The 56,265-nt window shown below is 43.6% G+C and overlaps 1 protein-coding gene across 1 annotated transcript; it reads left to right on the plus strand.

Moving 5' to 3' along the window:
* The first annotated feature begins 23,207 nt into the window (after nucleotides 1-23,207).
* On the plus strand, nucleotides 23,208-48,780 carry NDP (norrin cystine knot growth factor NDP). The gene is made up of 3 exons (XM_006736323.3): nucleotides 23,208-23,525; nucleotides 37,411-37,790; nucleotides 47,478-48,780. Exons 2-3 carry the CDS (start codon nucleotides 37,617-37,619, stop codon nucleotides 47,703-47,705), a joined length of 402 nt encoding a protein of 133 aa, XP_006736386.1. The 5' UTR covers nucleotides 23,208-23,525; nucleotides 37,411-37,616; the 3' UTR covers nucleotides 47,706-48,780.
* Nucleotides 48,781-56,265: the final 7,485 nt, after the last annotated feature.

Below are 56,265 nucleotides of genomic sequence, written 5' to 3' on the forward strand. Positions count from 1 at the left end.
ACTGCCAGTCACTTGTATCCTCCTCCTCCGAACTCAGGATACTCAAGTCCCATTGTTGTTCTTCTGGTCACACCTATGCTTGGGAAAACCTGGGACTGCTCTTTGGACCATGCTGGAGTGCATGGGGCCTCCCCAAGTGTCCCCTAGGTCCTTCTGCCTGGCCATTCCCAACCCTCAAGAGTCACCGTCGCTTGTCTGTCCTCATTCCACAGAGGAAGGCATGGGGAGCTTGCGCATAGGTCTCCATACTCATCTCCCGCTCCTTGCAAAAGCCCCTCCCCTGCTTAGACTCTCTTTGCCTTTGCCCAGCTTGGGCCATTGTTCTCTCTTCTCCAAGCCAATCCTACACTCCATGCCTTTTGTTTAGTAGTCAATGACTCCTGAGTCTTTTAAAACTGAAAAAGACTATACTCTTGGAACTCAATCCTTTGCTCTCAAACTACTGGCTTTACCACAGGTTTCAGAAGCCTATTCTTAAATTCAAAACCCAAAATTGAGTACCCTTCTCCCCATTTACTCTAACAATTCTTTATTCCCTGAGATGATGCCTGTGACAGGAACGGCCATCGGGTCACATCTCAAATTGTTAACTTTCCTCTCTCTGTCTCGAGGAGGATGTGTTTCTTTCTCTCTAAGAAGAGTGTAAAAAATTAACTGAAATATAAGGTTACATCACAAGCGATGTCCCAGAGCTGTATTTGGTTATTGACCAACATGATATAAATAGTGTGCAGTTAGTGGTAGGTCAAATCAATATGGGATGGTCTCGGGAGTTTTCAAATAGGACAGGGGCATTGATTTGTTTGTAACATATAAATTGGTGGAAAGAAACATCTAGTGGATTCCACAGTGAACCACAAAGATGGGGATACACAAGGTGTGGCCATGGGGGGCACGTTCATAGATGTAGAAGGATTACTGAAGCTGGGGGTGGAGAGGATTTCAAGGAGGAAATGGCCAACTGCATGTATGAAAGGCTATAAGGAAGTAAAAGAAAATACCTATCGAGAAAAGGCTATTGTGTTAGTTGGAAAGCTCCCACGTGTTGCTGTTGGGAAAGCATCCAGTAACATTCCCTGATATTTCAAAGTTATTGATTTCTTCACGGAGCACAACATATAATACAATGGAGACTGTAGGAGTGGACAAAGAAAAGTAAGACGTGTTGGATTCATGTTGGAAAATGTTCACTGACCCAGAACACTGCCAGAGGACACTTTCACCTCCCATGGATACTGGTCCTTGGGGCTCTGTACCCGTAACGACACACAGAGGGGGGGAGCTATTTGGCTTTTCCGAAGCATGCAAATAAAAAGAAAGGAGTAATAATATTAGCATCCTATTACAAACTAGCAAGGTAGTATGTTCAAAATCAGCCTTACTTTAATCTACGAGTATAACTGGGCGTGCCGTCAGCTGCGCTCAACCATTATTTATTTGTTAGTATTCTAGATGGTCTCTCAAAGCCATATGTCTACATTAGAAATGCACAAAAAGTTAATGGAGAATCAAGCTGCAGTATTAAATTTTAAATTGCAGAGCATATTTATAATATTCTTGGATCTCTTTTTTTTTTCATTTTAAAGAATTCCTTTCTGTTCAACTTATTTGGGAAAAAAAAGAGATGGTTTTCATTTGATTATTTTTTCTTTTTTTAAATGAACTTTGGCTTAACTAGAGTGAGTGTCTTGAAGCCATTTTAGTCTTGTCCTTGTACTGTATATAAAACGAATACAGGAATCTGTTCAGGTTGATGAGTCAAAAAAGTCTCCAGCTTTAAAGGGACCAATCTATTTGAATGTACTTACTGAATGATCGGTTTGATATGTGTTGGAACCTTACATAACATCAGTTTTGAAGTAACTACACGGTGAACATTTGATGTTAACCGAATAAGCATTTTGGGGGCTTGGTGATAAGAGTAAAATCTTGCTCCAAGTCAGAGGACACCAGTAGAGCCTAGTTCAGTGTCTGCCTGCTGAAGAGTCCGATACCAGTTCTGTGGGGTATTTGGGAGTTAGACCTCAGAGTGCAATGAGGAGGTGAGTCCGTGACAGAGAGAGGGGGAGTGTGTAATCGAATGAGTGAACTCAGGTGGTTGATGAGTGACTGTGAGGGCATGAAGGGAATGAAATTTATTTAGAAAAACCCCCAGGTGTAGACCTCCTTCCACATGTGACCATGGGGTCACAGACTTCCTGCTTACTAAGTCCTCACTTGGTGGCCTCCAACTTTTCGAGCATTTCACCAGGATCAGGCAGTGACCTAGAAGTTCTGGAGGCACCAGGAAGTTTTGGGAAAGGGAAAAGGGTTTAAGAAATACAGAGAGTATCACGAAGTGCATCTTTACCAAAATTAAGAGTACACTTGTCGTGATGAGCACTGAGTCATGCATAGAATTGTTGAATCACCATCTTGTACATCTGAAACTAATAGAACACTGTATGTTAATTATACTGGAATTTTAAAAATAAATAAATAATAAAATAAAATAAAAAGACCAAAAGAAAAAAAAAAGAATGAATTCTGAAAGTTTTTCTGTTCTCCTTACCAGACTTTCTGGATTCATGTATCTGTAATCAAAGATACTTTATATATGTATATTTTAAAAGTTTTATTTATTTATTTGAGTTAGAGAGAGAAAGAGAGAGAACTCGAGCTGTGGGGTGGAGGGTAGTGGCAGAGGGAGAGGGAGAGAAGCATACTCCCCGCTGAGCAGGGAACCAGACGCGGGGCTCGATCCCAGGACCCTGGGATCATGACCTGAGCTGAACGAAGACGCTTAACCAACCGACTGAGCCACCCAAGTGACCTCGAAGATACTTTTTATACTGAAGGACTCGATCTAAAAACCAAGTTAGTAATGTTAGTAATGAATGATAGAACCCACATGAGGTACTGAAGACTCATTACATTTCACCACACCTGCTCCAACACAAGGGACAGAAGAATCCGAGTGGGGGCGCGTGGGTGGCTCAGTCGGTTAAGCGGCTGCCTTCGGCTCGGGTCATGATCCTGGGGTCCTGGGATCAAGCCCCACATCCTGCTCCGGCTCAGCGGAGAGCCTGCTTCTCCCTCTCCCTCTGCCTACCACTCCGCCTGCTTATGCTCTCTCTCTGTCAAATAAATAAATAAATAAATAAATAAAATCTTAAAAAAAAAAAAAAGAAGAATCCGAGTGGATTCCAATGTCTGTCACCAGTGCCTCCTCATAGGACCCGTTCAGCCTAGCTTGACTAACTCACCAGCTTACTTCTCTGCCCTGGACCTGCGTGTGTGCTGCCCCTCTTCTTGGGATGATTTCCCTCATTCATGGGCCACTTCCTTCTCATCCTTCATGTCACAGGTTAAACTGTGCTTCCCTGTGACAATCTTTCCTGAGTACTCAATCTGGACAGTTCACAACTCATAATCATATATTTGTTTGTTCGTTCCTTATCCCCTCGATGGTGGGTGGCTTCCTTTCCTAGGGCTGCCATGACCAAGTACCACAGACTGGATGACATAAGCAACAAAAATTTATCGTCTCACAGTTCTGAAGGCCAGAAGTCCAAGGTCAAGGTGTTGTCAGGGTTGATTCCTTCTGAGGGCTCTGAGGGAGAATTTGTTCCAGGTCTCTCTCCTTGCCTTGCAGTTGACCTTCTTCTTCCTGTGTCTTCACACTGTCTTCCCTGTATGGGTGTCTGTCTCCAAATTTCCCCTTTTTATGTGGACATCAGTCATACTGGGTCAGGGCCCACACTAATGACTTTGTTTTAACTTGATTATCTCTGTAAAGACCCTATCTCCAAATATGGCCACATTCTGAGGTGCTGGGGATTAAGACTTCAACATATGAATGCGGAAGGGGCACCATTCAGCCCATAACAACAGGAATTGTGCCATTTTCTCAGCACCTAGGACAGAATCAGGCACATCATAGACCCTCAACTAATGTTAGTTGAGTGAATAAATGACCTACTCTTCTCAGTTGTTTAAGGAATGAGTTCTTTTTTTAAAAGATTTTATTTATTTATTTTTTCGAGAGACGGGGGAGAGAGAGAGAGCACGAGTAGGGAGCAGGGGCAGAGGGAGGGAGAGGGAGACAAGCAGACTCCCCACTGAGCAGGGATCCCAATGCAGGGCTCAATCCCAGGACCCCAAGATCGTGACCTGAGCTGAAGGCAGACGCTTAACCGACCAAGCCACCCAGGTGCCCCAGGAACGAGTTCTTTTGTGGGTCTCTCCTCTGCTGTGCTCTTTGGTTCTTACATGCTGGGAAATTCTCTTACTGCTTCAGAGCCCTTAGAGGGTGGGTGTACTAACTACTTTATACAAATTCTGTGTCTTTCCTGGAAAGACTTAAGCTAACTTCTCGGAATACGCAAAATAGAGATGACAAGGTTCTTAAGTGGAACAATTACATGTCACATAGATTCATAGCCTTGTTTACAGAGGTGAACATAGGTTGTCTCCAAGCTTTCTGGTTTACATGGTTCATAGGGTCCATCAGATAAAAACAGGTCAACTGCGTAGGACAAGAGCAACTGTTACTGGTTGTTCATGTCAAGAATGGACAAGCATTTCTCCTGGGTGTGCCCCTGAAGGAGGCACTGCATATCGTGACAAACACATACTGATAACTAGTATTTTCCGTAAGACACACCAAGAGGTCTGCAGATGGATTGTTTCTCTTTTTTGAGTTTTTTAAAGTTAATTTTAATGTATTTATAATTTCTGATTATAGAAGACCACACGTCCATTGAAGAAAATGTGGAACAAGTAAGCAGAAAAAAAAGGTTAAAAATCATCTAAAATCCCAGCATCTAGGAAAAAAGCATTGTTAACATTCTGGTGTGCGTTTTTCCTGTCTTATATTATGCATGAATATAATTTTTAACAAGAGGTTCAAACTGCATATTATTTTTCAATCTGTTCTTAATTAAACTATATATCATGCACATTTTCCCAAGTCATTAAACAATCTTTAAAAATATGTTGAATAGCTTCTATGTATTTCATTAGATAAAGGCATTTGTTTATTGAGCCAATCCTTTATTGTAGAAGAGTGAGTTGGTTTCCAAGATTGGATACTATAACAAATGATGCTGTGGATATACTTATAGATAAATCATTGCAAAAATTTATAATTATTTCCTTAAGGACAAATTCCTAGAAGAGGAATGTGAAAATTTTTTTTAATATTTACATATATATATATAAATGACCACTTTTCTATATAGGATGTTCTACAATTTACACTCCAGCCAGCTCTATTTGAGAGTACCAGTTACTGGCACACTTATTGAAACTTTGTGTACCATAATTTTATTTAATTCTTGTCAGTTTGATACACTCATTGTTATTTTGATTTGCACTTTGTTCTTGGAGAAGCTAAACTTTTCCTAAAAATAAAGCAGTGCACTCTGCAATTTGGGAAATTACCCTTTCATGGCCTTTGCCAATTTTAACTCTACTTTTTCTTTGATTTGTGAAAGCTCTTTCTTGTGTATATATATATATATATATATATATATAATATTCTTGTGAATATTAGCATTGTATGTAGCAATGATGTTTTCCTAATTCTGTTCGTGCTCTTCCAACAGAGGAGCACAATAGGCTTGAGTTTTTAATATTTAGTGTTGTTTCTTTTATGTATTAATGTTTTTATATAGTCATATAGACCAGTATTTGTTTTTTCTGATGTTACTTTCAGTGTTATGATTAGAAAAGCCTATGGCACCCGAAAATTACATAAATGTGTATCTATATTGTCTTCTGGGATGTTCATGTTTTTTTCTTAAAAATTAACATTTTTAGCCCAGCTGAAATTTATTGTGGAATATAATGCAGTTTAAATGAATTTTTCCACAAATATTTAGTCAAGTTATATAATAAATATGGTTTTTAAATGAGACAGCTATCATAATATGCTAAATTCTTAAACATTCCTGTGTCTGTTCTGGACCCTCTATTTTTGTTACCTTGAATTGTTTGTCTGGTCCTGCATCCGTACCAGATTGTTCAAATTATTGTGGCTTTATAATATATTTCAACATTTGGTTTCAAGTCCCTTCTTATTTTTCTTTTTAAAATTTTCTTGGTTATTCTTGCATGTTTATTCTTCTGGATAAACTTGAAAAGCATTTTGTCAAGTTGCAAGAATGTTAAGTTGGTGTTGGATTAGATTAGAAATGTATCACATTTATAAAGCAAACTGGGAAGAATTAACACTTTAATAATAATGGATTTTCCTATCCAGAAATATGGTGTCTTTCTGCATTGTAAACTCTTCTTTTAAGTGTTTTTTTGTTTGTTTTCTTTACACAGTATTGCACATTTCTTGTTAAGATCATTTGTAGATACATCATATTTTCCTTCGTTTTGTGAGTGAAATAATTTTTATTTTTTAATATGTGAAAAGTGATTGATACTTGTATATTTATGTTGCTATCCATCACTTCCTAATAGTTATAACATTCTCATGGATGATTTTCTTGAGGTTTCAAGAAAAAATTTGAGGGGCGCCTGGGTGGCTCAGTCGTTAAGCATCTGCCTTCAGCTCAGGTCATGATCCCAGGGTCCTGGGATCGAGCCCCGCATCAGGCTCTCTGCTCCGCGGGAAGCCTGCTTCTCCCTCTCCCACTCCCCCTGCTTGTGTTCCCTCTCTTGCTGTGTCTCTCTGTCAAATAAATTTAAAAAAAAAAAGGAAGAAAAAATTGAAAATGACATTAGTTTTGTTCTCTTTCCAATATTTATACCTCCTATTTCTTTTCTTGTTTTATTATGTTGTTTGGAACTTACATGATGTTGGGTATCCTTATGTTATTCCTCTCTTCAGTTGAAAAGCCTATCAGAATGATGTAAATTGTAGGCTTGCAAAATATTTATTTACCGTGTTGGCAAAGTTTCCTTCTGGTCCCAGTTCACTACACATATTTATAGTTAATGGATATTTAATTTTATCATCGATTAATTAATTTGGGATAGCTATTGAAATTTTGATTTTTCTCCCTTGATATGACAAATTGTGTGAGATTTTTAAATATTAAATAACCCTTGCATTCCTAGTATAAATTCTTTTTCATTGTGATGTGCTATTCTTTTCATGCTGGATTCAGGTAGTGAATGCAATGTTTAAGATTTTTATTTCTACACATTTGCTGGACTATTTAATAAGCTTTCTCTTGGAGTGTTTAATCTTTATCAGGTTTTAATATCGTGGTTTTGCTAGCTTCATAAAATGAGTTGGACGCTTTCCATCACTTTCTCTACTTTGGAATTATTTAAATAGCATTGGAATATTAGAAAAATGAAAATAACTCAATAATTCATTTTTGACAAGGTTTGTGATTTCTTCCACGGTCTATTTCTGGTCTACTCTGTTCTATTCTATTTCTATTTCTGGTCTATTCCAATGTCTTACTTCTTCTTGAACCAGTTCATAAAACTCTTTCTCAGACAAGTGCTTCTGGAATGTTACTGTAGAGACGGATCTCCTCGGCGTGTAGATTCTGATTCGTTAGATCTACACCATGTATCCCACTCTCTAGTGAGCAACCCTAATTCACAGAAAGATAGCAGAATAGCTAAGGAGATGGATAGCACGTAGGTCTTGTTCTTCAGAAGCAGACCCTAACTTGAGGACTCAAATTTGTGCACTCAAAATGTGATTTGTTTAAAAAGTGTTCCCAGGAGAAGCTGCCAAGGGAGTGGGGGGACAAGATGGAAGAGGGGGAGAAGCTGAGCACGGGTGTGAGTGCAAGTGATGTCCCAGCCTCCACCTGATCCCACAGGGAGCTCTGGAGGAGAAATTACAACTCGGAGTCTCTCCTGACTTGGGGCAAAGGAACTGGGCTTTGTTCTCCTGCACTCGTCAGTCATTGGCTAAAGTGGGATCAAGGGCTGTGGGTGGGGGTGATGTAAACCCCTTGGTACTTCCTGCTCCCATGCCTGTGGGCAAAGTGGCTCCAGCGCCTTGAGGTCAGTCTTCCCCAAAAGAGTTGCAGAAGTTGGGGGAGGGGCACACACTGGTAAAAGGGATCCGAGGGCATCTGGGCAGAGCAGTGACAGTGCTAGCTACGGGAGGGACTCTGTAGCCCTCAGATAATCTTCCATAGACATTTTTTTTTAAATTTCAGACAAACATTAAATGAAAAATAGGGCAACAGAGGGTTTGAGATTGCATTCTTATGAGTTCTGACAGTCAGCCTTTCTATGTTGGAATACTTTTGCAGACAATCAATCACCTGGGAATAGGGTTGACATCCTTTTACAAAAAGCTAGGAACCACTTAATAAGGGTATATTAATAAGGGTATCTCTTAATAAGGGTATCTCTGAATAGAGAGCCATATTACCTCTGCTTTAAGGTGAGACATGGGAAAACCATGGGCAAGGCCAAGATTCTCCCTGAAAATTGCTTTTCATTTACTACAGTCCGTAGACACATAGGAAATAAAAGCCTGAAGCTCTACTTCACATAATATAACAAAAATATCTTTGGCCTGGAATTTTTCAAGGCTTTGAACACTAAAAATATCTCAGTAAATGACCCAGATTATTTCCAAAAGTATGAGATAACTAAAAAAATAATGTATATGGAAATTTAACCTATATACTAGTTTGTGATTTGAGGGAGGTCTACCAAAGCATCTTCAATTTTAGAAAAACTTATCTGCTGCATCTCTTCTTTCATGCAATTATTAACTAGAGTTTCAGTAACTTGTTCAAACCAAATCTGTATGTAAGAAAATGTTTGTTATTCTCATTTCTATAGTAGGAGGGCATATAGTAGGAAGACAAAAGTGGCATTGGATCCTTAACAAACACATTACCCATTATCACTGGGGCAGATTGTATTTTTCAAAGATGGCATATATATATATATATGCACCATCCTTCATGCCCTTCTTAAAATATGACGTTGACACTTCTCCTTTGAAAGGTGGCACCTGCGTTCCCTCCCTTAAAACTGGGTGAACCTTTAGTAACTGCCTTGATCAATAGAGAATATGGCAGAAGTGACGCTGCATGACTTCTGAGGCTAGGTCACAATAGGCAATACAGCTCTTTTTCTTGCTACATTCACCCTTAAAACCCGGCCGCCATGTTGTGAGGATGTCCAGGCAACGCAGAGAGGCCACATGTGGGTATCCCAGCCGAGAGTCCTAACTAGGCCTCCAGCCAACGGCCAGCATCAGCCTCAGACATGTGAGTGGATGAGTCTTCAGAAAACTCCGGCCCTCAGCCTTTGAGCTGCCCCAGCTGAGGCTCTAGACATTGTGCAGGGTGTGGAGACAAGCTGTTTCCATGACATTCTGTCTGAATTCCTGAGCCACTAAATCTATGAGAGCCAATAAATGATTATTGTTGTTTTGGAACACTAAGTTTGGGGTTAATTTGTTAACTTAGACATGCACCAGTAATCCACATTTCCTCCCTGATTTAAGACATCATTGTCATGTACTAAACTTTCAAGTAGACATGGGTCTATTTATGAATGTTTTTGTATTTCCTTGATCTGTTTGGTAGTATCTATTGAGGAGAGTTTCTTTTTGTATCATTATATCCATAAATATTGTGGGAAAACACAAACCCCCAAATCTCTGTAGTTTAGTACAACAAAGACTTATTTCACATTCACCTGAATTCCACCATGAGTCAGTTGTCTTTCACTTCCAGGTGTGATGCTGAAATCTTAATATATGGCCTTCAGGTCAACAAAGTATGAGAAGGAAAGCAATGAAGAGTTTGTGCCCAGAATCTTAAATGGCTTGACCCATTGGCCAGAACCAGTCTCACTGGCCCATCAACAACTAGGAAGCTGAGAAATGTAAAAAGAGTACACGGATTTGGGGTGAGAAGTAGATGTTTTTGCCACACCCTTCCTTATTTATGGCTTATTTTCCCAGAAATGTCTTAACTATTCTCACACATAGATTGTACCTGACAAATTTTAGAATCCAAAACATGACATTGTAATCATTTTTATAAAGAAACAAAAACAAAAACAACAAACAGATCTTTTTGTTTGAGAGGAGAAGAAATAAGCTAAAACAAAGAGAGAACAGAATAGTTCCCTATTTTGTACTGTTGGATGTTTTGATTTGTTGCTCCATTCCTACCAACCAAGACTCTTTCGGTTCCTGATTAAGTATTATGAATCATGACTTAATGTCTACTTCATTTAGCTTAGGCCACAACAAATTCTTGGCTGTAAATCGAAAAGTGGAGAGAAGGACAATGGCATTTCCAAATTTCCTTGATGATTTCTCCTTAGAGTATTAAAGAATATAAGCATGATCTGTAGTAGAATAACCATATATGAAACATCATTGGGCGTGCTTGGGTGGCTCAGTCGGTTAAGCATCTGCCTTCGGCTCAGGTCATGATCCCGGAGTCCCATGATTGAGCCCTGCATCGGGCTCCCGCTCAGCGGGGAGTCTGCTTCTCCCTCTGACCCTCCCTTCTCTCATGCTCTCTCACATTCTCTCTCTCAAATAACTAAATAAAATTAAAAAAAAAAAAAAATCATTGCCCGGTAACTAAAACATTGGCCTGAAAGACCTAGTCTAGAAAGAGAAAATAGACATATCGCGTGAAGGGAATATCTAATAATTTAATAGTTCTATAGTTTTACTGGAGGAGAGTAAAACATAGCCCTATTAAAAATAAGATAGGGACGCCTGGGTGGCTCAGTCAGTTAAGCATCTGCCTTCGGCTCAGGTCACGATTCCAGGGTCCTGGGTTTGAGCTCCGCGCTGGGCTCCTTGCTCAGTGGGGAGCCTGCTTCTCCCTCTCCCTGCCGCTTCCCCTGCTTGTGCTCTCGCTCTCTCTTTCGACAAATGAACAAAATCTAAAAGAAAAATAAATAAATAAAAAAGAATAAAAATAAGATAAAATGTTGCATTCAAAAGGAAAACAAATCTTCCTCAAAGAAAACTTTTGATGTAATTATATGATTCTAATTGAAATCTCTGGAAGAGTAGGCTGAATATGAATTTTGTCAATTTTCTGTTGAGCTGGCAGGTAATTTTCCATGGAGGAGCAGAGAGAAAGCTGTGGTTTCATATCTGTATGTATCTGTGCTTGTAAATACTCCCCCATTGCCTTGGAACATGATACTTCTGGTCTATCTCAGGCCTGCCTTATGCGGTAAATCACATTTTTTTGTAAATCTCATCTTTTGAGATTACATTGTGCTAGGATGTTCCTTCTTTTCTGGGTGAAGGCAATCAAGAGTCTAGCGGGCATTAGAAGTGGGCAGTAGGCCTGCCCCAGACTTCTAAAGGGAGAGGGAGACAGAGCCCATGCGGGGTTCAATTAGTGGCCCTTTTCTCTCCTATATTTGTTCCTGAGATGATCCAGTTCCATGGCATTAAAAGGCATTTACATGCTGATGACTCCAAAATTTGTATCCCCCACCCAGATCTCTCCCTTAAACTCCAGGTGCTGTCCACCTCTCTACTTGGGTGTCTACCGTTCATTTCCAGATCAGAACCTCCTTAATTTTACCTCCACCCTCACTACACACTTCTTTAACCTTCCTTATTTCAGTCAGTGACAACACGATTAAATCGGTTGTTTAGGACAGAAAACTCTACATACTCCTTGATACCTCTTTTCCCCCTCAACTCATAAGATCAACCATTAGCAAGGGTTTTTTTGGTTCTGGTTTTGTTTTTGTTTAGGAAATCCACACTCAGATTGTTCCCAGAATCCAAGCACATTTCACCACGCCACCACTACCAACTTAATCCAAGTTGTTTTTTTTTTACTAAGAGGTAAGTATTAATTTGTCCATGAATTATCCCCCCGTAGAGAGGAAATTGGCCTCTTGTAAATATCTGTAGAAACTGGCCAAGGATAGGGCTTAAGGCCATCAATCCTGGTCGACCATGAGACTTGGACCTCAGCCCTCCAAACATGCCCAACTTGGAGCTGGTGCTTCTTTAATCATGAGCACTGGTGTGACAAATCCTGCTGCTAGCTTTCTTTGTCCTACAGCTGCAACACATAGTTTGGATCCTTCACTCAGTTCCCTAACACTAGGGAGCTGTTAAGCTAGGGATGGAGCAAGGTTCTACTGGATCATATTGCTCTTATACCCTGGTCCCTCATCATGTCCGAGGAGAGCCTGGCTCTTCCCTAGCCATTCAGCTTAAAAGCCCCACATCCTAAAAGTCATGTCCCTCTCCCACATGTGGCATCTGGGGTGAAGCTACCCCAGCATGGGAAGGACAATGATGAACTCATGTATCTGCCTTGATCCTATCTCCACGAGTTTTCTTCCAATGACTGATGTTCTTACAGGTCTATTCTGGGTGCCAGCAGAACATTTTCCCTTATTGCACAGTGGGTGTTCTATTATGTCCATACCCCCAATTCTTGCTTCTGCCTCCCTCAGCCACTGTACTCATTCTCCAATCTCCCCTGTTTCAATTAAATGGGAACACCAACCAATCACCAGCTGTTCATAGCAAAAACCTAAGCATCCTTGCCAATTCCTCTTCTTCACCTGAACCATAAATTCAGTCCTTCAGCAAGTTCTGCAAGAGCTCAACCTTCAACATACAGTCAGCATTTAACCATGTCTCCTTGCATTAACCTCCTAACCAGACTGTCTATTTCTACAAAAGACCCAGGGTCATCTTTTATAAACCCGAAGTGGGCCATGTCACCTTCTAGTTCAAAACTCCCCAGTGGCTTTGCATCACATTTAGAATACCCTCAAATGCTTTATCATGGCTACAAGGCTCTACATGATTTAGCCCTGGCCTCATTCTCTTCTACTCTTGCTCTGTTCCTTCTGCCTGGAATGATCCTCTCCCAAAATGACTCTCTCTGAACCTCACCCATATCTCTGTTCAAATACCACTTCCTCCTGAGTGCATTTCCTGGTTGCCCAATCTAAAATAGTAGTCCCCTTCACCCTGGATCACCTTATTATTGTTTTGGTTTGATTTTCATCGTTGCACTTACCGTCACCTGAAAGTATATTGTATATTTGTTTCTGAGCCTGTTGTCGGTTTCCCTAATGGGATTCCAGCTCCATGGGAGCTGGAACCTTGTCTGTCTTGTTTGCTACTCTGTCTCTAAGGCCTAAAACAGGGCATGGCACTGCTCAAAAATGAACTGTTGAATAAATGAATGAGTGGGACTGAAAAAGAGGTCTGAAAATCATTTCCCAGAGATCTGGGAAAATCAGAAGACATTTCTAAAAATAGAATTATTCATTGATTCAGTAAGAAAGGCAGGGTCTTCTGCACTTAAGAGGTGTTTGATAGGGGTGCCTGGGTGGCTCAGATGGTTAAGCGTCTGCCTTCAGCTCAGGTCATGGTCCCAGGGTCCTGGGATCGAGCCCCGCATCAGGCTCCCTGCTCGGCGGGGGGCCTGCTTCTCCCCCTTCCTCTGCTTCTCCCCCTGCTCATATTCTCTCTCTCTTTCTGTGTCTCGAATGAATAAATAAAAAACTCTTTAAAAAAAAAGCGGTGTTTGATAAAGACAGATTGAATAAATAAATGGATAAAATGAAGCTGCCTTTATTCGTCACATGGGACAGCTATGGAATACCTCTATGCCTGTTATTTTTTCTTGATTCAAATCACAAAGTGTGTTTTTTAAAATTAACTTTTAATTGAAAAAGTCATAAATTTGGGGAAACTGTTCAATATGTGAAAAAATTCTTTTGGGAAAAGTAAAGAAGTGTCAAGTATGATGAGTGGTATCAGTTTTGTGTGTGTGTGTTGGGGGGGAAGATCAAGAAAAACAGTCTTTCTTTGAACATCCAGTCGATGATTATTCATCCTTCTAAAAGTATACATTAATTAGAAGCTGTCAGCACAAACTCTTACAATAATTCTTTCTGTGTGAAATTGACCTTAAGTAAGATTAAAACTGACCTAACATGAATTTGTTGAGCTATTAGTGAATGTAGTTTCTACTTGATCAGCGAGACTTGCAAAGTTAATTAAAACTATATTTCTAAATGAATGTCACATTTGATACTAAAGGAAGCGACTCTTTCTGAATACTGTGAAATCTGAGAATTTGAGAAACTAAGATTTGACAGCAGAGTCTATTATTTTATAGCAAGAACAAAAGAAGTTCAAATATGACCGAAGCAGTTCAGTTTCATTCTGTAGAGAAAGTTATTACTTCCTAGGCTGCCGCTGGTTTTATAGGCATCGTAATAGGGGAGTCAAAGACCTTGGGCCTGTTTATAGCTGGGGCTGAGTTCATTACTTCCTTAGGTGTTCTCTGGCAGGGCAGCGACACACAGCGATAATCTTTGAAATGGTGTCAATTCAATGTCTCAAGTAATCTTCACGCCGAGCCTCTTAAATTGGTTTTCTTTACCCATAAAACAGATGAAGTAACTGAGGTTGTAAGAAGTTAACGACTTTCCCCAAATTGCCAAGCTAATGAGATTTTCCAGGCTGGGGCATCTGTAGTGCAATTGAGTTAAGGATGCCGATAATGGTGCAGCCTGAGAGGATAATAGGTTGCACTTGGTACCCCAGTGAGGGGGGCCGATGGGATATTTAAATGGTGATTTCTTGGGAATAGGTGGAAATTCTTGTTCTGAAGTTCAGAAACTAGGCTAAGAACGGAAAGTGACCTCGAGGTAACATGGGAACCAGAAACTAAAATCATTCAGGTGGGTGTTAGTGACGGAGCGTTTCGGCCTTGAAGGCAAGGGGTGCTGGGGTCGGAGTGGATCCTATAGCACGATGAAGACTGAGGGAAGAAAAATTTTAAGAGAGAGTTGCTCATTTATTGAGGGCTCCTGTGCAGTGAGGAATAAGACCTTGGAAATAAAATGGATATCGGGGTCCTTCCCTCTAGCATGGAGCCCCTCACGCCCAGCAGTGAGGCATAGTACTAAGTGATGATTTTATTTTTTTTTTAAAGATTTAATTTATTTATTTGACAAAGAGAGACACAGCTAGAGAGGGAACACAAGAGGGGGAGTGGGAGAGGGAGAAGCAGGCTTCCTGTGGAGCAGGGAGCCCGATGCGGGGCTCGATCCCAGGACCCTCGGCTCATGACCCGAGCCAAAGGCAGACGCTTAACGACTGAGCCACCCAGGCGCCCCACTAAGCGATGATTTTAGCTCTCTTTCTCACCTAAATAAGGAAGAGCTAATTTTAGAACCATAATGAAGCAAGATGACACATTTTGTTAGAGGATTTGTTTCCTCTCCAAATATGTCCTTTTTTGGTTGTTGTTTTTTTTTTAATGTTCTTAGGACTGCTTTGAATCTTTGCATTGCTAGTTTTGTGTAGAAAATAATTTTTCATTATCTTCATGGAGTAACAGATAGAAGAATGTATTTAAAAACGACTAGATAAAAATCTTAGTTTTCTTATTGCATTAACAATGTTGCTCTTAAAGTGCTTTTTATAAAGTTCATAAGGTGCTTAAATTTAGGGCTCAGAGTCTTTTTTCTTTCGTCATCTTTTTACAAACTGAACATTGTCCTGATTTATGCCTTTGATGAGATGTACAGTATGTTGTAAGGAAAAGATATCCTCTCAACGCTTTGAAGATGCTCATAAAATGGTGAAAAAGATGCCAAAACAGATTATTCACTAAAATTAGTCCATATCCAGTGGTTCATGAGCTTGAATTTACATTGTGAAATTGTTTATTGAATTGATTGACTGGATACTTTTGTAATGGCTAAGGACTGGTCCTTAAATCTAATTGTGCTTTAGAATTGCCTGGGAAGGTTTTTTCCCCCCTGAGGCTGTCTGTTTAATTGGATACTATTTTGGGCAGGGGGGGGAGAAGGGGATGTGCCATACTGTTATAATTTTTTTAAATAGACTTTATTTTTTAGAGTAGATTTGGGTTCACAGAAGACTTGAGTGGAAACTACGCAGAGTTCCCATATTTCCCCTCCCCACCCCCCATACGGGCACAGCCTCCCTCCATATCACCATTTCACACCAGAGTGGTACATTTGTTACAACTGATGAATCTACATTGACATCATTATCACCCAAAGTCTGTAGTTTACAATAAGGCTCACTCCTGGTGCTGGGCATTCTATGGGTTTGGACAGATGTATAATGACATCTACCCATCATTATAGAATCACACAGACTATTTTCACTGTCCTAAAAATTCTCTGTGTTTGGCCTACTCATTCCTTACCCACACCAACCCCTGGCAAACACTGATCGTTTTACTGTCTCCATGGCAGTGCCTTTTCCAGAATGCCATATAGTTGGAATCACAGTATGTAACCTTTCAGATTGGCTTCTTTCACTTAGTAATATGCATTTTTTTATTTTTATTTTATTTTATTTTTTTTTAAAGATTTTTTTTTTTAATTTTTTTTTTTATTTGACAGAGAAAGACACAGCGAGAGAGGGAACACAAACAGGGAGTGGGAGAGGGAGAAGCAGACTCCCTGCCAAGCAGGGAGCCCGATGCGGGACTCGATCCAGGGACTCCAGGATCATGACCTGAGCCGAAGGCAGTCGCTTAACCAACTGAGCCACCCAGGCGCCCAGTAATATGCATTTTTTTAAAGTGTAAGCTTTATTGAGGTATTATTGACATATAAAATTGTAAAGTAATATGCACTGATATGCTCGATTGTTTGATATCAAGCATATAAATTTACATATAAAATTAAATTTTATATGTGTTTGTATATAAATAATTTATATACATATAAAATTTGCATATAAATTACATATAAAATTGTAAAGTAATATGCAATATAGCTTGAGAGCTCATTTCCTTTGAGCACCGAATAGGATTCCACTGTCTGGATATACGACGGTTTGTTTATCTGTTCACCTACTGAAAACATCTTGGTTGTTTCCAAGTCTTGGCAATTATGAGTAAAGCTGCTATAAATATCCATGTGCAGGTTTTGTGTGGACGTAGTTTTCAACTCTTTTGGGTAAATACCAAGGAGTGCAATTGCTGGATCATATGGTTAGAGTGTGTTTAGTTTTGCAAGAAACTGCCAAATTGTCTTCCAAAGTAGCTGTACTATTTTGCATTTCCACCCACAATGAATGAGAGTTCCTGTTGCTCCATGTCCTCACCAGTATTTGGTGTTGTCAGTGTTTTGGATTTTGGCCCTTCTAATAGGCATGTAGTAGTAGCTCACTGTCATTTTAATTTTTGCATTTCCCCAATGCCATAGGATGTGGAGCATCTTTTCATACGCTTATTTACCATCTGTGTATCTTCTTGGGTGATTGGATACTATTTTGGAGGGGGGAGAAGGTCTTCTGCCCATTTTTTAATCAGGTTGTTCATTTTCTTATTTTTGAGTTTAAGGCTTCTTTGTATATTTCGGATACCGGTCCTTTGTCTGATGAGTCTTTTGCAAATGTTTTCTCCCAGTCTGTGGCTTTTCTTTTCATTCTCTTAATATTGTCTTTCGCAGAACAGAAGTTTTCATTTTAATGAAGTCCAGCTGCTGAGTTGATTATTTAAATGGATTGTGTCTTTAATGTTGTAAGGGAAACTTAAATTTATTTTAATTAATTTATTTTTATTCCTTGTCTTCTTTTTCTTTTTTTTCTCCAACTTTATTGAGATATAATTGACATGTAACATTGTATAAATGTAAGGTGTACAATGTGTTGATTTGATGCACATATATTGCAAAAGGGTCACCACCATAGCCTTAGCTGACATCTCCATGAGGTCACATAATTATTCATCTTCTAACTGAAATTTTGTACCTTTTGACCAACATCTCCCCATTTCCCCCACACCCAACTCTTGGTGACCACCTCTACTTTCTGTTTCTAAGGGTTCAGCTTTTTTAGATTCCATGTGTAAGGGAGATCATATGGTATTTGTCTTTCTCTGTCTGACTTATTCCACTTAACATAATGCCTTCATGGTCCATCCAAGTTGTTGCAAATGGCAGGATTTCCTTCTTTTTCAGGGCCAAATAATATTCCAGTGTGTGTGTGTGTATGTGTGTGTGTGTGTGAGAGAGAGAGAGAGAGAGAGATATCTTTATCCATTCATCTGTTGATAGACACTTAGGTTGTTTCCATATCTTGGCTATTGTGAATAATGCTACAATGAACAGGGAGTACATATACTTTTTCAATATCCTGTTTTCATTTCTTTTAGATATGTACCCAGGGGTGGAATTGTTGGATCATACAGTAGGTCTAGTTGTAATTTTTTGAGAAACCAAGGAGAGCTTTTTACTTATTTTTTTTTTTAAGATTTTCTTTGTCTATTTGACAGAGAGAGAGAGAGCATGAGTGGGGAGGAGGGGCAGAGGCAGAGGGAGAAGCAGGCTCCCCACTGAGCAGGGAGCCTGATGCGGGACTCGATTCCAGGACTCCGGGATCATGACCTGAGCCAAAGGCAGACGCTTAACCGACTGAGCCACCGAGGTGCAGTAAAGACCCTATTCCTAAATAAGGCTGCATTCTGAGGGACTAGACATACCGTTTTCGAAGGGGACACAATTCAACCGATAACAAAGCCCAAACTCTCCACACTGGCCAATAAAACTTTATGTGATATATACAGCTCCCGCTCTCATCTCTGATACATTTCCTACCACTTGTCCTTCTCCCTCTTTCCAGCCACATTGGCATTTCTGCTTACCAAGTCCACTCTTAGCATTAAATTCAAACATCACGTCTCCCCACCCCCAAGAGACCAACTCTGGTCACCCTATTCACTCAGCCCTCTTCCTGGGCTCCTTCAGTTACTCTTCATCTCCTCACTGTTTTGTTTTCCTCCTAGCACATGTCACACTCTGAAGTCACCTGGTGTACATCCGGTCTCTCTCCTGTGGCAGATGCTACCAGTTGTCTACCCAACCACTGTTCATCCTCTTTTATCACGAAGAATCTGACTATGTCCTGTGGGCCATGCTCCCAGCTCGGAGCATGGATCATGATGACGCCAGGCCAGTCACAGCAACCAAGTTTCCCTTTGCAGAGATCACTGTTTGGGGGGGGGGTTGGGGGGGTGGGCGGGCAATGTGGCCATGCTCTGGCCAACAGGATGCAAGGGGAAGCCCCTGGGATTTCTGGAAAGGTTTTCCTCCTGCCTGAAGAAGCAGGCGAAGAGCAAGCTCGTTTCTCCTTTCCTCTTGATTCCTGAATTTAGAGGTGATTTCTAGAGCTCTGCTGGCTATCTCGTGTTCATCTGCCAGAGCACAGAAGCCAACCGTGCTGAGCCTGATGGGAGTGGAGGGAGCTTGAGGTTTTGATGATACCGTGGCCACTAAAGTACAGTACACACTGTACCCACCCTAGACCTACCTGCTTCTCGATGAAGGACCATAACTGTCCTTATGTTTTGAGCCACTCAGACTCAAGGTTTTTTTGGTTATTTGCCTTGAAAGGGTCTTTACTGACATACTCCTCCACCATTACCATAGAAACTTTGTCTGTTGTATCCCGTGCTGGAACCCCTGGGATGAGAACACCTGGAAGGTAGAAGGCACTCAAAGAACACTCATTGGATGGACATATGGATGCATGAAAGTGCCTATTTGCTACTTACTTTTGCTCTTCTGCCTCTGTCCTCTCCTTCTTCATACATAGCTCTTTTTTGTCCCAGGCTACCTTTCCATTCTGATCTCTCCTTTTGGACCTTGTCTGGCCCAGGTCCGAGCCTGGCTTCTCCTCTGCTCATCTTGTCTCCCGGGCTCATCACAGCATAGGATTATGCCCAGCCAAGGGTCTGATCATGTGCTACTCTACAAACTCACGTTTGTCCTCTGGTTCCCACTTGGTGCCTTCAAACCCAGACCCAGTGGACTTCTGGACATCCCAGCGCCAATCTCACCATACCTTTTGTTTTTTTGGCAACCCGGGGCACATTCTACCTGGCAGCGTTTTCATAAGTGAACATTCCTCTTTTCCCAGTAGTATCCCAAATGCCCGAAGAACTGAATCCATTTCCTGTTTTGATTTGTTCCCTTCACAACTAGCAGGTAGTAACTATCAAAGCTCTGCTCGGTGAATTTCTGTTGAATGGGGGCAGCATGGCATGGTGGCTAAACCAAGGCCCTTTGAGGACAGGAAAGCCAGGGCTCATATCTGCCATTTGCTTTTGCTGTGCCAACCACAGGGAAGTCACCTAACCGCCCAGGGCTTCAATTTCGTCATTTGTAAGAGAGAATAATAGTATTTACCTGATAGGACTGTTGTGTATCTCTCTAAAAGAGATAATACATACAGAATATTTGGCTCAGAGCCCAGCAGAGAGTAAACACCCATTAAATAGTTACTATTATTGATAGGTATTTTTGAATGAATGCTATCATATTCATGAGGATGGTAAAGATTAGTATTCTCGTAGATAGTTATAAACCATGCCTAGCAGATTATGCCAGTATGTGGGATTTTACAGACACACACACACACCCTTATCTTTATCCATGTAGATATGATATCAAATGTCACGGGTTTTCAGTGGGTGCTTTGATAAGTATTGATATATACATAAGAACTATGGGTCTTGTTAGATGCCCACATAGGAATTTTCTAGCTTTGAAATTTTCCAACAGAGACTATAGCAGACTGTCAATGCATCTGAAACCATTTGTTTATTTGGGGCAAGTACCTAGGAAGAAGTAAAGGCTGCATTTCCATTTGTATGCTAAGGATGTTGGTCCGCCTAAATTTGGAAAATGTAATGTTCAGGTCTGGACTCCTGGTTGCCAGCCTCAAAAACTGTCTGTCTCTCGTTAATGAAAGCAGAAAGGGATTTATTGGCAGGATCTGGGTGGGTATGGTGATGGGGGGCAGGTCACAGAATCACCAGGAAAGCTGGAGATCGAGGCTCATAAAATGGTGAATACAGACATAGCCCCCAAAGAGCAGACTGCTGAGGATGCCTTCAGGGACCTTGTGTCCCCGAGACAACCATCATCAATCAGATGGCTGGGCTCTGTTGCTCCCGACATTGGCTGTTGTGTCCTCTGGGCTCTGCATTCCAGTGTGACTGGAGAGAATAAGCTTTGAACGCCTGCATGCCTTGGTCACTGCTCCTGGATGGCACATCGGGTGAGCCAGGCTTGGCCGCACCTGGCTCTCAAACTGCCCAAAAAAGAGAGAGGACATACCTGCTCCCCTCAGGTTCTACAGGGAGGAAACAGGACCCATCTTGGGATTCCCCCATCCCTTCATGGGGGTTTGGATGCTGGGCGACTCCCCTAATGAGCCCCGAGAGCCACCAAGAAAAAGAGAGACCACCCGAAAGCAGTACCCGAAATGAAAGGCTCAGAAGTGGTCCCTTGAAAGATTTCCCGTCCAGCTGATAGACGTCTCCTCCTCTACACAGTGACCTTTCTGCAAAGCACGATGATGTGATGAAAAGGGTTGCTGTTGCCAGATACCTAGGGGTAGGCTCAAAAACGGGTCTTCTGGAGCCCGCTGGGCGGAGGCAAAGGCTTTCTCTTGAAAGGGGCAACAGATGGTATTCTTCGCCGCCCCTGACAGTATAACGGCTGGAGGAGGCAGTGGGGCTCCATCTGGGAGAGAGCCTGTCTTCCGTGGCCAAACAGCCAGTGTGTTTGCAATCTTTACACTTTCTGCGGTGCTCTCGCGGAAGGGCAGATGGTAGAAGGCTGGAAAATTGCAACCAGGAAGAACTGTACCTCTTCACGTTCCCTCGGAACAGACAGAATGGCGCTGAGAACCCAAAGGCAAAAGATCGTGGGGTGGGGTGGAGAGCCACACATTATTTATTAAGGGAGATGGAAAGGTGGATGGGCATCAGGCTCTGATATTTGAAAATGTTGGTGGCCAAAGAGTTTATCCTGCCTCCCAATCTGACCCACAGAACTGAGCCAGCAAATGTGTTCATGACTGTTTCCATGGCTCTTAGTCAGCTCCAAGTCATTTCCCCTTTCAGATTATTTCCATTTTAAGGCCCAATTTCCATTTGCTGTTTGATCTTCTGCTTTTAAGACATTCAGCCAATATCACCATCGGCTCGTGCCAGGTTTTCTTGCGAGGCTTTGAACTTGTCCTTTATCCTTTATCCTTGTAGGTGGATGCTGTTTGTAACTGGCTGGTCCCAAGTAGGCAGGGTTTCGCTGGCAGGGCAAAAGAAAAGGCTTCTTCTGAAAAGGTGCAGGTCAAACTGAAAATTGGAAGACCCCCTCTTGTAAACATCAGTGGCTGTTCGGAGTAAAAGTTCTGTGGCAAAGTAATGATGTGATGATCAATTTATTAATGAATAATAAATGATTTGCTACAGCTGAACATGACAGTTCCGGCATCAACAATTACATGGAGTTCCCGAGAGAAATTTCTTCTTCGGTTTTAGGATACATTTACTCTTCTGTGAAATGCCTTTTTTTTTTAATATTCTCAGTTTAATTCTTCACCAGTGTTAATAAAAAAAAATTATTCTGGGGCTGGGTCCATCTGACATAAACTAATTTATAAATGGTTCAGTGGTTCTTTGTGTCGTCCAACAAAATTGCCCAATGGTTTTCTGCCTCGATTTTCAGCTGTTGAAGGAACTATTTCCCTTTGTATTTTCACAGCTCATAAGGGCATTATGCGGCTAGCGTGAGTACTTAGCCCCTACCCCCACCCCACCCCCGCACAGTGACCTTTGCCACTTCTCTGCAAAACGAGCTGTTTGGAGGTGGGTTGGCCTTACCTGTTAGTTTCACACTCCAAGGAGTCAAAGACTACACTTTCCCATTGTTTCTAAATCCTATCGAGTTTTATTCTAAACGATGCAGATGAAGGCGCTTATTAAAGTGCCATTGTGGATTTCATCGCGTCCATACGCTGCTAAAAATCACGTAATGGATGAAAAACTCAGAAAAAAAGCTCTCGCCACCCACACAGGTCATGATAAAACAGGGCAGCGTTTTGCACTTGCCTCAGCCGCATCGCCTGCGAAGTCGTTCTGATCCCCATCGTTCTCCCCTCTTCCTTAGAATTTCAACTTCATCTCAGGCAGCTGCTGAATCGTGAAACAGAATGCCACTGTCTCTGTATTTCCCAAACTATGTGTCTTCACTGCGGGACTGCGCACCTCGAGGGCATGCTTGCCACAGATTTAAACCCAGAATATTCATGTAGCCTCTTATTATTTCCCAAAAAAGAAAGAAAGAAAGAAAGAAAGAAAGAAAGAAAGAGAGAGAACTTCCTCGCCCTTGCCCTTGTTCCTCTATGTTGTTCCCATCGCAAGATGCTCCGTGGAAGGGAGCCTAGTGGTGGGCAGTGGCTGAGTCCCCGATAAGGAGCGCCTCACATTTCCGTGGCATTCCCATTTGCTAGAGCGCTGCTGCGGCCGCACGCCTGATTGATATATGACTGCAATGGCACTTTTCCATTTGACATTCTCTCTCTCTCTCTCTCTCTCTCTCCCTCTCCCTCTCCCTCTCTCTCTCTCCCTGTGTCGCTTAAACAACAGTCCTAACTTTTGTGTGTTGCAAATATAAAAGGCAAGCCATGTGACAGAGGGACAGAAGAACAAAAGCATTTGGAAGTAACAGGACCTCTTTCTAGCTCTCAGAAAAGTCTGAGAAGAAAGGAGCCCTGCGTTTCCCCCAAGGTAAGCAGGAAAACAAGCGCTGACGGCTTGCCTAGGAAATTACTTCTTTCCAAACCGAGCATTTCATCCTCCTCTCAGACAAAGAGACAACCTTTAAATACCACTTAAATTTGCATTAATTGAATTTGCATTAATCGGTAGCATGCTAGCATTGTGGGTTTTTTTTTTTTTTTTTTGAACCGAACGCGTCTTTGAAGTCTGTGACAGAGCGAGGGAGCCTCACCGAGAGGCTGGAAAATCCCTTTGGGTTTGACCGAAAGGGATTTTATTTTCAAACTCTCTGCGTAGTGCGATGTAACTTTGTAATGGCTCTTCTATTTGACCCGGTGAAAGGAGACTGGGAAGCAGCATTGGACGACATGGATTCCTGAAGCCCCAGTATCTTCCCCACTGCCCTCATCCCGGTTACAATGGGGGCACTATGAACGCGGGCAAGCCTGCGAGTTTAAAAGCGCACTGTTTACTTTTATTACTACTTCTGTATGCTGCTGATCTCCTGCCAGGGCTCCGCCGGAGTGCTTAGAATGACTTCAAACAATAGGCAACATTTATTTCTAGCTTTCTGTGTCACGCTTTGCAGGAATCCTGTTCCTTTGCACTCTCCTCCCAACGTGCAAGGACTTTGCTTCCATAGATGCAGTCAGGAGCACTGGGGAGAGAGGAGGATGGGTTTACTATAGGATTTTGATTGGGCAAAAAGTCCGAGGAAATGCATGCTGTTTGCCTTGGCCTTATTGCAAAGGGTTATTTTTAGTAGTCAGCTTGTCCCGATGCTACACTGTCCAAGCGGTGACGGAGAAAGGATGCTCCGACCGGCGCAGGGACGGGGACCTGTAGGAATGACTCCTACAAACACCTGAGGAACATTCCGGGGGTGGGGTGGGGGGTTCTTTCAAGCTCCTGAATGCAAGTTCTCTCTTTAAATGAACAATTGGGCTGTAGGAGGCCTGGGCATAACTCTTTCTTGGGGGACAGGAAGTTTGTGTACAGAATGTTAATGACTCAGAACGCCCTGTAACTGAGGCTCATTGTAATTCATGAGCCCAGATAAACCTGCCTGGACGAGTGGACTCCCTTCTCCACTGAGATTCAGGTGCAGGAAAGGAAGCTCTTTGGCAAGACAGGAGTCCCACTTTCTGTCCTTTGTGACTGGCATTGGTAACGGAAATGGATGCTGCGAAATGTCTCTTCATTTCTAATATTAGTGTATTTTAATGACAAGGAGTTGGCATCAGCCAATTGCTCCAACACAGAACATTAAATCCCTGGTGCGTTTGAAAACGTAGAGACGCTTAAAATGCAGTGTGGGCTGGGGGGTGTCAACTGAATACGGGGAGGGGGGGCCTGCAGAATGCTTCTCAAGGGTGCCTTTAGACCAAATGCAAATATCTGCCCATTTTCTTCTCACTTGTCTGGCTTCCGAAAGTGAACTTGAGGGTCTTATTGACCAGATTTAATTGTGGAGTGGGAACGTGGTTTATGGGGGAACTTTGCTGATCTCCTCTAATAACTAGCCTAGCGGGCACTGTCGAGTGAAAATCCAGCTTTTGAATGAGTTAATTTACAACCCTGGGATATTCACGATTTGAGAAAACCTGAAAAGATACTATGGATTCTATTGCTATGCAATTTTGCAGTGATTTTTTTTTTTTTTCCTTTAAAAACTTCTGCTGTGAACAAAGCAGTTGGCTGAGTCAAAACAATATTCTGGTACCGTTACTCAGATCATTATATGAGAGTGTCTGAACACAGAACGCCAAGTTTTGCATCATTTGCTTTAAGATACATTTGGTTCAGGTAAAGGGAGGACTGGCGGAGGCCTTCTTGACCAACTGGGTACCAAGCAGCTGACACCCACAGATGGAAATATGCCTGTGGAGTTTTCAATCTTAATTCGAGTTCCAATGACACTGTCAAGGGGAAAATAAATCATTTTTCAATACATTTAACAATTTCCAACTCATGTATTTTCCTGGCCCTTGAAAAATGTGAGTTTCTCAGAATCCTAGCCACAGATGGTGGCCGGCAATTTCTACTGTACTTTAAGGACTCACAATTCAAGCGCTATTATTCCTATTGGTTAATTACTCATTCCATCATCCTTTTAAGAAATGATGCTAGTCCTGCTGGATGCCAAGGTGACCGAGGCATTGTCGCACGGCCTAATTCTTGGTCTGTATGCTGTCTGCAGTCAGGTTTGGGTACTGAAATGGACTTTGCCAATGGCTAAACGGGTCAATGACTTCCCCGTTACAAAGGACCATTTCAAATATCTGCTGACCCCCCAATTTACTTGCAATGATTGTCGCTTATCAATGGGTGTTCTTTCCATTATGATGAAGGGGCTCCCCTGAGGCCTTTATCACCGGATCTTGGGTACGCGTCACTCACAGCTAACGTGGCCCGGATCTTTCCCGCCTGGGTAGAGGAAGCCTGGAAAAAGGGCAGTTTATCCTTTCTCTGCTCCCTTGAGCACACTTTGGAAAGGACCACGTGCTGTCTCTATCAGGGATGGCTGTGAGTCACCTACTCAGCAGCTGACATCAGGGCCGCTCGATGAATCACTGAATCAGAAACATGCACGGAGCAAGATGCTATCACCGGCCCCCACCACTTACTTGAACTGCCCCCAGGATCCAAACCAATGACCTCTGGGGCTGGCCTAAATTCAAGGGGCCCCTGGGAAGAAGTTGCCGGAAGTCGTTCCCCAAACCCAGGTCCCCATCAGAGCCACACAGTGTTGCTTTCAAATAACGCAGTCTTGTGTTTTCCGGCTTGGGTAGGTTATTGGGGGCGCGGGGCGGGGGGCGGGGGGAACAACCCTTGAAGACCGCATCACCAGAGTCCTTGATTTGGTCTTTATCCCCCATGGTTGGATTAAAATGCCTCTGACTCCCTGGGGTGCCTGACTCACCCTAGCCAGCCTCAGCTTCTTGGCCGTGAGCCTTGAAGGCCGACCTCACCTCTTCCCATGAACGTCAGCTCCTGCTATTTTGTCCAGCACGCTCCCCCCACCCCCCACCCAGTCAGGCCAGCAGGGGCAGAAGGGATGGGGAAGCAGGTGGATGGACAGAAAGTCCTAGAGCCTAGAGCAGAGGCGGGTAGCTGGGCCAAGTGAGGGTGGGTGAGCTCCAGGGCCCAGATTGCTGTGGCGGGCCCTGGCTGTGATCAGCTGTCATTTCCTCTTCGCGTATGACACTGGGGAACATATTAACATTTCTCTGGGGTGGTATGTTTGGAATCCCTCTGATGCCCCACCTCACCAACTTACCCGGACAATAAAAGCAAGGTTGTAAGCCTTTGAACAGCTGGGAGGCTATATATCTCCCCGCTTTCTTTCGCATAATCTAATTCAGAAAAGAATCTAGCGAGACTGGCAGTGCCCTGTCTGGGTACGGGCTCCCTCCAAGTCCTCCCTCCGCCACCTCCTTCCCGCCTGCCCTGCAATCTTCCTGGGTGGCATGTGGCTTTTATTTTCTTTGGCTCTCCACCACTCCCACCCCGCCCCCTCTTCCCTGCGCCTGAGTTCCTTCCATTGTGAGCTTGCTCTTTGCTCTGCCTGTTTTCCAGACAGCCTGGGTCCCGCTCTCCATCCGGGGAGAGTGGCCCGTGAGGTCTCCCCATCTTCATAGTATTCGCAGGATGTCATTCTTGGCAGCGGCTCTGCCGGGCCGAGAGGATTGGGGGGCTTTCTGGAGCCCTGAGCCTGAACCCACTCGCAGGGAGGAGCAACCACATGGCTCGGCGGCCCTTCAGGGCAGGGTTGGGGTGACCCGGGTTGGCAGGGACGAGAGCATACCATCACAGTGACCCGCACGTCTCCGGCGCAGGGCTGGGGGGTAGCGGAGCTCTGGGAATGCCTGGGTGCCCTTGGGCCTACATTAAGAGAAATGTGGTGATTCTCTGTTTCAGGGGAAGAGACAAGTGGCTGGCAACAAAGCTCCCCGGATCCTCAGGCCCTGCTCCGCCCCCTTTCTCCGTCCTGCCCACATCCTTCCCTTCCCAGGGAAAAAGAAGGACAGACAGGGTTTTGAATTCGGCTAGCCCGGGCCTGAATGTCTTTTGGAAACCCATTTGGGGAGAGGGACCTGAGAGAAACGGATCCTAGCCGGAGCCGAACTACAAATGCATGGGGCCAGGGAGCTGGGGGGGACTTTTTCTTCCCTTTTTTTCTTTCTCTCAACAGCAGAGCAGCCGATTGGCTTACAAGTTGCAAATGGAAGGCACTGGACTTCTCAATTAGACCTTCCCATTTAAGAGCCTTGTGTCACCCCCTCTGTGCAGCATCCTTAAAAGATGCTGCTCATGTCCTTGGGACCAAAAGGTATCAGAGAGCGACCCTACAATGCCGCTTCCTATTCTCTTTCTTTTCCTGGGGGTTTTCATCGTCTTTTCCGAATTAGCTAAAGTTCATTAAAAGACCCAGAAGGAGAAATTTAACACAGTTGGATTAAAATGAGTCTTTTCCTGTTCGCTTGACGGGGGTGGGGGGGTGGGGGGGGAGAGCGGAGAAAGGAAAGAAAGAAAAGAAAGAACCAACTCCCCTCCTCTGCCACTTCTTGGGTTTTAATATGAATTATTCCATACAAGTCCCTGGGCTAGAGGATCTATTTAAAGACGCCTGGCAGCATGAAGGGAGAGGGTAAAAATACAACCACTCTTTTGTCCATCAAAGGTTTTCTTTGGGAGGACATTAAGAGCATTCTGATTTTCCTGTCTGCCCCTGGCACCCAGTGGCACCGTTCCAGCCGGTAGTACCCACTCCTCACCCGTCGGATCAGCAGCCACCAACTTGTGTGCCTGATTCCCGCAGAATGCCAAGGGCGGAGAATCCTTGCGCAACGGCCGGTGTGTGCGCAGCGGGGGCGGGAGACGCTGGTAGAGAAGGGGGCGCTGGCCCGGCTGTGCAGGTTTGCGTGCTGCACGTTCACACACGCACACATTCGAGGTTTCAAGGGAGACTGTGCGGATGGCGTTCTCCCCGCCGCCAGGGCCCTCACCTCCGCAAAGCTTTCCTCCCGCGGGTCTGGCGACAGTGTGCTTGCGGCCGTGGGCGCTCACTGTCCCCTCCATCAGAGGGTCTCAGAGTCTGACGGGTGAGCCCACACGGCTGCGAGTCACACCCCCTGGACCCATTCTCAATAGTCAGAATGTAACACCCTGCATGGGTTTCATGGTCTGGAACAACTACTTTCTTGTTCCAGGGAGTGCTGACTCAGACAATTCAAAGAATGGGTAACTTTAGTCGACAATATAGCCCCAGTGCTTATAATCAGGAATTCATCCAATCGGGGGTCCTTTTCACCCCCGTGTCAAAATCTGCACTTGAACGTTGACTAGTAGCTTTAAACTTGGTTCTGTAAGATTTGCCGTCGATGTAGGTTTCTTTTCTTTCTTTCTTTCTTTCTTTCTTTCTTTCTTTTTTTTTCCTACCAAAAGCTAAGAATTTTTCAGACAGTTTTCTCTCTTCCAAGGCCTGGCTCAATCCCAACTTCTCCTTTTAAGCTGTGGTCCAACCAATTGCAATATCCTTTAAAAATGAAAGGGCAACAGGTTAATACATTCAAGAAAGTTGATGAGCTGTCAGAAAATGCTCAGGGGATGACCTTTCTGCAGTGTCGCAAACCAACAATAGCCCTAAACAGGGAGTCCCCTTCCATCCTGCCATCAATAGGGAATATGAATAGGGAGAGAGAGCAGGTCACGGGAGAAGTGACAAAAGAGAAGGAGGAAGGACTATTCTTGATGCTCCAAATCTGCTGCCACAGATTTTTCAAATAGCCCACTTTCAGAAAGGGAAGCTTCCCTTCATTTCACCTGCTCCCTCCCAGGGAGAAGGGTTTGAACTCTGAAGTTGCCTTCTTTACTTGGCCTTAGAAAAGGAGGTCAACTCCTTCAGGGAAGAAAACATCCCCCATCCCCAGCTTGAAGTAAAATGTAGGCATATACATGCCTAAAATGGACGTGAAGAATCAAAGTCCAATTTCTTTTTTAAACACGAAGCGATATTTTAGGACTTGATACGTTTCTGTGATTTTCCCTCCAAACGATGGGAAATTACTCCTTTTCAAGATTTACATTTTTCTTTCGAGGTTTGAAGCCCAAAGGCAGCAGAACGGAATGGTTAAAGGAGAACCAACAAGCCAACGATGTAGTTGCAGTGTGCAGAGTTTAAGTGAAGCGAAAATGCAAACAGGAGACCAACAGCCCAATGCGGTCAGAATTGTGAGCAATATAGAAAAGCGTATTTGATTGTAACCTCGCCCCTTTGACATAAGTCTGCATCCACAAGTGTTCCGGATTGCAATGGGATTGAATTCAGTATTCAACTCCTGCCGTTGGGCAGAAAAGACGAATTGAATGGAGGCTGAGTTGGTCCCATTGTTTATGCCCCATTTCTAACTAAGGGCCCTACAGCTGTTAGGTGAGATCACTACCCACCATTCCAAAACGCTGTTGCGGCTGAGGATATTCAAATGCAGCTTTGGAAACACTTTGCTAGACACTTTGAAGAAAAGCCAACATACTCATTTAGCTCCAGCGTAAGAGGAAGCCTGTACCCTGAGGTGACATTGGTCACCTCTCTTCTCCTAAGGCCATACCAGAGCCAGCAGCTCAGTGGCAGAGCGAATTTCAAATTGCTTCAACGCCAGGGTCCCCAGAACACCTGGGAACCTTTTCTTTTCCACAGGGAGAGAATACATTCATGCTTTGGGGGGACTGGTTCCCTGGGCGGGGTGGGTATCTCAAAACTCTCTTGCTTCCTTTCCAAAGGTAAGTGGTAGAAGTGTGTCTCACTCCTGATGTGAGACCCCCTTCCTGGGAAGGAGCGGGTGAAATGAAGGGAACCTTCCCTTTCTGAAAGTGGGCTATTTGAAATCAGTAGAAGGGCAGTGGCAGATTTTGAACATAAACACATCCTTCTTCCTTCTTCCTTCTCTGTTACTTCTTTTATGGCTCCCGCTCTCCCTGTTTGCATTCCCTGGTGATGGAGGAAGGAAAGGGACTCCCTGTTTAGGGCTGTCGTTGGTTCGAGGCACCGCAGAAAGACCACCCCGAAGCATTTTCTGACAGCTCATCACCATATCAGTCACAGCTCAGAGTGGAGTGGTAGACTTACAGAAATAATCCAAACCCCCAGAGCAAAAGACTTCAACCGTATCGTGCTTTTCGGCACACGGGTAATCAGACTTCATCACTTTCAATTTATGCAAGGTTTTGTACTCTAAAAGTCAGTTGGTTATGTCAACCATTAAGAACTCAGAGTGAGTCTTTCCATAAAAACTACAGAAGCCCGGCACTGAATCCAAGAGCCATAACCAACAGACAACTCTTTTAGACCCAAGTCCCCACCCAGGGCTTCAGGAATGTACCTCCCTTAGCACAAAGGTTCTGTAGATGTTTTACCAAGCACAGTGCCTTGCTCTTGACCGCTAGGACCTTATCCATTCTGCATCTGCACAGGAGACAACTCTTCTAACCAATCTTCCTCTTCTATCCTGAACCAGAGTGTTGCAGATGGCCCTGCTAGGGGATGAGGGTCCGTGGCTCAAGCTCGGTTTAGGAATAAGGTCACTCATAGGGAAGATGCAGGAGGGCTGAATTCAGCTTATATCACCATCATCAAAAGAAAGAAGTCTACTTCTACCCTGACTGCTCACTATTAGCCTTTGTCCTCTCCCCATTTGGTAAAGACTGGAAAGAAACACTACACATTTTAAGACAGCTCTAAGAGACATAGGGACTGGGTAAATATCCTTGCCAGCCACTCTTTATTATCAACAGCATATTCTTAATTTATAACTATATTTGGTACATTCAGGCACTGAGTCAATTGGTTATTAAAGGCTCTTTTTATTTCAGGCCACCAATATGGCCTCATCGAAAGGGCAAATTGTTATGGCTTGACCTTCGGTTTTGCTTCAGGCACCACATTATGACTTGTTTGGACTTTTCTGCAGTCATTAACTTCCTGAGTAAGAAAGGAACCCTTTCTGTAGTGTTGCTTTGGGGAAAACAAAGCCCCAAAGCAGGTGTTGCCCTCCGAGAAGGTAAGATAGAGTTAGAGAGTGTTAGAAATGGGGAGAACCACACAAGCATCCGGACCGATCCGTTCCAATTTTGTAGACGGGAAAACAGAGTCCCAGAGAAGGCAAGGGACTTGCTCAAGATGGCACAGCCAATGATGGGAAGGGTAGGGCTCAGAGCTTGGGGCTCCTCAGATGGGCCATCCTTCCAGTAGAGCAGACAACAATAAAATGCTCTTCAGGTTTCAGAATGCAGTGGAATAATTATCTAATATTTCTGACCAATGAATGCAAAACACTGGGCCACATGACACTTAGCAGTGGCTGGACATGGGTTTGGGGAAGAAGAGGTCAAAGCTGTAGGTAAGGGGGAGTTTGAATAACAATGAGAGCTTCCTCTGGATGTCCCGAAAATCAGGATTTGAAGTTTCAGTCAAGTCTCAAGGTCAAGTCCTCCCACACCAGTCCCTCCCGAGACAGTAAAACTATTTAATCCAAGGACACACACACACACACACACACACACACACACAGAAGGAGCCATTGACAGTGGGCTCATTCTCAGAAATTACTTCTGTTTCCAGTTCTTATTTTTTGCACCTTTGTTTACTCCAGGGTTGTGATTTATTGCTTCTCTCCCAGGCTATATTTCTCCTGCCCTCTTGCTTCCCCCCATCCCTTCTCTTCCTCCATCACTGCCACTGTTGAGTTTGGCCATGCTTGGCTAGTAAAGCAGTTTGTGGGGAGCACAGAGTCCTGGCCCAGACTGGAGGACTGCTGTTGAATTGCAAAGATGTCGCCCTCTCTCTGCTAAGGTGGCGCTGCAGGGGCAGCCATGGCCACCTCTGATTTGGAGAGTGGACACTGTGAGCTGACAGGGGCAGGGGCCGTTAGCCTTGTGACCTTGTGGTTGTCCCGCCTTGGTCCCGCTGCCTCCGGGTCAGCCCAGGCTTGGCTACTGCACTGTTACTGTTGTGCGGCCGGAGAGGAATAATATCAAAAACCATTCGTTGAGCGCATGGGATGCTTCATAAAATCCAACATGCTGTTTACAGTTTATAAATTAAGTGCCTTGGGAAGAGGCATCTGACTTATTCTCCAAGGCATCTAGTTGACTAGATCCAACTGGAATTCTTTGAGTTCCTGAGAAGGGGTTACTTAGCACTTCACACTCTCTGATTAGACCTAGAATTCTTTCTTTCCTAAGCCTCGTATGAAGCGTTATCTAGTGGCAAGCTTTCTTCCACACTTAAATCTTTGGACTTTTATTTTTGGCAATTCCTTGGAGAGGGGCTCTCTGCTCTGCCATCTTTACCTGACTCATGCTTGATATGATTGTCTGAAATGAGAGTAAATATCAAATCACTCTTGTCCATGACGCTGACGCCATTCCAAAGTCATGATATTTTATCTGCTTAACTCGATCTCCTTAGAAATGATGCAGTGCATGTTGGATATGAATTAGATGCTAAGGGAGTTTATCCTTGGGTCCCAAAAATCACCCAGGAAACAACAGGCCAAGACTCTTTGCTTGTAGATGCAGTGAGCTGGAAGAAGGCACTAGAACAGGACCTATTTTTTTTCCCCCTGACCATTAACTGTTATCTGCTAGAGCAGAAGGAGACACGTAGTAAGTGCTTCATGAATATGTGTTAAATAAATATGTGTAGAAAGAAGCTACAGGAGGCTTTACTGGCATATATTAGTACTGAAAACAGCCCAGGGTGGGAATACGGATACTGCAGTACCACCCTCCCTTGCCTGGCAAGCGGGGCAAGAATAAGGCCATTCTTGGCACATGCCCCTTGTCTTAGCCTGTTGCCGGAATAACTTGCATGAAACCAGCACTTTACCCTCTGCCAGGCAGAAGGTCAGCCCAAGAGTGAGCTGCTCTGTGGACACAACACCATCTCTCACCCAGGAGGCTGGGCCCGCTGTAAGCTCTGCTATATCATTTCCCTGAGGATGACAGGTGGGGAAATCTGGGCACCAGTTGTTCTTTTCCACTGGTATCGTTTGGAGGGTAGCTCCAAAGTTGGGCACGCCGGCCTACGTGCCTCTCCTGCCGGCAGAGGCTCCACATTGGAGCTATGAGAATGTGGGCTCTGTACATCCGCCAAGTCCATGTCTCAGAGACTGAACCCGGAGCACGGAGCAGCCCCGGAGCCCCCGAGTTCAGCAAGCGAGTGGCTTTCTCAGTCAATCCATCACTGGCTGGGCCGAGGTTCTAAGTCTTGATGGGCAGCGCTTGATTTCATGCTCCGTGGCTTAAAAAAAAAAAAAAAAAGAAAGCAAATGGGAATTATTTTAATTTTGAGGAACATGACCACCGTTGATACCCATAGGTGGCCATAAATCAGGGATCTCAAGCGATGTGAATTTCCTTCATTTTGATATTCCTCTTTGTGAGGGCTTCCTCTTTGTGAGGTTTTCCTCTTTGTGAGGGCTTCCCTCGGCACCGTGCCCTTCTCATCCAGGCACACCCCACCAACACCATGTTCAGACAACCTGACTTCACGCCACTCGTTTTTTGAGCATTATGCTTATTTCTTCATTCGATTTGAACACTTAGGGCAAAAATCCCAATGTTAAGTTGCAAGAATCTTACCTTTATGTTTTGAGAGTTCTGTGATCTACATTGTTGCTTGAATTCTTATTTCAGGGTATAATATAAAAACTGAACAAAAAGTACCATACTTTGTGAGTGTGTCCACCTGAAAAATGTATTTCTTATTAGCAGTCAAGCAACATTTTCTCTGTCACTCTTTTATACTTGATCTTTATTACTACTTCTGGGTTCAGCTTATCATCTTTAAAGAGCAAATCAGATAATAAAGTTACATTTTGTGTGACATTAGCTGTCTCTTTATCATCATACGCTTCACAATATTTGCCTGCAAATTTTTATTCACCTTTCAGGAAAGAAAAAAAAAAAAAAAATTCAACTGTGCTTGCAATTCAGGATGTCACTACTAGGTGGCAGTAGTGCTTAAGAATTGAGTGATACACCAGAAAGACTATCTGAGAAAAGAGACTAGCATGTCTTCCAATATTTATAAGAAATAAAAATATAATACTACTACAATACTCAAACTGGCACAAACATTCAACATCCATTAACTTAATTACTATTTTTAAGCCAAATTTTGAAAAGAGAAAGTATAATTTTTTTAAATGAAGTTTTGGATAGGTGATACATTCTCAAGTTCAGAAATTTACAAATAAAAGTGTATATATACAGGGAAAAGTCTTTCTCCCATACCTGTCCGTAACTAATTGCACAGCTTCTCGAATATCCTTCCAGAGCTTCTCTGTGTAAATACAAATGAGCACAAATATATATCCTTATCCTTCGGTGGTTTAACACAAATCAGTAGAGTTTCTGCATCCTTCTTTATATAGTTGCATAGTATTCCATTGTATGAATATTGTATAATAGATCCAACCAGTCCCCTAGTGCTGGATATTTTGTGCGGTTTCCAATTTTATGCTGTGACAACCAATGCCGAAGTGAATAACCATATGCTTGTGTGATCCCACATGTAGGATAATTCTCAGAAATGGACTAGCTGGGTCTAAACATTCACAAATATAGGGTCTTGTTATTGACTGTTGTTGCTTGTTTTTGCCATCAAGCTATATGTTTTTCTTTCATTTGCTTCTTTCATTTAACCATACCTCCTGGCCATGGCTCTGAAGAGAAGTTGCTAGCAGTGCGGAGGGAGGGAGGGCCAGGACTGGAATGTCTCCTTTTCCCTTCATCCCTTTGCCATTGACTCCTGAGGGAAATATCGATAGACTGGAGTGGTGAAAGAAGAAATCTAATAAATTCCTTTTCTGAGACTAATTAAGGCTTCAAAGAGTCAGATAACCACTTGGGATAATATAGTCATATTGAAACTCAGGAAATGGTCAGTAATACTGCAGCCTCTGAATCCAAGAAAACCCTGGCTCTTTGAATTGAAATCTTGGTGAGTTTCAGTGTGATGTGCAGCTGAAAAGAAAACAAAAAATGTTCTTTGGCATCCCTTGCCAATTTGGAGCTTTACCTCAGGTTTGATCAATTTCAATGAGATGTTGCAATTAACATGCTCGCGAGGGAAAGTGGCACAAAGTTGTATGAAAATAGGGTCTTAACTTCAGGATTATCTTCTGCATATGGTGACTGGATCCATAAGTACCAGGTGGCACCATTTTAGAGCAAGAGGGGATTACAGAAGCCATCTTTTCCAATTCTCGTATTCCTACAGATGAGGAAACTGGGGCCAGACCAGTTTAAATGCCCTGTGCAAGGTCTCCCAGTTACTCAAGGGCAGGGCTCGAGCCCAGGTGGGTCTCCTCATTACTGGTCCCTGCCCTGCCTGCAATTTATAGGATTTCTCTGACACATACGCGCTGAGATTTTGCCATTGCCAGGGATGCTCTTGTCTGAAATGGCCCTTTGTCACGCACCCTTTTCAGCCTGGGATCCCCTGCCCCACACTCACAAGACAGCTAACTGAGGTTAAGTAGGTCTGGGGCCATTCTATTAGAGCCAAACTAATTGACTTATATGGACTTGAACTTTTTTTTTTTTAAGATTTTATTTATTTGAGAGAGAGTTGCGGGGGCGGGGTGTGCAGAGGGAGAGGGACAGGCAGACTCCCAACTGAGCAAGGAGCCCAGCGCAGGGCTCGATCCCAGGACCCGGGGATCATGACCTGAGCCGAAGTTAGACGCTTAATTGGCTGAGTCACCTGGGTGCCCCTGGACTTGAACTTCTAATCTTCATCTTATCAATACTTTGCCCTATTTATTTAGACTGTCCATGAGTAGGAAGTTAAAAAAAAAAAATGTTGTACAATGAATAAAATAATCAAACTCTTATCTGAAATACCTTTGAAAGTTTTTCTGAAGCTTTAATTATCATGTTCCTTTTGTTTGGGATGTAATGACAGGTCTCCCCAATTGTCGTAAAAGTTTGAAAACATTTTTGACACTGTGTCTTCTGGTGTGATAAAAAGCACCCATGTTGGCCATGCTTAGGAGGGTTGGCGAGGTGATACGGGGAGCTCTCTGCTTTGTCCAAGATCCATATGGTTAAAAGAACAAAGCAAATTTCAAGAAAACCGATATGTCCCGATCCCATTTTAATGGTAAGTCTTTGTTCCAACGACCACTTCCTTTTTCAAATTATACCACATGCTCAGGCTACCGAGGCTCTGCAGAAATGTGTGACTCTTTGGGGAATAGGCATGCGTTGTTTTAACCACACTGGAGGCCAGTGAGCATAATGTGTATTTCAGATGCAGTTTGTCATTGATGCTGGGTGGCATGGGGCTTAAACCAAAAACAGGATGAGCCTAGAGCAGGATGAGCCCTAGTGGAAAACTAGGTGGGTGGGTGTGTATGGCCTTGGAAAATGTACTTCTTTCCCATGGGACGTGGCCTGTGTTCATTAGGGCTGACCTGCCTCTTTTCTAGCCCCGTGAGCTGACACTGAGAAACTGAATAGACCCTCCCGCCCCCACCAGCCAGGGATGAGGATGAGACCACCCAATTCAGCTGTGCTGGGGCCAGAACCACATGTCTAATCTTTACCAGGAGTTCCAACTATTCTTGCTCCTCGAAACATGGACTCTGGCAATTAAAGTCAACATGTGCTTCCATTAAACCACTGTGTCCACAGTGGTTTATGTAGCATAAGCTATGGGGAGGGAGCGGGTTAGAATGGATGACAGTCCATGCTAATGGCACTCTAGAAACCAATAGTCGTCACTCAAAATGTCACAGAAAAAATTCTGCTCGATACCTCCTGGGTTCCATTCGTTTTTCTGGGTAAATGTTTCTGGGGAAAATAATTTCTGTTTTCATTCCAGCTGTGCGGCAGATACTGTGATGATGGATTGCAAGTGGAAAGAGTAAGACAAAACTCAGGCCTTCAAAGGACAATGACAACCAGAAAGCTTCAGCCAGATCCTGCCCTTTGCTTGAAAGGAACTGGATCCTAGGAGGCGAAGGCATTTCCAATTTCTAGTCCTCTGCCTCCCTCTGCTGTTCCTTCTCAGAAGTTTTCCTTACAACAATGAGAAATCATGTACTAGCTGCATCCTTTTCTATGCTCTCCCTGCTGGCGCTAATGGGAGACACGGACAGCAAAACGGACAGCTCCTTCATGATGGACTCGGACCCTCTGCGCTGCATGAGGCACCACTATGTCGATTCTATAAGTCACCCATTGTACAAGTGTAGCTCAAAGGTAAGATCCAGATCTCTGTGAAGGTAGCGTTACTTCCCAGAGACAGGAGAAAAGCCCGTACTCCTTTGTCAGGGGATGGAGAACTATGACAGAAGCCCAGACCTGAGCTCTAGGGCTGGCCCACGGGGCTTGCGGGAGAATCGTGCTTTTAGGGTCTCCCAGCATGCTTTGATCTTTTGTCAGTAAAGCTGCCTGACTGAACACGTACATACCCAGACAGCTTCTCTCTTTTCAGGCTGCTTGAAGTCAATAGGAAAGGCTGGAAGGTTCTCACCATAAAATTGTTGCTCCACACAAGGTGAGAGAGGTGTGTTTCGTCCCTGGCTGTCTAATTTATGAGCAGTAGTGTTCTTTATCAAGAAAGAAAAGTGGAGTCTACAGGTTCTCGTGACTCCTTCTACCTCCACCAGCAATAAAGAGGAAGCGGATGCAAGAAATACGATTGAGCAGTAAAATGTACTTCTTGGGGGTCGGGGGGCTCTTCAAAGAGATTCCTGTTGGAATAGTTGCTCGCTGACCTTGTGGTCCAAGCCTTTCTCCACCTGCCATGCTTATGTTAAAATGATTTCAAAAGATACATGGCAATTGGATCATTTCTCATTTTTACATGGATTATCCAAATCGTTCTTGTTTGGAGTAGGTTGTATATTTTTTGTGCAGGCAACCTATGCGAGGGATGTCTCAGTGTTGGGACAAGGTCTTGCGAAGGAATACCATGCTTCAAAGGCCACCGAGAGTGGCCAGCCACCTGGACCACCCAGAAGGAAGGCACAGAGTAGAATACACTCAGAATGAGAATCTCACGACCATCATTGCCCCCCAAACAGTCACATGAATGAAATTTGCCCACATTTGGTAAAAAGAATGTGTTTAGCCCAGCCTCAGAGATTTTCACTCTAGTCCTGAGACCAAAACCACTTAAGCATTCTCAGATGGCAAGTATTTTTTAAATTACCGGTATAATTAAGAAGTTTTTATAATATCAACCACTAGAATTAAGACCATATAAGTTAATGTCTCTACCCTCCATTTACAAACATGATGACTTCTGTCTGCCTTTAAAATTTCCATCGCTTCTCTGATTACAACTCAATGACAATGGCTTGTTTTAGTTTGGGGAAATCAGAATTTGAGTTAAATCATTTTAACCATTATATTAATAAAAGATCTAGGACTGTGGGAAAAAATAGAGACTTTCCACTTAAAAACTTTCTGGCTCTTATTTGTACTTGTAGAACTAAAAAAAAGGAGTAAATAAATAAACTTAAATTTTTGTAAGGCTGCAATCCCTTCTTAGGCAAAAAAAAAAAAAAAAATTAAAGCAAAGGGAGGAAAAAAAAAAGATGGGACATGTTTTTACAATTGTGATTGCTCAGAAATTGTTGGCCTGAGAAATCATTAGCTTCTCCTCCCTTCCCCCTACAGATAGCACCAGTATTTGGTGGTCCTTAGTCCATGGATGATTTCTCCCTCTCTTGAGCTGTTCTCCATAATCATGATTCTTTTAACTAAAGCGGGGGTTATTAAAATTATTTCAAAGAAAATGTCAGTGTGATGATAGGAAGGAACAGAGAAATAGGAGCATCTCTAAAAAGTAAAAAACAATCCAGAAGGATTTGATGAAATGATGGAAGAACACCTTAACAATGATCACACTAGTTAAGAGAAGGTCAGAGAAGAGATGTCCTTAACTCAAGCCCAACAAACTCGCGGTGCTTGAGCGTGACTCCTAGAAACAGACTTTAGTCTACCTTTACTCACATCCGTTCCTTCCAAAATGCCATGGTAAATGGCACAAAATTGTGATAGTAGCAGAAATGTTTGTAATTTCATGGGAACAATCTGTTTTCAAACATCCCAAATGATCTCAAATATAGCAATAGTTTTATGTAAATGGTGCTTGTAATTATAAACCTTTCTTTCTTGGCCTTAAAATATGCCTGGCAGAATCTCAACTACTCAGACCTTTTCTGGATCAGATTTTCTCTATGTATCCAAGAACAAAAACTGTTTTTCATTTTTAAATAATCTATGATTCTTGACTCTCACTGACTCAGGCTGGTCTTCTTTCTAATGGGTCTCATTAACGAAATTGTTCTTTACAGACTTGAGATAAAACATTTAACCTGTGTCTAGAAAACAGCCAGCGAGGGTTTTTACAATGAGGAGACTAGGCTCGATCTTTCCTCTCTGCAAAAAATTTCCTTTCGCATCATGCTCAAAGGCCTTTACTAGACACATGCCTAGACCATTTGCCTGTCTGTTGTTGATGCTTCCCGACTTACATTTATCCAGTGTCTGGCCTTGGGAAGACAGGTGTCCGGGAGAGTGTGACCCAGGCTCAGGGGAGGGAGGGCATCTGCTTGAACACCTAAAATGTGTCAGGCGTCTCATAATATATGATCTAATCACTGCCAACAAACCTGTGTTGGAAGGCATTACCAATCCCATTTTACCAGTAGGGAAAACTAAAACGCTAAATAGTATTCAGATCATTTCTCTTTCAACTACTTGGATCTCCATATCAGAGAAATGCAGGTAGAATGCAGAAGCCACTATTTAGAAGTCCAGGCTCAACTTCGGGTCCACTGGAAATAATGATTTATACTCAGCGATCTTTCTAGAAGATAGGAACCATTGTGAAAGTTCTGTGGGAGCCTGCCATGAGACTGTCTGTTCCCCCCTATCCCTGAGCTCCAGGGACCTGTCACCCATCGCTTAACAATTCAGGAAAGGGCTGAGACAGAGTCAGGCAGAAAAGATGGGCCACAGCAGTCCACCAAGGAGGTCATGTGACCGCAGATTAAGATGTGCCTGGTAGTTTTCAGTGGTGACACCTCCTAGGACTGGGTACAAAAATCCCAGGAGTGGCAGGTTCATTGACAATCTTCCCCGAAACTCTGAGTAGTAAAGGGAGGGCCCGGTAGTTAATGGTGTTAGAGCAAACAGGCAAAAGACCCGTGGTTAGTGAAAACGAGCCATCTGGAGAACCTTTAAGGCAACTGAGACATCCCAGACTTTGAAGTGAGAGAGACCTGGCTTCATATCCCAGCTTCGCGGTGTGCCCAATGGGTGACTTCGGGAGAAGTAAAGTAAGTCTCTGGTGCCTCCACTTATTCCCATGTAAAATGGGGCAAACGCTGTCTACCTAAAGGCGGAGGTATGGGTATTGGTGATGGTATCTGTAAAGCCTTCAGCATGGTATCTGGCTTATACTAGACATTAATAAGTGATATTATGATCTTGATGATGAAGCTACAAACTGGACAGGTGTTTAGACTCACTTTCTATTTCAGTCACCGTTGAGACCTCAATAACCGTTGGGATCTCGTAGAGCCTGAAAGGATTAGGAAAATGAACCTCATCGGGGTTCTTGCTAAGCACAGAGATCTGGCAGGGGTGAGGGGAGCGTGCAGAAGAGCAAAATGAATGTAAGCCATCATGCTGGGTGTTAAGAGTGGGGAGAGAACAGTAGAAGAGAAACAGATCCTGCTGTCTCACCTCCCTTCCCAAGTGAGTGGAGGGAGCAGGGGGTGGGGGGCAGAGGGGACAAGTTCTGGATGCGAGCCAGGGAGGAGTTTTCAGGGACTGAGGCTGGGAAAGTGAGCTAATAGGGCAGGCCTGTGAAGTCTGAGTTGGGTGAGGAATGTGGGGGGAGATGGTGGTCCCACGGGGACACAGAACCAGGGCATAGGGTCGTCTGAACACCAAAGGGCCAAGGAGAAGGACAGTTCATGGGATAAAACCTGGAGAACTTCCCAGAGGAATTGGAGAGGAAGTTAAGATCCCCGATCCTCTCCTAGGGCTGCTGACAAAGCTCATAGTATGGTAGGAGAGTCAGGAACATTGAACTTCTAACACCATTAACTACTGGGGAGATACCACTTTTTTCTTTCAAGGAATGAATTTATATTACATGCCTACTAGGTGCAGGCCTCGTGGCCGGCAATGGAGGCACAAAAATAGGGGGAAAAAACAACCAACCAAGTTTTTACCCTCATGATGCTGATCAGTAAATGAGGGAGAGAGGGAAGGGAAATGTTCTGTGTTCAAAGACTTCGCGTCGGTTTGAGTTGTGACCAGAGCGAAGGGACCAGATTCCATCCTTCCCCTTGCTGCTTCATTCCTCTGGTTGCAATTTTGCTGCTGCCCTCAGCCTGGCACAGACCCTTTGGGGAGTGACCGGGGTGCCTGGAGATGATCTGAATGGTCATTTATGGAGGGTGCCGGGGAGAGAAGGAATGGGTGCTGTAGGAGGTGCCATGGGATAAGGGGTACATAGTGTTCACTGCCGAGAAAAGGGCAAAAAAAAATGTTTCTCATTTAAATGAGGTACAACAGTCAAATTCCCCTTCTAGGGTAGGCTGTTCTGTCTGCAAAGTCTTTATTCTGGGTCTTTATTCTGATACTGATGAAGACATCTAGTCAGTCATGGCCTGAGCCAAGAATTCGCAGGAGTCCCCCATGACAGAGGAAGAAAGTGGCTTTGGCAATGGTAAGAATCTTTCAGCAAGGAGTGATGAAAACCATCTGTGTTTGGGTTTTCTCTCACTCGGAAGATAGTTGTATATTGCAGCAGAAGACAGAACTGCCTAAGAAGTATGGTGGGGTCACCAGAGAGAGCTGGGGCCTGGGGTCACCAGGTGCAATCTTTGGTCAGGACCCGGGGAATCACAGCTGGCTATAACCCTCACAATGTAGCCTGAACTTGCCCATGACCAGCTTGAGTAACTTAGGAAGTTCCAGGCTGACTGTCATGGTTAGGACAGAGGGCTCAGGAATCAAGGTGTCTCAGGTCAGAATCCTGGCCCTCCATCGGACAGCGATGGGACCTCAGGCCAGTGACTCATCCTCCATCTTTTCATGACTTCATTTGTAAAACGGGGAAAGTTTACCTTTTGCAATGGCTGTTAAGAATCCGGTTGCATGTGAAGGGCTTGGCACCGAGCCTGGAGCCTAGTAAATGTCCAATACATGTTATATATCATCATCATTACCATTCTTTTATGATCACGCAAGGACCTTTCATTACTCTTAGCTTCAGCACATGGAAATCAGATTAGAACACGAAGGAGCCCATCCCTGAGCAATGTCTCTGAACCCCGCGGCTCTGTTCGTATCAGAAGGAACTGACTTTCACATCCAGCTGGAGGCAAGTGACTCTAAGGTTGGGGGGATACAAAGGGACCACTGGAGAAGTTGCCTAGCTTCCTAGCATCAGGCCACTTGCTTGGGGGAACCGAAGAGAGCAAAAACTAAACAGGACGCAAAGCAGATAACATGTATTTGTCACCCACAACGCATGCCTATTCCCCAAAGAGGCACACATTTCTTTGTCAAAAGAAATTCATTTCCTGATTTCAGAGTGGAGCAATGTGGATGCTCTCCATTATGAGCAGTTACATGCAGTGCCAAATGCTGAGGAGTGTTCCCATGTTAGAAGGCACTGCCAAGTCACCCAGGCATGAAGAACGTGTGTTGACCACAAACTGGGTTTTGGCAGGTGAACTGATGTTTGATGACTTGGTTAAGGAGTTAGACACTGAGTGGTACCATCCAAGGAGTTTCTGGGAGTTTCTGGGAGTCTCCAGATCACTGGGGGATGCAACTGTGGGAGGGTCTTGACAGTGGAGGAGATATCATTTAGGAGTGCTCTTTCAAGATTCAGCTCTGCAGGCCATCAAAAAAAATGAAATCTTGCCATTTGCAACGACGTGGAAGGAACTAGAGGGTATTATGCTAAGCGAAATAAGTCAATCAGAGAAAGTGAAATAAGTCAATCAGAGAAAGCCCTCTCCTCTACTTAGAGGAGTGGGCATTTGAATACATAATGATCTCACTGATATGAGGAATTTGAGAAACAAGACAGAGGATCATAGGGGAAGGGAGGGGGAAATGAAACAAGACGAAACCAGAGAGGGAGACAAACCATAAGAGATTCTTAATCTCAGAAAACAAACTGAGGGTTGCTGGAGTGGTGGGGGGTGAGAGGGATGGGGTGGCTGGGTGATGGACATTGGGGAGGGTATGTGCTATGGTGAGCGCTGTGAATTGTGTAAGACTCATGAATCACAGACCTGTACCCCTGAAACAAATAATACATTATACGTTAATAAAAAAAATTAGAAAAAAAAAGATTCAGCTCTGCAGAAGCTTGGGGGTGGTGATGATGTATCCCAAGAAGTTCATAAGAAAAAGGTCAGACTTGTATGGTTATGATATTTTTAGGACTCCCAGAGGCAGGTCAAAGTAGATTGGAGAAGGGTGTGAGTTGGCTCATGCTTCAGGAAAACATTTTCATAGCAGGAAGCAGGATATGACAGTGATTTAGACCAGGGGCTTGTTTTTAGGCAGCACTAGGTTTGATTCCAGCCTTGCCTTGTACCAGACATGTGAGTTTGGGCAAGTTAGTCCAACTCTCTAAAGCCTCGGCTTCCTCATCTGTAATAATAGTACGGATTAAAAGAGTACCTTTAGCATTGGATTGTTATGAGAATTAAATGAGATTAAATGTTGTAAGCACTCAATAAATGTTAGCTGCCATTATTATTATTTGCTAAATGATAGCTACCTAGTGACCAACCGAGAGCAGAACTTCTCAGACTTTAACAGGTCCGGAGCCTTGCTACTCAGTGTGTGGACGTTAGCAGAACTGACATCAACCAGAGTCTTGTGACAAATGCAAAATCTCTGGCCTCAGCCAGAATTACTCCAGCACAATCTGCATTTTAACAAGATCCCCAGCTGATTTACATGCATTTTATAGTTCTAGAAGCTCTCGTCTGGAAGAGGTGAGAAGATGTTCATTAAATCTATAGAAAGGTGAGGCATGACAGAGACTAAAGCATGGAATATCAGGAGTGAATCTGGAAGGCAGGTATTTATCTCTTCCATTCCTTAATGGCACTCATTTCTAGATCTTACCTTCCAAACTCCCCGCTGTAGCCCTCCAACACAAATTTACAAATCAGAGCTAGATTTGTATGTCACTTCCAGGTTTGAAATGGGATCTATGGACTGGAATTCTCCCAGAGAGGAGATGTGCATGTGTGTTGAGAACGTCAAGGGTCCTATAATTGTTTCATAGTCTCTTCTTAGAGGAGCGGGCATTTGAACTTGGCAATGGAGGATAGTTGGGATTTCATTAAGCAGAGCTAGGAGGAAAGGGCATTTCTGAGAGGCGGAAAGACATGAGCAGAGGCAAGAGGCAGGGAAATTCAGGGCAGTTCCATGAACTCCTGAGTGATTGAGCTTAGTTAGAATAGGGAGTGATGAGAACTAGGACAGTTGTAAGGGAGTGGGTGACAAAAATGAGAACAGTTCTAAGTAAGACAGGAAAGTTGTGAAATCCAAGTCATGGAGGATCTTAATACCCATTCAGGATTTTGGACTTGATTGCAAAGGCAGCAGGCAGCCACTGAATGTGTTTATTGTACGTACATGTCTGTGCATTCTCCTTGCCCCAAAAGTCCAGCTCCTGAGATAGAGTGACCCACTGGAGGTGGCCCCAGGGTCTTCAGCGCTGGAGTTCTTGTCCTTCAGAACGAGCTGAAGGTGGAGCTTGAGACCCTGAAAACGTTTAGTGAAATCACAATTGGGTCAATACTTCTACAAATGGCCCAACATTGCCGACTTGGTCGCTTTACAGACAGTGCTAACTGCCGGGTCATTCCAGGTCTACGTCCAGTTCACCAGCATGTGCATCACTTGGGTAGGATGCACCACCATGTCTGTGCTCCTTGGAATTAGGTCTGTTAACACAGGTTCACTATATTCATCTGGACTGAAATTGGATCTCTAAAGACTCCATTTGGGGAGGTGACCTCTGAATAGTGCTTAATCTGCGGGAGAGATGACCCTCATTAGAGATGAGCACATCCTTGGGCTCCTTCTCATTAGATGGGGTGGGCGCCAAGGACTGGCCCATGTACTACTGATCTATGGCATAATCTCTCAAAACCCATTTCAGATCATGTTTGTTTTGCCTATCAATGTAAAGAGCGGGCAAGATAGCACCGAGCCTTCACAAATTCAAAACAGCTCATAGCTGCCATTTTCTCTCTGCCTCTGTGATCTTTCAGAGAAAATAAATCCGTACGTCCTACTCCAACTTCACCAAGCCCTGCTGGTTGCTCCCTAATATCTCATATCCTATCTTTGGATTCATCCCAGCATCTTTTTTGATAATGATGTTAATAATCTATAATGACCAGAAGTCATCTTGTCTTCCTTTTAGAAAGATGAGTGGGCCATTTCCTTCTTTTAATTCTTAATGAATCAAGTTACCCACCCTACCCTACCCATAACTGCCACTCCCAGGATACCGGGATGTATGTATGGGAGACATAAACAAGCCTCTGCTCCACCCCCTTAAGCTGGATGCAGCATACTGAGTGTGTGCCTACGTCCATTTTTCTGGGGATAACCTTGGTAGTTTGCATCAGATTCTTAAAGAAGGCTTTCACCAAAGCCACATTAAGAGCCCCTATAAAGAACACACAGCCTCTGTTACTTCAGCCCAAGCTTTATATTTTTTTTAAATTTATTTATTTGAGAGAGTGAGAGGGAATGAGCAGGGGCAGGGGCAGGGGCAGAGGGAGAGGGAGAGAGAGAATCTCAAGCTGACTCTCCACTGAGCACGGAGCCTGAGGTTGGGCTTGATCTCACAACCCTGAGATCAGGACCTGAGCCGAAATCAAGAGTTGGACTCTTAACTAAGGCACCCAGGCGCCCCCGGCCCAAGCTTTAGTATAATCCTAACCTACCTCTGGAAATGGAGATGGTCAGAATGAATGCATCCTGACATTTGCTGTAAGTGACTCTAAGATTCAGTTGCACAAATCTCAGGCTCCTTCAGTGTATAAGCCCAGAAGTGTGATTCCAGGGCCCAAAACATACCCTGTTTCTGTTTCATTCTCTTGTTTCAAGTTGTAGTGCCCAGAATATTTCTTCCCGAGTATCACTCAGGTTACCCTTTTTTTCTTCTCCAGAAACCATATTCCTTTTCTTTAGCAATTCCTTGCACATAGCATATTCCTTTTTTCTGTAGCCCTTCTTCATTTACTTCCTGATTTCAATTCGGAATGACTTTCTGCATTTCGAGACTGGTCGAACTGACCCTGGGCCCATGGTGGACTACCACCTGTCCCGAGACATTTCTTTCGTTCTTTGGTTTTTATTTGCACATCATGGTGGTCGGCCTCAGCGGAAGAGCTTTGGAAACCATAAAAGCTCGGGCTCCATCCCCAAGGATTTTAATTTAATTGGTTCGAGATGGGGCCTAGGTGCTGACATTTTATTTATTTTTAATTTTTATTTTTTATTTTAGAGAGAGAGAGAGAAGGTGCGAGCGGGGGGGGGAGGTGAGGAGGGCAAAGGGAGAGGGAGAAAGAATCTCAAGCAGGCTCCACGCTCAGTGCAGAGCCCAATGCGGGGCTCGATCTCGCATCCCTGAGATTGTGACCTGAGCCGAAACCAAGAGTCCGTGGCTCAACCCACTGAGCCTCCCAGGCGCCCCTGGGTTCCTGACATTTTAGAACCAAGTTTGCCAGGCGATTCTAAGGTGCAGCTGGGGTTGAGAGCCACTGAGCGAACCCAGCGGCAATTGGTAAAGGGTGTCAGGGTGCTGTGGGATCTGGCTGAGGTTTTGGCCTCCCCACAGGGTAACCATGTGTCTTCTCTCCCCAGATGGTGCTTCTGGCCAGGTGCGAGGGGCACTGCAGCCAGGCGTCACGCTCGGAGCCCTTGGTGTCCTTCAGCACTGTCCTCAAGCAGCCCTTCCGCTCCTCCTGTCACTGCTGTCGGCCCCAGACCTCCAAGCTCAAGGCACTGCGGCTGCGCTGTTCGGGGGGCATGCGGCTCACCGCCACTTACCGGTACATCCTCTCTTGTCACTGTGAGGAGTGCAGCTCCTGAGGCCTCCCGCAGAGTGGCTTCTGGATGGGACAACCTCCCCCCACCCCTCACCGAGGCAGTTCAACCAGCCAGGGAAGGACTGGCAAGAAAAGAGTTAAGGGGGGGGGAAAAAAAGAAAAGAAAAAAGATGCAGCAATTCCCACAGGATTCTGCATATTCTAGTAATAAAGACTCTCCATGCTTGTTGACAGAGAGAGATGCTCCGGGAACTGGTCTTCCACCCCTGTCTCCTTTCCCTGGTACAATTTCTTTTGGTTCCTTTTCAGATTCAGGCATTTGCCCCCTTGGCGCTGAATGCTGTTCAAGTTTCCAACAGTTCCAGCCTTAGCGGGGAAAGTGCCCCCCCCCCTGCCGCCCCCCGTGCCCGAGTGGGTCAGGCTGTCACTGTTTGGTGCAGATTAGGGAAGCCTTCGCTTTGGAAAGCAGGAAGAAAGCCCAACTCTTTCTGCGATACCGTCTGGGTTGGTTCGGTTTGATTTGGATTTTGCCCTTCGATCTAAGGTTGCCATCAGTGCTAAAGCTGACCAGTGGTGAATTCCGGGCACCAAGCAGGTTGGAGATGTGTAGCCAGGCTCACTCACAGCCAGCTAACTGACATTAAAATAACTAACAGATGGATTCTCTTACGTGATGCTGGAACTCCTGATAGCGGTCATTATTATTCAGAAATGACTTTTGGGAAGTAAAGGTGGCATACGGAATTTGTCACTTGAAGGCTCTTGCAGATAAATTATGGTAAAATTTTGTAAGGGAGCAGACTTTTGCAGACCTGCACAAATACGGATCCTGCACTGACTTTGAAAAAGGCATATATGTACTAGTGGTATGGAGAACGCACTATACTCATGCATGCAAATTAGACAACCAAGTATGAACCTATTTGTGGGTGTGCTATAGCTTTAGCCATGTCGCGGGCATCATTCTCTACCATCCACTCGTCCATGTGAAGCTTGCTGCCAAAATGGTGGCCTGGCTCATCTTCTGAACATTTGGCTCAACTCTATTTTGGTCTCTGAGACTCAAAATTTGAGTTATTCCCGTGTTGTGAAATAAAAAGACAATATCTTCAAAATTGTGACTGTGTGAGTATTGCTTTTTCCTACTAAATATTCTACTATAATGCATCCCTTATGGTGCGTGGGGGGGGAGGGGTTCAGAAAAAGAGGGAGATGGGGTTCTAGAATGCATGGGGAGGACATTTTTTGAAATCAATAGACGAGGGTGATAGGGGCTTAGGAAATTTGGTTTTTAGTTTCAGAAATTAGCTTATTGAATGAGCATAAAATCTGATGCATTCTGGCTTCCTTAGGCACTAAGGAATGAAAAAGAGGTCATCTCTTTCTTAACCTCTTCACTTTTCTCAGAAAAGAGTAAGTATCCATAAATGAAGGACCAGGAGGACAAAGAATTCGCCAACCATGGTTTCTGTGCCATTGACAGTCTAGTGTTCCAGGTCCGATGATACTCCTGAGCATTATGAGAATAATCATGGTGCTGGCGTAATGCTATGCCCACTTTAGGCGCCATAACGCTACCCTAGGTTGGCGACTCAGTTTCCACGGCAACCTTGACACCATACTGTCTTGGTTCACCAGAGATGACAGTGCGTCCCACTGTTCATATAGTCAACCTGTGAATTACTTTTGCTGTACAGATGATGGTTTTGTACACTCTCTAGCACATAGCTTTCACACATTTTTTTTTTTTTTGGAAGCCAGCAGGGTTAAATTTGTATTTGTGACTTTGGGACAGAATAAAAGTAATGCTATTAAACCTTGCCCTTGATCTTCACCTTCATGGTGACGGAGCCAGCCGGTTCACTAATTAGAGGTCTCCCCATTTTGAAGGCAAATGTGAAATGGTAATTTGAATCATTACATCAAGAGAAATTTTGTCATAAAAAAGAATTAAATTTAATACCTAAAGTTAAATGGTTATAATCCTTAACTGATAATGCAAGTAGTAACTGCTGGTCACATTTATAGCTATTCTTTCATGTCACTAATCAAAGATTGAAAATAATACTTCTAGCCTTAAAATATCTCTTCCTGGTTTTGAAAATTCAATTTGCTTTGAGAGTCATATGCCCCAAACTCCGGTCTTTATTTCCTTACTACCCATTTGGGACTGGAGGGGGCACTTAATGTGACTCATATTTTCCAAATTCCCTGGAAGCCATAGAAAAGATTCCCGTCGAATCCCATTGCATCGTCTATTGTCAAAGCTTTCCCCATAGAAATGAGCAGAATATGCTTGGAAGACTAGCGAATCATAGAACAGTGGCATTGGGAGGGTCATTAAAAAGCATCCATCCTCTTCTCTCCCTAAACAGATGAGCAAATGGAGACCTGCCGAAACCCAGGTTTGCCCGAAGGCACACACTTAGTCTTGGATTTGGAACCAGAACCCAGGCTTTCTGTTTCACAGCCATGGGCACTTCCCTTCCCCGACCCGTGAACAGATTCTCAGTCTTTTTAGGCTCTTGGATGCTGAATATGGTGAATGGGCTGGAAAAGAGTGAGAGAGACAGAATAAAGTTTAATGGGGCATATCAAGGCTGAGAAAGAGGAAAAAGAATTACATTTTCCCCAAAGACCTCAAAATAGCCCTGGGAACGGAGAGAATTTAGACATTATTGGATATTGAGTTACTATGGAATTTGTATTATGTCTTTTAAAAATTTAACATATTTAGCCTTATTTTAATGTCTACCCCTAAGGATTGAGAGAGAACCAAATGAAAACATTGATCTGTTGAAAACACTACTCCCGGAATGCCTAAGGAATGTTCACCCATCTTCCGCATTTGCTATGCATGAGTAAAGGGAGATCAAAATATGTTATAATCTTAGTAGCTTACATCTTCAAAATCTGTATGATAATCCATGATGGTGGAGGCAAGCCTCTTGTAAACTGATTTTACCCTCATCATTTACAAGGATTTAATAATAGTCAGTTAACACTGCACTGGAAAATAGAGGGGATTATGGACTGAATTGATTTTCTTGAGTTTTTCAGACCAGTCTCTTAAGTCTTATTCATGTAAGCTTCTGAACTTTCCCCAGAAGCTTAGAATGAAGGACCAATCAGCCCTCCTTGGTCTCAAGGAAATAATGGTTGATTTTCTTCTAAACCCAAGTGCTTGCTAATCCACCCAACACATTATTTTGTATTTGGTGGAGCGGGCTGCATACACATTATGACTGGGGAACTGTTTGGGTACGTTCATTTCTTCCTCGTGACATCAGAGGAATTAAGGTGCTTTCGGCCATCTCTTCAGGTCCTGCTGAAACATACACACTTGAGCAAGACAGCTGCCCAGTATGGAACACCAAATGCATGGGGGTCAGGCCGTTGCGAAGGCTTCTATCAGAAAAGCAAACCATATCCTGCTGATGCTGCCCCCTTCGTGACCCCAGGGCATGGCCATATCTATCATGGTGGATAGACATGTCACTCCCTTCAGGAACTAGAATACTGGAGAGGCTTGGATCTGGGAAGAGAGGTTCTGCGCATGGCTATATCATTACACACTGGGAAGAGCGTTTGCTCCGTAATGCCTGTTTCAATGCACAAACAGGTACCCAGCAGCTACTTGCTGAAGGACGGTACTTCTTGGGAGAACGACATCACATGCCAACAAATCAATGTTTTCCTTTAAGTGGTCACTGTATTAATGACATGTTTGGGTATATTCTACCATAAATCTGTAAGAGCACTGGCCTTTTCTTTAATTCAATTATGAATGGAATTTCCAATTTCTCATTGAGTAAAGTCATTCTGTGCCCTCAGATATTAATACCATCTTCTCACATGGTAGAGAGAACCTTTTAAATTTGGTGACTGCAGGGAATATGGACATGCACCAAGGAAAGCTCCAGCCGTCGATCCCTTCAGGAACTGCCTGAGCTACACAGTCACCTTGCCCAAGAGCGTGTTCTTCCAGGGGTGGCTCAGATCCAGTAACTGATGGAGGTGGGGGGGTGGTTCTAAGAGCCTGGTTATCCTGGCCCGATGGAAGACAATGCTAGCAGGCCGTCCTGGCTCCAGAGCTGGCCACTGGGTTGACTGAGGCATGCCAGCTCTATGTGTGTTTGGGCCCAAGCTTGCTCCCCCACCCCCTGCTTCCACGGGTGCTGATCCCTAATCAATACCTGCACCGAAAACTCCACCTCAGCGTCTGACTCTTGGGAACCCAGCCCACAGCAGTAATTGATACATCTTTTAGTAGCCTGTAAAAGGAGACAAGTGCATTTAAGCCATCTAGTCTCATGACATGACTGGCCCGTAATACGTGGGGTTCAAATCAATGTTCGTGCTTCCTCTGAAAGCATCATTTAAACATATATGCCAGGACCTATTATGCATCAGCTGGAATGCCAAATGCTGGAGAAACTGAGGTAAAAAGAAAAAAAGCCATAGCCTTGCCATAGCCTTGCTTTTAATATGTACCCAGGCCTGAGAGACCAAGAGGTAACTATAATAAGTGATAATCCACCAAGCAGGTGATCTTACGTGCTTGGCTTTAAGCGGTCATTTTTTTATTTTATTTATTTATTTATTTAATATTTTACTTATTTATTTGAGATAGCGAGAGAGAGCACGAGCAGGGGGAGGGGCAGAAGGAAAAGCAGACTCCCCATTGAGCAGGGAGCCCAACGTGGGGCTCCATCCCAGGACCCCGGGATCATGACAGATGCTCAACGGACTGAGCCACCCAGGTACCCATGGCCATTTTAAAAGTAAGGAGAAATGTGACTTGAGATATAACATTAGCATTTTACAACATTTGCACAGAGAGTCTGTCATTTAGTTTTCAGAATATCCTTATGGAGTAAGTTAATTATTACAAAAATCTTACAGATAAGAAACTGGAATTTGACTTTTGACCCTAAAGTTTGTGCTTTCTTCACCATTTCCAAACACCCTCTTTTTCCTTTTTCTAAAACGTGTGGACAGAAGGAAAGGAGCTCCAAACCACTTTGTGTCAGAACGTGTCAGTTCTCGTTAGCAAACTATGATTCCAGGACGAACACAGAGCACCCAGGACCTTGACCCAGTAGAACTTCAGAGAATATCCTATTCTAATATAAACATCTGGAGAAAATAAACGCGTTCCAAATTAAATTATGTAAGGCCAAACTGTGCCCATGACTTTAAAATCCGATCACATTTGGCTGTAATCTTTGGAATAGCTTCAATGTCCCAGTGTCAGATGTACGTACATGCTAACTCGAATGTTCTATTTTAAAATTGTTGAGAGTTGGACAGGGCTCCCTAGGAGCAGTTTGACTCTTGTCATCACCATCATCATCATCATCATCAACCTTGAATAACAGCGTATAACGAAGCAGGGATCGTGATTAGCACTTTCTTGGCTTTATCTCATTTAATCCTCCCAACTGACCTTGAGGTTAATATTACCCTTACTTTACAGATAGTAGGAATAAGTGCTATGGTTTTAATCACTCAGACTTTTTTTTTTCCTTTTTTCTGGGCATTCTAGAGTTCTTCATTATCTTCCAAATCACCACCAAAACTAATATTGCCATCATCATTGCAAGGTGTATATCAAGTATCTGGACATGCATATGTGCCATGGAAATAAATTTAAAGAGGTAAGTTCTCTCTTTGTAAGAGCTGACATTCTAAACTCTGCTTATGGTTTTAAATAACTAAATTCCTCACAATGCGTTCTCTTCTATTTTGGTCTACACCAGCAGTGTGTTTTTCCACAATCCTAACATCCAATTATTTCCTTTTTCGCATCGGGACAATCTTGTTCCCTTTCCCTTATTTGATTCCACGGCTCCATTTGTGATTCATGACTTTTTAGGCACCTGTTGTGGGAAGAGGCCATGAGAAACCACAGGGCTAACATCAACACCGGTCTGAAAAGGAACAGGAAGGCATATTGTTCAGCTCTCATTTTATAGAGGTTTTTTGATTCTGTGTCTTCCGACTTTGCAACCCGTGCTCATGCCATTGGCCAATGCTATATTTTCCCGATTCTTCTTGCTGGAGTTTCTCATGAACAACACAAAAAGCATTCTTCACTGTTGTCATTGACACTAACAGGCCAAGATTTTGTTTGACCGAGTGTGCACTTTCACTGACTAATTCATAGTGCTCGGCACATACACTGTTGCATGTCAAGAGCATGAACTCTGGGGCCAGACTGCCTGAGTTCACATCCCTGGTCTGCTGCTTATGAGCCATGTGACTTTCAGGCAAGTCGTGTGGCCTTTTTGTGCCTTGGATACTTCCTCTGTAAGTATGTCTAAACTTCATGATACCATTATGGGGAGTAAATGAGTTAATGGGTGACGTGGAGAAACCCAGAGCCATCCTTGACACCAAGTAGCACAAGGATCGGCTACCGACCCCACTATGCATTCATAGTGTCAGCAAGTTGTAACTTCTCAGCTACAGCTTTGCTTAAGCTGAACATCATTCTTACCCCTATTTTTCCCCAGCAAAAATTATGCATTCTTAAGCTTTCTTGTTATATGGCTCTACAATAAAAAGGTTTTATTTTTTTTAAGGTTCTGGTACTACATTGATAGAAATAAATCAGAGCCCATTGTTATTTTATCACTTCTTTTCTGCCTTAAGATTGCATTCATCCTACTGGCAGAAGATACCTATTAGATCATTTTATTTGCCCTCCTATATTCCTGGAAACAGCCAAAGCAATGAAATGTGCAAGTCTCTCAAAATACCTTTTCTGGGAAATTAATTTATTCTGAAATAAATGTATAGCCTTCTTATCCTCCAATTATCCAATTATTCTTAGAAACACTGTCCTCTCTCCCTTCTTCCCTCCACTCCCCACCCCCCTTAACAATTCCTCTTACAGGTTTGAGTTAACAAACCCAGTCTGAAGTATGTCCTGAGTGCTGGCTTGCTGAAAGAACTTTCTGAAGACACATTTTTTTAAATTAAATTTACATTTGGGAACACCAGAGAGTCTGGCTCTACCTGTTACACCCCAAGGAAGGAGGGATTATAGTAAATTGTACAAAATCAGACATCGAAATCATCTATTCCTTACATTCATTTCTACTTTTCCAGAACAGCACAACTGTTGAATAGTGCAGCTTAGTACATCTAAATCATTTATCTCTTACATGCATTCCTATTTTTCCAAAACAGCAGTCTTTCACCTCGAGCCAGACACCTCTGTAGCAAGTCTTGGATTTGAACAAAGGGTAGAACATCAAATTAAAATCGGAAAATTACAGGGGCTCCTGGGTGGCTCAGTCGGTTAAGTGACTGCCTTCGGCTCAGGTCATGATCTCAGGGTCCTGGGATTGAGCCCCGCATCAGGCTCCCTGCTCAGCGGGAAGTATGCTTCTTCCTCTGTTCCTCCCCACCTCCGCTCGTGCTCTCTCTGTCAAATAAATAAAATCTTTAAAATAAAATCAAATTAGAAAATTACAATTCTTTATTACCTAAGTCCATGCTGCCTAACAGAAATGTAATGTGAGCTACACAAATCATTTAAATTTCATAGTAGCTGCCTAAAAATATTTATATATATTTATATATATAAAAAAGTAAAATCAATTTTATAAAGATTTTATTTATTTATTTATTTATTTGAGACAGAGAGAACGAGAGAGAGAGAGCACATGAGAGGGGGGAGGGTCAGAGGGAGAAGCAGGTTCCCTGCCGAGCAGGGAGCCCAATGCGGGACTCGATCCAGGGACTCCAGGATCATGACCTGAGCCGAAGGCAGTCGCTCAACCAACTGAGCCACCCAGGCGCCCCAAAAGTAAAATCAATTTTGACAACATATTTTACTTAATCCAATATATCCTGAATATTATCATTTCATCATGTAAACAATAGGAAAATTGATTGAGATATTTTACATTCTTTTTGTCATACCAAGTCTTTGAAATCGGGTGTTTCTTTTACACTCACAGTGCCTAAAAATTCAAACTATATATTATTTTTGAGTTTTAATGGATGTACTGAAATCCCTGAGAAAAATAGCGGATATGGTATGCAAGTCTAAGAACAAAAGCAGAGAAGATGAGCCTGCAAATTATGAATGAGTCAGCTTGGAGCCTGGCAGCAAATAGCTGCTTGGACATTTCAGAGACTTTATTGTCAATGTGGCTTTGCCCAACATACCCTAGGAGTCAAGAAACCTGAATGCAGGGGCGCCGGGGTGGCTCAGTCGTTAAGCATCTGCCTTCGGCTCAGGTCATGATCCCAGGGTCCTGGTATCGAGCCCCGCATCGGGCTCCCTACTCGGCGGGAAGCCTGCTTCTCCCTCTCGCACTCCCCCTGCTTGTGTTCCCTCTCTCGCTGTGTCTCTCTCTGCCAAATAAATAATAATAATAAAAAGAAACCTGAATGCACTCCTGGCTCTACCACTAACCAGCTGTGTGATCCAGAGTGAATCACTTAGGCTTTGCACTACTCAGTTTTCTAGACCAGATTACGAAAATCTCTTCCCATATCACGAATACTCTAGCTATACGCGCACGCACACACACAGCCCTGCTCTAACACTTACCTATTCTCAAGGTAAAGGAGATTTTTTTTTT

Source organism: Leptonychotes weddellii, chromosome X (assembly GCF_054177405.1).
Source record: "Leptonychotes weddellii isolate Sample4059 chromosome X, ASM5417740v2, whole genome shotgun sequence".
Taxonomy (NCBI): domain Eukaryota; kingdom Metazoa; phylum Chordata; class Mammalia; order Carnivora; family Phocidae; genus Leptonychotes; species Leptonychotes weddellii.

Coding starts and splice junctions, on each gene's coding strand:
- NDP (XM_006736323.3), top strand. CDS start 37,617: ATGAGAAATCATGTACTAGCTGCATCCTTTTCTATGCTCTCCCTGCTG. Junction 37,791..47,477: donor TGTACAAGTGTAGCTCAAAG/GTAAGATCCAGA, acceptor TTCTCTCCCCAG/ATGGTGCTTCTGGCCAGGTG.